A 65944-nucleotide genomic window follows, 5' to 3' on the forward strand; every position below is an offset into this window, starting at 1 on the left:
CAGGGTCCTGGGATGGAGCCCCATGTCAAGCTCCCTGCTCAGTGGGGAGTCTGCTTCTCCCTCTGCCGCTCCCCCTGCTTGTTTTCTCTCTTTCTCTCTCAAATAAATAAATAAAATCTTAAAAGGAAAAAAAACATGATAAAAAAATCCATTCTCTGGAAAACGTAATGTCTTACACCATAGCCCACACTGTGGCTATGAAGTCAATATATATATACAGTCGTGTTTTAACTTATGTTGGAAAGTATCTACAAACAATTCTAATATGCTCACTGTTTTAGTAACTTAATGTTTAAAACAGGAACACATGTAGATAAGAGTAAATTCAAAATGTGCAGCTTTATATAAACATTTTACAAAACTTTTTAAAAACACTTAGCAAGGACATAGACCATAACCTCATTTATAAGTGACATAATTTAAGAACTGCTTTGGCAACATGTATAATACACAGTATCAGTTTATTACATAGACCTCATATTTAATCTTCCCTTCTTGAATTTCTCCCACTGGAAAATAAAACCAAAAAGATTTTCAGTACAATTCATTTTATTATACCATCAAGAAAACATTTCCAGGTTTAGTACCGATTTCAGTTTCAAAACAAACTGAAACTTATAGCCTTTAATATCTAGTGGTCATCAAAAAATTGGTAAGTATATAAAAAATTAACTTAGTACTGTGAATTCAATGCACAAGAATCTTTTCTATCTAAAGCATTTTTTTAAAAACTGCAGAACAATCTAAAAACCTGTTCATTTAAAGCACTTATGTATTAAAATAATATATTTCAGTTGGTTAGGGATATCACAAATAGAATGTAAAGGGTATCAGTTCTTCAAATATCATTTGTTTCATTCTGTTTGATTTTGAGTTTCCTGCTATCCATTGCACAGGTCAATCAAAATACAAATGCGTGCAAATTAAACAGGTTATTTAAAATGAAATAAAGTTCAAGGAGAACAAAATTTAGAATTAACTTACGAGGTAATCTTTACTTTCATTGTTCAAGTATCACAGTTCTAAGAAATGCCTCTCTTTTCAAAGCCTATTTCATTTAAGATGTTTGTCTTCACAGAGCCCTTATTTCTAGAGCCTCAAAACAAGTTAAATAAAATCCCATGCTTCCTAGAATATTAAATACCATGCAGCATAGCATTAAAAGAATGTTAACTATCTTTAAAAGCAGAATTCTCATATTTTACTTTCTGACCAATTAAAAATAAGTTCATTAAAACCACTTGAAATGATGCATTTAACTTGAAATAAATTACTAAAATTCCAACATAAACGTAAATATCTATAACTAGCTCAATCCATCTATCGCCCAAACAATGTAGCGGGGCAAAATGCCCAAAGAGAAAGCATCCAGAGCATATGGAAATGAACACTGAGAAGCCAAGCTCCCCAGAGCTGATGCAAAGCAGCCATGGGACTCAAATCACACACTCCTTTTGGGGACGCGAAGTGTCTGTCATCTCTCTCTACACAACTTAAGAGTTCCTAAAGCAAGTCAGAGCGGACCATCAAACTGAAATACCCCATACTTGCCAGTGGTCATCCAGCTGGGCTCAGAGGCCATGTACTGTTCAGCCTGCCCCGGCCACAGCCCGACCTGAACCTCAGCTTTTAAGGTTCGTATGCTGCAGAGAGGGGCAGGATGGAAGCCGCGCAGAGCCTGATGAAATGGAACAGTAAATTCCCACTTCCTATCGCCTGTCAACTTCCTATAGTTCAAATCACCCTTGAATAAAATTAAATGTGCCTTCTGTAGTTCAGCATACAAGTCAGGAGCCACCTGAGACATTACGCAGAATTCATGAGGCAGAGTCCAAAATATATGATCATGGTAAACCCATCTGCCCACCTTAATATAGGTTTCCCAGGCAGCCCCACACTTGGACATCCACTTATGATTAGACCCTTTCACTTGTTCAATTAACCAGTTAAAATCACGGATTGTAGCATCAGACACAAACCATGGAATAGTTTTTCCATAAAAATGGATCTCAGTAGCCAGTTGAGAGGACAACAAAAAGTCAGCTAAAACTAAATCTGTAACAAGTTCAAACCCAGAATTATCCAGAACAATATCTACTCTGGTAATAGATGCTTTTCCTCTTGTTTTCTTGCAGTTGTTAAGCAGCGACCAAAGATGTTCCATGTCATTCACTAAGATCAAAGGTTTTAGTTCCTCCAAAGAATTCATTATGTTGGTTTTCTGAGAACTGGTTTCCCCGCCTGATAGAGACAGATCACACTTATTCCCCCACAGTGAAATCTGAAAAAGAAAAAGTATAAAACTTTTACCCTTGTTTTGAATAACCAACAAAAACTCTATTGTGTAAAATGTGGGGGGAGAGGTTGCTAAAACAATTCATAAAATTCATTTCTACAACATGCTTAATATAAAATATCCACCAGATCTACACCTTCTCTAATAATGCAAAGACTGTGTTTCCATCATCATGTATAAACAAGGTTAAGACAATGAAACATTTAATTGGTCACTATGTAATAATTTTTCTAAAAAACTGGTTTGAATGATGTTAACGATCTGTATGGCTTAAATCAGAATGATTCTGCATCTTGCAGATACTAGAATATGATCACACTGTAAAAAGAGGCTACAAAGTTTATTTAAAAATCCAAAGTCAAGAGAAAAGTAAGTTCCCTTTTCCCTCCTCACATTCCTCCCCAAACTGCTCAGTTTCTTTTACTAGTTGTATAACATTAGGACCAGGCAAACTCTCTGGGATTTAGGTCTCTTACTTAAAAAATAAAGAAACTGGGCAACGTGATGTCTAAAGACCCCTCCAAATCCAATCATCTATTACTCCACTTTAAATTGAAATAATACTTCAAGTTTATTTTATAGAAAATGGTACATAGCCCCCCTTTTTAAGCTATAATTAAATTACATGTTTAGGATTACAGGCTCTAGAATCAGACAGATGTGGGTTCAAACCCCAGCATTTCCAGTTGACACCATTGGTAAAGTATACATGCTCCCTCAGGCTCAGGTCCCACAATGGAAAAATGACATAATACCAGCACTTACCTTGAGAGTTACTGTGAGCGGTGACATACGTTTAAGTAACACACCCAAGACTCCATAAATATCAGCCAAAACAGACTCTACCTCGTGTGATTCAAAATAAGAGGAAAGTGCACATTCTAAGAATATTATTTTTTTAAAAAGACAGATGAATGGATGCTCTTAAGTACGAGGCTTAAATAGGAAGTGTCCATCTGATGCAGAAACACAGCGTTGTGGGCGGCACCCTTCCGCTGACATCAGGGTCTCTGTCCGCCGCCCGCACGTCTCCCTCGCACCATCTTCCGGTTTGTAATTCCGTGTTGAGTTGTGCCATTATTTGTCTATATTCCCTTGACATTACAAGCTCTACGACAGCAAGGATTGTCTGTTTTCCTTGCCATCACAGGCCCGGCATCCAGTTTGACAGAGCAGGTGCTGAGATGTTTGTGTGGACAGTGGGGGTGTTCCCTGGCTTCTAAAAACGATCAACGTTCCCTGCAAACTAAAATACTTTCAGGTTTCTTATAGGAAGTTAACCTGCTGGTCATCATGAGTACTAACGGAAGGCAACTTTGGCCTCCTTTACTTGGCCACGTTCGATGACAGAAAACAGAGCGGTATTCCTTCTTCTTCACAACTTACTATACTCATGGGACAAAGACATACTCAAAGACTGCCCCCCGAAACAATGGGCCAGCTACAGGTAAGGACTGACATGTTACTGCTTTTCTTTTTTCTTTTCTTAATTCTAAACTAAACATAAAGGATAGTTCCAACTGGGGGAAATAACTAAGCTTATTATTTAACAATACCCTGACAACTTTTCTTCCAAACTCAAAATAAGCCTTTCCCTCTTAATCATGCAGCTTACTCTGCTTGCCCTCAAAGTTTTATCAGAATTCTGCAGTCTCTACTTTCAAAGTATTTCCAGAATACTGGTGACAAATTTTAACACCTCTTCTTGGTCCAGTCATCCCTCCCTGAGTCATGTTAATAACAGACTTCCCCAATGTCTAGCCTTGTACCCCTTCAGTGTGTCCTGAGAAGTAATCCTTGAAGGAAGTCCATCCTTGTTACTCCTCTGATGAAAACGCTCTAATAGCTCCCCAGTGGTGGCAATGTGAGTACAAATGGAAATCTTACCTTTGCTTAGGAGGCCTCCGTGGCCCTTCCAGGCCCCTCACCTCACTCATTTCCTGCGGGATCCCCATGCAGTTTCTCTCACACACCTGCCAGTCCCCCACCTCAGGTACCCTGGCAGAACACTCTCCCAGACCTGCATGTGACCCACTCCCTCGCCTGCTTTGCCTCTTTCCCTGTCACTTTCTGAGGCCCTTCCCTGGCAGCCCCACTTAAAACTGCACCCCTGCATCTCCCCCAACATCCCCATTCTCCTGCCCTGCTTTCTCTCTCTTCATGGCATTTCCTAATAGCATCTTTTTCTGGAAATGTTTCTAACTTTTTCTGGGAGATGAGGGCTGGGGATACTGTTGTGTAAAACCCCACATTTTCAAATAGTTCTAATAACACATCTTAAGGATGTGTTCGAATGAGAATTAAAAACTAAACTTAATGCAAGACTGGTGAAAAAATGTAATAAAACCATATTAAAGAGGCCACTGACCACCTGAGTGTTTTCACCTGATGATAACCGCAGGCTGGTGCTCCACGCTGACACGACTGAATCTACTTTCATTCTCACGTCAAATGACGACGTATACGGTGCCATCCTCATTTAACGGAAAGATTAAGTAACTTGCCTCAGGTCCAACAACAAATAAGTGACAGAACCAGCATCTAAGTCCGAGTCAGGCTAGGCCGACCAAATGACCGTGGAGTATTCTCTCAAGAATGACAGAGGCTATGTAGCCAGAGGACTCCTGTGCCACTAAAATCACCTCCAGCTGAAGAGATTTCAAAACTCATTTTCAGAGATTAAGTGGATTTTCAGCTCTTGAATAACACTATTACTGAAGTGATAAAAAATGATCAATTATAAGTTAAATGACAATATATACACGTGCTTTGTTGTTAAGTCAATGCCACTTTATTTTTTAACTGTTTAAACACACAAACATACTCAGGAGATCAATTATCACATTTACCTGAAGAAGTCTGAAAAATTCATCTTTCAGCTGATTTTCATCTAGGTCTCTGATGGTTGTTACCACCTCTTGTAGGTGAGTACACAAAGCAATGATAGATTCCTGCGACTCAAAGAAATTTTGGTCTTTTGATTCTTTAAATACATCAAAGTCATCAATTGGTGGACTACAGGAGGAGAAAAACATATAGAAGAAACATTTATATAACTCTGTACCTTTTTTTTTTTAACATTTGGGTAATTGCAGTTCTTTAAAGGAAAGAGAGTAGAACCTTCTAATCTCAAAACTTACTGGTAATAGATACTGTATGAAACATAAATCAAGTTACAGAAAAATGAATAATTATCAAATTACACAAAATAAATCAATTTAATGAAATTACACAAAAATAAATATCCAAACTCATTTTAGTTAACTGTTAGAAGTTCCCTAATCAAATATTTTACTGGAATTTGAAATAATTATAGTGATATATCCATAATCATTACCCAGTTATGGTTTCCAGAGCAAAAGTAGAAAGAAACAACATTTCAAGATAATTGCTTTAGTTTAACAAACATTTTTTGGGGTGCTAAATGTGGCAGGGTTCCATGAAACAAACCTATGAATATCAATATTTGAACACAATATAGTAATTACCAACAGAGTCAAACACAGAGTACTATGGGAACCCAAAAACTACTTGAGAGAAATCATAAAATATTAATGTAAATTTTATTATAACAAATTTTGACCACATATATGTAGTTTTCTGGTTTTGACCAATGGTGATATGTGTCAGGGCTTTACGCTGTCCAAAGAGAGATCAAATAATATTAATACTGGCCTAAGAACAACATAACGAGCAAGATATAAATAAGAACATCATAGACTTTAAGAACCAAACACAAAAGACATTCAGATCATCTGATCTTCTAAATTCGCAACTTTTTCCAAGGGTCATCTACCTTAGGATAAAAACAATGTGACTGATGTGGGACTGGCTTAAAAAACAAACGCATACCAGAATTTATACATCCACACGATTGCTGTCTCCTCCCAGTCTCCCTGGGAAGCTACACCCTTATTCCAAGGATGCTGCCATTGCTCAAAGCACTTTTGGAATTTTCTTTAGAACTTGTGGCACATTATTGAAGGTCCTATCAGTGATAGCACATCTCTATCCTTTGGAGTTTATTTGGAGCCAAGTCACTCAGAGCAATTTCACTAGAATGACGTGTGTAAATGAAATGGAGTAATAGATTTTTTTTTATCAAAAATGAAGGACTAAAAAATAGTGAGACTAATTTCTTTTTTAGGCTGTACACTGGCTCTGAAAGAGGTTCCAAGGTTTAAGTTAAAAGGCATTTTTAGCAGTGGCAGCCCTGCTGGAATAAATCAGTCTCTCAAGGTGACTTAAAAGATAAAAGTTATTTGGATGCACAGGTTCAAGTGCAGGGGTCAGCAAATTGCAGCTTGCAGACCCCGTGTGGCCCACCACCCGTTTTGTATGACCTGTAAGCTAAGAATGATTTTTATACTTCTGTGTGGTTGAAAGAAAGAGTATTCTGTGAAACATGAAATTCAAATTTCAGTGTCCATAAATACCGTTTCCCTGGAGCATAGCCACACTTGGTCATTTCCGTACCATCTGTGGCTGCTCTGCCTCACAAGGACACAGCCAAGGGGCTGCAACAAAGACCACGTGGCCCCCACAGCCTAAAATGTTTACTATCCCGCCCTTTACAGGGAAAGTTCGCCAATCCTTGTTCTAATGTTTTATTAATAAATCACTAAAGCCATACCTCGAATTAAGAACAAGCCTTATTCCTTGTATTTAAGGGTAAACTCATATACTTATATATGATTTCCGATTTTAAAAATGTTGGCTATTTTAGAATCTACTAAAGCTGTATATGTGCACAAACTATGACCCGGTGGTTCACTCCTAGATATACACCCAACAGAAATACATGTGTCTGCTCACCAAAAACATGTGTTCGAAGGTGTGTAGCAGCATTCTTCATAATAACCCCAAATTGGGAACTACTCAAATATTCATCAACAATAGAATAAACAGACTGTGATATATTCATATAACACAATATGATATAGCAATGAAGATGATTTACATTTATATGCAACAATACGGATGAATCTCACCAACATAACGCTGAGTGAAAAAAGCCAGACACAAAATTATATCCAATATAATTTCATTTAAATGCAGTTTAGAAATAGGCAAAACTAACGCAGGTCAGGATAGTGTTATCTTGAGGGGCAGGAACGACAGGGGCCATATGCAAGGCTTCTTTGGGGCCTACTAAGGTTCTGCCTCTTGATCTGGGCGCTTGGGACATAAGCATCTTCTGGTAAAGATTGTTGAACACTTAAGATATGTTCTGGATGTATATTATACTTTAATAAAAGCTTTAAAATGTCCATTTTCTCCATACTTTCATTTTTCAGTATCTGAAGTATATTTACTTATTTAAATTTTGCATATGACTGATATTTTGAGTCTTAATTTAGATTACTCAACTATTTAACTCTGATAAAAACTAAAACATAAATCTTTTTTTTTTTTTTTTAAGATTTTATTTATTTGACAGAGACACAGTGAGAGAGGGAACACAAGCAGGGGGAATGGGAGAGGGAGAAGCAGGCTTCCCGCTGAGTGGGGAGCCTGATGCGGGGCTCGATCCCAGGACCCTAGGTCCATGACCTGAGCCGAAGGCAGACGCTTAACGACTGAGCAACCCAGGTGCCCCTAAAACATACATCTTGAGAAAGAAAATTATAAGTATGTTTCAGTATAAGGGGCAAAATCAACATAAACATGTCTTACAGATAATGTGTGCTTTGGGATCCTAGAAAAGTAAAAACCCTTCTTTGGTCACTGGAGTTATCACTGGCCCAGGACAGGAATTCCTCCTCCGAATTGGACATTTAAAAACTTTCAGTACTAGTTCTACTGTAAGGTGTTTCTTCCTTACACTGACCTAACACCTGAGTTCTGGTACAAATTCCCTGACTTTGAGTGTCTGCCACAGAGATCACCTGAGGAGAGTTCTACATCTATGACTGACTAACATTCTTGTTCCTGCAAATTAAAGCTAAATTTTGCCTCTACCCCTTTTAACAAGCTGTTCCCGAACCAGTAGGTATCAATCCAGGATGTGCAGAATCTCCCTGAGGTGTGGAAAGAAAAACTGCTGCCCAGGTCCCACCGCACACAAATTAAACCATCAGTGTTTATTTTAATATAATGATTTCAAACCCTGTATGTTAAAAAACAACAACAACAAAAAAGTCTCCCCCAACTGGGTTATAAATGTGTAGCCAGGTGTGTAAACTTCTACCCTAATTTTTTTAAATTCTGAACCCGATCTACCTCTAAAATCAAACTCAGAAACATATTCCTTTTACCTTTCTAACTTCCAAACTCCCCCAACCCCGTGCAGGGAGCCACCCTGTGTTTCAAAACTTCAGCAGCTTTGGCTCATACCATGGATGTTTTCCAGAATTATGAAACCATCACCCAGAATTTCAGACTCTCCTTAGACCTTGACAGACATCCAAATCTACTACTTGGAAAAAGATGGTTTAATGAGGGCTCTAAGCTGACTTACATAGACCAGGGTCAAGTACTGGCTACACCATTTCCTAGCCATGTTCACCCTGGGCAACTTATTACCAGCATTGGGCCTCCATTTCTCCAACCGAAACCATAATAATACCTACACTTCACTGGGCTGCAAAGTAACGGGAACATAGCTGGTGTTCAATACATGACAGCTCTCAGTATTGGCTCTCGTCCTGCTTAGGTGCTTCCCATGTGCCAGGCCAATGTGCTAGATATTTAATAGTGTATTTTGCTTTCAGAGCAAAAGTTCTAAAATACATTTATTCAGCAGTGGGTGCAGGATGAGACACAATTAATTTAATTAAATACACTTATTCAGCAAAAACAATAAGTTGTGACTTTAAAAACTAATTTCTAGGGGCGCCTGGGTGGCACAGTCAGTTGAGCGTCTGACTCTTAGTTTCGGCTCAGGTCAGGATCCCAGGACCCTAGGATCAAGCCCCGCGTTGGGCCCGTGCTGAGCATGGAGTCTGCTTAAGATTCTCTCTCTCTCCCTCTCCCTCTGCCCCTCACACTTGTGCTGTTTCTCTCCAAAATTAAATTAATAAAATCTTAAAAAACATTTTTTAATTAAAAAATAATTTCTAAAGATTAAACAGAAAAAGCTAATGAATACACTCAAATTGTTTCCCCAAATAATTTTTTTGCTTTACCATTAGTGCTGGTTTAATCAATTGCTTTTAATTATTCTTTCCTATGTTTAGGGACAGATACCAAAGAATTCCTCTTATTTAGCAAACCTGTATTTTTGTAACCAGTGACCTAAAAGGATGATCCACATTACATTTTCTTCTGCTTTCTAAATCAGTTCTGTATCAGATTTTTCCTAGGAAAAATTAAATTAGTATAAATAAGCCTATAAAAAGTGATTTTGATATGTATATAACTTTTAAAATGTCTCTAGCCATCTAAAAAAAGGGCCAAAAATTAATTAAGATAGTGCAAAAACACTGTAGTGATTCACTGTTCTGTTGACTCCTCACCCCAAATTAACTGACATATTATCTATTTTTATAAACAAAACAAGGTTTATCCTGTCGTTTTACCGAGATATTTTCAAATTAACATTTTTTGCTCAATACAATTTGTTTTACTCCAAAAGTCTTAAGAATTTTTAATTAGTTCCCACTTCAGATATTGTATCTTTTTAAATATTTCATTTTTAATAATTTCTATACCAAACGTGGGGTTGGAACTTACAACCCTGAGATCAAGAGTCGCATGCTCTACTGACTGAGCCAACCAGGCATCCTCAGATATTTTATCTTACATCTATTCTGGGCAACTGGGTTGTAATTGCCAAGAAGCTCTTATATCAGTAACATCTGCGGAAACATCCAATACTGCCATTAATACCTACTGAACGGAATTCTGGCTTCCACTGGTTTTTATTTTTAATCTTATCATTTTATAATTTCAAAAAAGCATTAAGTCATCTAAACATTTATTATTTGATGTTATATACTTACCTCTGGATAACTGCTTCATGAATTCTACGATACATGTAGCATTCTACAAACAACCAAGGTGAGTAAAACCACCTGGGTTTTCCATCATTTTCATTTAAAAGACTCTGCTGATATTCTATGTATTGATTCCATATGTCAGTATCAACAAACTCCTCAACAAAAGGGATTATTGGTTTATCTGTTTGCAATTCATTTCGTAATTTAGAAAGAAGAGAAATTGCTTTCTTTTCGGCTTCTGTGCCTTTCTGCAGAAACATGAAAAAATATTTAAATACTTAAAAATATGTGAATAATCTATATTTAAATATATAATTTATATATGTAAACAGTTAATTCATATAGGAATAAGCCCTCTAGGATAACACATTTTTAAAGTCCTAAACTAAAGAAAGAAAAAAATATTAGATTTCAAAGCTACATTTATGTCTTTTACGAACTATTATAAGCATTGAAATTCAGAATTGTTAAGTTGAAAATGAAAGAACACACACATTATCCTGTCTTATCTATTCTGCCTTTTTTGTTTAAGTTTCTTCCAGGGAACCAGAGTACTCTAAGGAGGGAGGAATGATGCTTACCAAAGACAGAAAACTGTTATTGTGTTTCTGTTAAAGAGTTAACAAAAAATTAAAGTGAAAACACAATATTACCTCTCCATGTTTCTCAAAAAATTCACTTTTATGTCGATGCAATGTATCAATAGCCTTGGTTAAGATCTGTGGTATTCTGTCTTTAATTGTAAGATACGCAAACGATCTAGAAAAGAGAGTCACATACACAGTATATTACTTAGCATTAATACCAGCAGACTGGCCATCTTCCAGTTTCATTTGAATTAAAATTCCTTTTCATACAAGCATTATAAAGTAAGCCACCATTGTTCGACTACTATATTAAGACAGGAAAATCCGAAAACTTTTCTGGTGTTACATGTCATGAAAGCTAAACATTCTTTGTGCTTCTAATCCCAGATTCTCCCCTTGAGACTGTTCCATGATTATCTTTCCCATTCTCTTCATTTTCTTGAATCAGAAACTAACTTAACAATGTGATAGGACAGAAAAAGGATTTATCCAAAAAAGAAATTAGGATCAAAGAATTTATACTAAAATTCAAACAGGCTCTTGTTGCAGGTTTATTACTCACTAAGTGACTTCACATACTTAGACAAATGAGGCAACGGATGTAAAACTGTGTGAAAACCTCTAATGTGCTAGAACATCAGGAATGAAAGATATTTATAAACCTGCTTTTCTCTTTTCTCTTAGTCTATGTTCTTAGCCAATTTTAATTCTCTTCAAAGGTTTTCTCTCCTGCATTCTCTACCTGCACAATGACTCCATCCATCCTACTCTGCCCTCAAACAAAATTAAGGCATGTTACCATCACATTCTCCCAACCAAAAAATCAGGAGACTTTCTAGAAGTGTCAAAGAATGAAAAAAGCTGGAGGAAAAACTTGAGCATACTTGAATTAAAAAAAAAAAAAAAATTAAGGTACTCTGGATTTTAGGCATACAAAAATCAAGATTTACAGATTATCATTTTATATATAATTAATTTTTAAGCAAATGCATGATTCAGTTAGAAAAAAAGACTTCAGGAAGTGATGAAATTCTGTGCATTTTTAGAGCACAAAACTTAGCTGATCAGTTCATTTGTATCTTCAGATCACCAGAGACAAAGTACAGTAGTTAAGTTTTGGGGGAGTCAGAAATTACATGCAGATTTTCAAAGAAAAGGGAAGGAGGGGGGTCAGAGCCCTTAACCTCAATCCACCCCCACCTTGTGTAAGGGTCAACAGTACTAAATTTCCTCAGAGTTTCCTCAAAGACCCGCATTTGTGAGGGTAAATTCCAAGGTCGGGACTAAGGTAGAGCCAGAGGAACCTAGAGCTCAAAATTTAAGGTTCCACACACTCCCTTTTATTTTGCATGACTGAATGAGTGCCTGCTCAAATTTTGGGCCATTGGTGCCTCTCCAGCCTCAATCTACTCCCGTTAAGGTCAATTTCCTCTACGTGCTTTTTTTTTTTTTTTTTTTTTGGCAATATTTTGCAAGACATACCTCAAATATAAATTTGGCCATTCAATTTATACAAATAAATATATATTTTTTATGGTCGTCCACAACTTTTATCTAGAAATCTGTGACATGACGCGTAAAAAGCGAAAAGCTGCAGGCATTGATAGCTCACGAATTAATCTCAACGGCAATAGGAAGAAACATATTTCTCGATAAATCTGAGATTCCTAACTTTTGCAGAAAAATTTAGCCCTCCAAAAGTGCGTGCGAATGAATGAATGAGTGTGTGAGAGTGTGTGTGTGTGTGTGTGTGTGTGTGTCTTAAAGCCACGCCGCTGAAACACCCTGAAAGGGGATAGAGGAGGCATAAACTCTCAAGACAGTCATGAGTAAAACAAAACAGCAGCATCGGATCACTTGAAAGACAAGTTAACTGTTCGACATAAATTATAACAAGCCTACTAAAAGGCCTGAACAAGGACAGTAGAGAGAAGCCGGGTGACCGGAGGACTTCGGCGGGGTGCACAGTCCGCTCCCAGCAGTCAGGGAGAAGGCTGGAAGCCGATCCGAGTCCGCAGCCCAAAGCCCGGCGGACAGCCGCAGCCAGCAGGCTCGCCCCCTGCCCCGGGCCGCCTCGCCCCTGCCCCGGGCCGCCTCGCCCCCCGCCCGTAGGAGGAGGCCGAGCCGACCCGCCGGGAAGCCGGGCCCGATGGCTGGACCGGGCGCCCCCGACCCGCCGCAACTCCCCTGATGGCTACCCAGAGGTTCCCGACGAGGCCCGGCTTTCCGCAGAAGCCGGGAGGAGGAAGAGCAGCGGAGGGACTGGGCGAGGAAAGCGACACGAACCCTTCGTCCTGTCCCGAGAGAGACGCCGGAGGCCCAGCCATCACCTCCGCCGGGCCGGCTCACGTCGCACCCACTGCAGGGAGAGAGGAGGTTCCGGCGCCGAGGAGGAGCTGAGAAAGGGAGGGGCATGGGTTAAAAAAAAAATGCTTTTGAATGAAGAAACTTTATTTGGTTCCCGTGGAAGAGACAAACAGCGGCCGGCGGGAGGACGAGGAGATCTTCCGGGGACGAGGGCGGGGACAGCGGAGGGCGACGACAGCAGCGGAATAAGGAAGCGGGCGGAGGCGGAAGCAAGCAGGGACCGGGAGGTCCCAGGCATTAGGGAGCGGAAAAGGTCGCGGCGACGCGGGTCACGTGGTCCGGCAGTCACGTGCACCCGGGGGCTCCCGCTCCGCCGGGCCTGCAGTTCTGCGCGCCTGCGCAGTGCGGGCGCTGGGAGGGCTGCCGGCGCGGCAGTGCAGGCTGCAGGAAGCGGGAGGTTCGGGTACCGCTCCTTGTTTCTTACCTGCAGCCGGGTCGCGGAAGCTTGCGCGCTTGGCACGTGCCTCTTCTTTTCCGGCGGAGAGGTTAGTGCACTGCCTTTCCCTACCCAGCTTGTATGGGCGCTCACAGCGGTTCTCACCTTTGATCCCGGCCGCTCTGAACCGCTCGGGTCACAGGTTTCACCGGAACCGCTGCGGTGATCTTTGGTTGACTTAGCTGGCAGTAGAAAAGCACGCAATCCGTAAACACTTACTGAACCTTTTTTTGAGCCAGTGCATAGCGCTTACCGCAAAGATTAAAAAAAAGAAAAATGCGCTTAAGGAATTGGAAGGCATGCTCCCAAAGATTAGCGCGTTATCCGTTGAATCGTAATCTGGCTGATACTGTTTTCTTATTTGGTATTATTGTTAAGAAGTAGGAAATGTGCCCAGTAACTGAGTAGCTGCCTTGTATTTCATTTAGAAAACATGAATTAAATACCTACTGTATACTGGGCACTGTGATCACAGAAGACACAGCATGAAGGGAAGACAGATCTTATCCTCAAGAAGCTTACATTCTACGGAAGGGAGAGAGAAATCTATTCTTTCCTCTTCTGTTTTCTACTTTAGCTTTGTCACTATTTTTTTTTAATAATTTTTTTTTTTTTTTTTTAATAATCTCTACACCCAACATGGGGCTCAAGCTCACAGCCCGGAGATCAAGAGCCCCAGGCTCCACCGACTGAGCCAGCCAGGCGCCCCTACCTTTGTCACTACTTAACATATATTTTACTGACTTACCCGGTTTATGCTCTGTCATCTCCAATGTGATGTAAGTTTCAAAAGGTAGGGATTTTTGTCTGTTTTATTTTCATGTGTATTATCAGCAATTAGGACAAAATCTGGCACATGGTAGGAACTCAGTTCATCTTTGTTATATGAATTGACAAATTAGAAATACAAGGCATTCAAGTGATGTTCAGTGCAATGGAGAAATACACGGGGAGGAAGATAGTCAGTTGTGCATTTTAAATGAAGTGGTTTGAGAAGACTTCACTGGGTAGAAGTCTGTTGGAGCAAAGATCTGAAGGAGGTGAGGGAATGAGCCTTACAGATTCTTAGGAGAAGAGCATAAGGAACAGTCAGCACAAAAAGTACCCAAATCCATAGTGAATGGAGCAAAATGAGCAAGGCATAGAGCTGTAGGAGATGTTAAGGTGGAGATAAAGGGCAGAGAATGTAGGACCATGCATCCATTTTAAGGTCTTTGGCTTTTATTTCAAGTAAGATGAGAGGCCAGCATCACATTTGGTGCAAGAGGAAAGATGTGATCCGACATAGATCTTCAAAGGATTACTTTAGCTGCTGTGTTGAGAAGAATCTGTAGGAGGCGAAGAACAGAAACTGGGAGACCCGTTAGGTGGCTAGTACAATAATTATGGGAAAGACAGCAGCTTGGACCAGGGTGGTAGCAGTGTCAGTTGAGACCTGGTGCAAATAAAGCCAGTGGGATTTGCTGACCTATTGGGTATGGGGAATGAAGAGGCAAGGTGGATTGTAGGTTTTTGCCTTTAGCAAAGATGAGAATATAATTGCTATTTTGTGAATGGGGAAGACTGTGGGAAGAATAGCATTTGTGGGAAGATTTCAGAAGCTCAGTATTAGGCATGTTATGTTTTTCATGCATATCAGAGCAGTTTAGGAATAAATATTTGCTATTTATCAGAGTGACTTAGGGATAAATGTTTGCTATTCATCAATGTGTAGGTTGCATATAAGGAGCTGAGAATAGAGAAGGAAAGTGGCCCAAATACTGAGCTGTGGTGCTTTTGATTGTTGAGGGGATAGGAAAACACAAAAGAGATGGAAGGTACAACCAATGAGGTAGGAGGAAAATGGCCAGTATCGAATACCAGAAGCCAAATGAAGAAGGTGCTTCCAGGTGATCAACTAATCTGATGTTGCTGATAAGTCAGGTAAAATGAAGATGAGAAGTGACCATTGGACTTAGAAATATAGAGGTCATTGGTGGCCTTCACAAGTGGGTTTTGGCGAAGTGGTAGGGATGAAAGCCTGACTGAAGTGGATTCAAGAAAATCAGAGGAGTTAGAGACAGTTAATAAAACTCCTTTTTTTTTTTTTTAAAGATTTTATTTATTTATTTGAGAGAGAGAGAATGAGAGAGAGCGAGTACATGAGAGGGGGGAGGGTCAGAGGGAGAAGCAGACTCCCCGCTGAGCAGGGAGCCCGATGCGGGACTCGATCCAGGGACTCCAGGATCATGACCTGAGCCAAAGGCAGTCGCCCAACCAACTGAGCCACCCAGGCGCCCCAAAACTCCTTTTAAAGGAAAGGAACTGAGAGAAAAGGTATAGTGTATGGAAGGAAAGATGGGGTCAGGGGAGAGTTGTTTTTATAAGAGAGAGAGAAATTAAAGCATAGTCATATGCTAATAAGAATATGCTGGAAAGGGACACCTGAGTGGCTCAGTCAGTTAAGCATCTGACTCTTGGTTTCAGCTCAGGTCATGATCTCAGGATCCTGAGATCAAGCCCTGCATTGGGCTCTGTGCTCAGCGCAGAGTCTGCTTGACCCTCTCCCTCTTCACTTCCTCATGCTCTCTCTCTCTGGGATAAATAAATAAAATCTTTTTTAAAAATGCTGAAAAGGAGGAAAAATAAATAGCATGAAAGAGAAAAGAAGGGTTTAACCATTCCTACTAGAGGCAGGAAGGGATGAGACTTGGTGTGCACATGGAGGACCTGGTTCCAGATGAGACCACGGGCAGCTCATCTGTGGCAGCAGAAGGGAAGACAAAATACATGGGCACAGAAGTAGTAGCTGGGCAGGTGGATCATGGTGAGAGCTTGTGGAAATTCTCTTCTGATTGTCAACGAAAGAGGAAGCAAGATCGTTGTTAAGAATGAGAAAGGAAGAGGAGACATTGGAGGTATGAGGAGAGAGCACAGAGTAGACTCTGGTAGGGAAACAGGTTATGGTTGTTGAGCAGCATGAAAGGCGCTCCTGAAGAAAGTGGTCATGACTTTAAAGTGAGACCAGTTGGCATGGTTGGTTGGCTGGTTGTCTGTAGCCACGTTCAGAGGCAGGCACATATTAGGTGAGTTATATTTAATTTCGGTGGATGTGATGTGACATGGGCATGTGGAAGAGAGAGGATGCAAGGGATTTGAGGTCTATGGGGGAGAGAGAGAGAGATGGTAGACCACAGGATGTATACTGAGCGTGGCAAAAGTGAGGTGTAGGGAATGAGGGGTGCTAAAAGGGTGTTTGGATCATTAAGTTGTTAGGTCCTGTTGGGGTTGAAGAATTGCTGGAATTGAGGAAGAGGAATGAGTTTGAAACACCAGACATGGAGTTTGGAGTAGAATGCTTGAAACCGAGCATATGAGGTTGCAGTTGCTGATGATGCACAAAGCTTATGCAGAGCTTTCAGAGTAATTAACAATCTAATATACTTTTAACCTTTACGGTTAGTTTGTACAATTAAAATTTAACTTTCCTGAGATGTGCCCCAGTTTTTAACAAAACCTAAATTTTGTGTGTGTGTTGGACACCTTAAATGCTACATCTGTCTTTCTCTGCAAAGACAGAGAGAAAACACACCTCTTGTTTGTCCTGTCGCTTTTGCGTTCTTTGTCCTGGTGCTTTGTGTGGCCTCTGTGTGCAGGCAGTCTTTAGTTTCAAGGTAAGAATGTCCTAGAAGAGAATAGGAGAACCAGTGTATACAAATTTCTAAAATATTTTATAATTAGTTTCTTTAAAACCCACTGGTTCAACTGGCAAGGAATAGTACTAATTAAAGGTGAACTATAGCTAGCTAGTTGGACTAGAACTAAACACAGAATTCCAGTTTTTGAGATATTTTGAAAGCAGTAGCTTCTAAACATTGCTGTGACTCGCCCTGGTCTTCTTCCTTCTAGAGGTAGGTAATATAGCACAGTGGTTACTGTATCATCTTTGGAATTGGAAGAGCCTAGGTTGTAATTACGCTTGTATTTATTTTTTTAACCTCATTCTTTTACTAGACTTAGGTTAAGGTGTATTTGTTTTGCAAATGTTTTTACAGAAAGATGCTTATTACCTATGGTGAGCACTGTGAATTGTGTTAAGACTGATGAATCACAGACCTGTATCTCTGAAACAAATAATACATTATATGTTTAAAAAAAAAAAAAAAAGAAGATAGTAGGAAAGGAAAAATGAAGGGGGGGAATCGGAGGGGGAGATGAACCATGAGACACTATGGACTCTGAGAAACAAACTGAGGGTTCTAGAGGGGAGGGGGAGAAGAGGGTGGGTTACCCGGTGATGGGTATTAAGGAGGGCACGTTCTGCATGGAGCACTGGGTGTTATGCACAAACAATGAATCATGGAACACTACATTAAAAAAATAATAATAAATTAATTTAAAAAAATATGCTTATTACCTAGGAGAATATTGTGTATATTTGAAAACATGTAAAAACAAAAACACCTTGAACTTCTAATTCTTTTTCTTTTAGCTTGGGATGTGGTAATGTCAGCCAGACTGTTCAGAGCCCTGGCCGGATCTCACTGTATTTTATCAAAAGTATGTCAATGCCAAAAACTTGTTCATCGAACATTAAAACCACTTAAAGAATTTGAGACTACAACATGCAGCACCATGACGAGAAGTCAAAATTTGGATTTGTTCTTTCCTGGTACAGCAGCTGGTGGTTTGAGTAAGTCCCCGGTCCTGGAAATGAATCAGAAAATCTCAAATACAAGCATACTCTCTCCATTAAATGCTGTGCATTGCCAAGATGAAAGAGTACACCTTCCAACCAGGAAATCTTTTGGTACTCACAGGAAAGTGACTCACAAACCGAATCTATTAGGTTCTAAGTGGTTTATAAAAATATTAGAGCGGCATTACTCATCTCCATCAACAGAAACACTTGTTTCTAAACAAGACTTTCCGCAAATCAAGAGACCACTAAAAGCATCGAGGACCAGGCAGCCATCCAGGACCAACCTCCCAGTTCTGTCTGTGAATGAGGTAAAAATGTGTGGTGGGATGGGGCGCCTGGGTGGCTCAGTCGTTAAGCGTCTGCCTTCGGCTCAGGTCATGATCCCAGGGTCCTGGGATCGAGCCCCACATCGGGCTCGCTGCTCGGCGAGAAGCCTGCTTCTCCCTCTCCCACTCCCCCTGCTTGTGTTCCCTCTCTCGCTGTGTCTCTCTCTGTCAAATAAATAAAATATTAAAAAAAAAAAAAAAAAAGTGTGGTGGTGGCCCAAGGTGGGACTCGATTTCACAACCCTGAGATCATGACTTGAGCCAAAATCAAGAGTCAGACGCTTAACCGACTGAGCCACCCTAGTGCCCCAGGGAATCAACATCTTAGTTTTAAAAATCAATAGTATGTATAAAGAAAAAGTATAGGCAATTAAATATAAAAATATAGTTTATGAAAAGATTAGTTATTGACTTAAGGAAACTTTAAGGAAGAAGACTAGTATTAAGTCCAGTGTTGGAATCGTACTGTAAAAAACACCCATTTAAAAAAAATTCAAAGTAGGAATTCATCAAATTAAAAAAGTCATTTTTTAGTAGCTATACAGACAGGTAAGCACTCATTAGCCTGTGGTAACTGTATGGGATCGGGTAGTGAAATGATATGGCAAGGTACAATCAGAAAAGAGTGAGAGGTTTTTGCTTTTTTAGCCTTTGAGGGCTGAAGGGGGCTTTTTTATTCACTGTTAAGAGGTTTATGGGAGTTTCTCAGCTACATTGCATTTCCCTTCTAAATGATCAATACTATTTAAGGTCAAGATCAAGCCCTTTGCTAGCTTTTGTATCTTGCATAATACCTAGAACAGTGCCTTATACTTAATAAATGTTTATTAAATTGGAAAAGAGAGAAGAGAGGCAAAGGGATCTTTGATGTCCATGGTCATCAACATTAAAAATGGGAATGTAGAATGTTTAAAGCTTGATCAGGCCTTCTGACTCTATCAGAAAACAGGTTAGATTGTCTTAAAATCTTGATTCTGAGAAGTAGACCCTGAGCATGTTTAATTTGTGTTGTTTTGTTTTGTTTTTTTTCTTACTGCATAGTTGACTTCCTTCAGAAAGGTCTATACATCTTCACTATTGATCCTCAGGTGATGAAGTTAGGAATTGATTCACTCATTCATTTTTTTTTTTTTTAAGTAATCTCTACACCCAGTGTAGGGCTCAACCTCATGACCCTGAGATCAAGAGTCACATGTTCTTCCCACTGAGCCAGCCAGGAGCCCCTTGGAACATTATTTCTGATGATCGTACTTTTCATAGGCGGACACAGTCTTGAGGTGTGATGAGGTACTCTATCCCCAGGGCCAAAGACTGGCTTTTATCTGCCCCAGATGGAGGGCCACTCCTTTCCACATTCGCGTCATGGGGCTGGCAAACCCTTTGTGGCGGTATAGCCCTTTCTCCCCCTCTGGACTGAGACAGGAAGGACTCTGCTTTGTACCAGAGAGTAGGTGTGCTTTGTCTGGATCCCCACACAAGCTCCTGAGCTCGCCCTCTTCCTCTGCCACACAGCATGCTCCCAGAATTGACTGAATGAGGTTAATCACCCTCTCTACTGGAATCCAATCTTTACCTGGTGTCATTTGCAGAGATTAACCTACTAAGATACTCAACCCATGTGCCGTTGGCCCATAGTTTATCAGGGCAACAGTGCTTCCTGTTGGTGTGTCTCAGGAGGAGCCTGCTGGAGGATGACAGCCACTGTTCTGAGCAGCATGGGGATGGGCACGAAAGGGAAGACGCCAGGAGCCTGCTCGTGGTTTTCAGAGGAACACCCTACTGTGTACTGCAGAGTTAACTAGTGGGTTAGGAGTTGTCTGTCTGTTCTTGGGTGGGTTTTTTAGAAAGCATCAGAATGTACGACTCGTGGTAGAGCTAATACTGTTTTGTGTCCGGTACGGGTACGGGCACCCATGCTGTGTGCACTGTGTGTACAAAAGGCTTTCCCACCACGGGGGGTGGTCAGAAGTTTGAAAGGCAAAGCATCATACCGGTAATGTAAAATGTATTTGTGTTTTCTAACTTTTATCTGCAGTCTGTACATAACAGGGAAAACATGCATTTTTCTTTCCGCGATATAGAAGCAACATTACAGTAATGCATTAATTTTCTTCAGTACTAGAATGTGAATAAAAATAAACTTTCTTTTTCAAGAAAAGTGTTCCATCAGAGTGTGTGATACACTAAAACAAGAATCATATATAGATTTCTAGCCCCATCTGCTGGAACATGTTTTCTGTGGCCAGGAAAATGAAACACATATTGAAACACCGTGGCTTTCTTGGCTTTGGGTTTTAGGGTTTTGTTTTTGTTTTTTTAACATTTTAAAATAGAAAGGCCTAAACTTAGGTGTTAAATCCAGTAACTATTTTAGGTTAATTTGGCACAGTAATTCGTTTATTTAAGAATGAGTTGTTGATCCCTATCCTAAATCCTGAAATTTGCTCTCTCTACATATAGATATGTGATTCATTATAAAAACCCAGAAAAAGACATGTATAAAAACAAAAGCTTCTCACAATGTAACAATATCATTAACGGGGAAAAAAATGTGAACACAACACACTCCATGGGCCTCTCTTTCCCTTTACCAAATGGATTTGAGTACGGTCTTGAAACATAAAGGATATAAAGCTAAAAAAAAGATCTAACAAATCAAACTGAAGAACTTTGTGAATCATTTATTAATAGAAGAAGCCATCAGTTAAAGAGAGACTGAGATCCGAGATGCATAAGGAGGATACAGAAAGTGGAGTGGCAAGCCAGATAAGCTGTGTGACCCTGGCCAGAACTGTGAGCCAAACCAAACATGAGACAGTGAGAGAGGGAAAGGTGACAATCTTCAGAAAGTCTGCAAAAATCCTTGGAATGGCTAAGTAAAAACAGATTGTGTTTTAAGATTTTTTTTTTTTTTAAGATTTTTTTTATTTATTTGACAGAGAGAGACACAGAGAGAGAGGGAACACAAGCAGGGGGAGTGGGAGAGGGAGAAGCAGGCTTCCCAAGGAGCAGGGAGCCCAATGTGGGGCTCGATCCCAGGACCCTGGGACCATGACCCGAGCCGAAGGCAGACGCCTAACAACTAAGCCCCCCAGGCGCCCCTCAAGATTTATTTTTAATCTCTTTGGGACTCAGAATATATTTTCTCATGGAAGTAGTGACTGAATGCCTTGCCTTGTCCCATCCTTGAGAATGCAGAGTAGTATACCTTCTTAGCACGGACGAGTCTGGTCCGTAACAGATGATGGTGACAGGCAAGAGACAGCAGGGAGTGGGAGGGACTGGGTGCACTGGAGAACTGGGACCCCGTCCTCCACCTTAGTTGATCATTGCCAGATCTTGCACTTGATCAAAAGTTGGTAGAAATCTGGGTTTTGTGTGAAATCTCAATTTGTTGTTGACGATGAATTCAAATCTTAAAAAGACTAGATGGGTCACCTTTTGAGTTGGAGTTTACAATTCTGATTCTAGAGACAGTTGGCCTCCGCCACTTTCGGTACAGTTATGGAAAGATCATTCACTGGACTGGTTCTTGGACTGGGGCCCCCTTATCGCCTCATCTCTTTTTTTTTATTTTTTTTTAAAGGGGCCTTTTCTTTTTTTTAAGATTTTACTTATTTACTTGACAGAGAGCAAGAGCACAAGCAGGGAGAGCGGCAGGCAAAGGGCGAGGGAGAAGCAGCCCCCCCCCCCAAGCAAGGAGCCCTATTTGGGGTCTCGATCCCAGGACCCTGGGATCGTGACCTGAGCTGAAGGCAGACGCTTCACCAACTGAACCACCCAGGTGCCCCCAATTTTTTTTTTTTTAAATTTTTTTAAGTAGGCTCCACACTCAGCCTAGAGCCCAGTGTGGGGCTTGAACTCACAATGCTGAGATCAAGACCTGAGCTGAGATCAAGAGTCGGACGCTTAACCAACTGAGCCACCCAGGCACCCCTCTCCTCATCTCTTATCATTTTTGTGCTTCCTGCTCTTCTCCATCCAGCCCAGACTAAGCATGTCAACCGTAGTAATCACAGAAATAATTCTCACATCCAAACTAATATACTGTGATTTTGCTTGGCAAGCTTCAGTAAATTTGTTGGGTCTCCTGCAGACCGGAGCCTGCCCACTGTGGCCATACCTGATGCCCGTTACCAGGATTCCTCTCTTTCATCCAGCTTAATCACATGTCCTGTCAGCTCTTTCTAACTCCATGGACCCTTAAAAGAACAGATAGTGCTAGCATTCTAAACCTTTTTTTTTTTAAAGATTTTATTTATTTATTCATGAGAGACAGAGAGAGAGAGAGAGGCAGAGGGAGAAGCAGGCTCCCAAGGAGCAGGGAGCCCGATGCAGGACTCGATCCCAGGACCCTGAGATCACGACCTGAGCCGAAGGCAGACGCCCAACCATCTGAGCCACCCAGGCGCCCAGTGCTAGCATTCTAAACCTTAAGCACGTAATTGATTCCTCTGTAACTATACTATCTGTACTCTGGCTGTATGGATCCATATGATTTGTACGTCAGCATGTTCTTACCTTCAGAGTGACTCTGGGAATCAGCTTGTCAGATACCTACCTGCAAAAGGTGTCCTGCATTCATTTTTTTTTTTTTTTTAAAGATTTTATTTATTTATTTGAGAGAGAGAGAGAGTGAGAGAGAGAGCGCAAGAGGAGGTAGGGTTAGAGGGAGAAGCAGACTCCCCGCCAAGCAGGGAGCCCGATGTGGGACTCGATCCCGGGACTCCGGGATCATGACCTGAGCCGAAGGCAGTCGTTTAACCAACTGAGCCACCCAGGCGCCCTGTCCTGCATTCATTTATCCTCACATTCAACAGCAATTGCTGTTGGTCTGACTTTCCTTTTTTTTTTTCTTTTCTAATTAAGTTAAAATCATTTTGCTGATGAATGGATATTGGATTGATTTTAGGTTTTTCAGTTTGTGTGTATCCTCAGGTCCTCTGTTTATTCCTCTGCTACTTTTTTTTTTTTTTTTAAAGATTTTATTTATTTGACAGAGAGAGACACAGTGAGAGAGGGAACACAAGCAGGGGGAGTGGGAGTGGGAGAAGCAGGCTTCCCGCGGAGCAGGGAGCCCAATGCGGGGCTCGATCCCAGGACCCTGAGATCACGACCCGAGCCGAAGGCAGACGCCCAACGACTGAGCCACCCAGGCGCCCCCCTCTGCTACTTTTTAAACCACACATTAAAACGGCATAACCGATTTAAGGAAAAGGCAAAGCAGAGTTAGGCCAATTCCTGAGATAGGGCCAGGAGTTAGATAACAAATGTGGGAGAGGGGAAGGAATTAATATATAATATACGACTTTTCTGAAACTTTGTACTAGGAATGTAACAGAAAGGGAAAGGGCTTAGTGTTGAGATGAGTAACTCCTAGGAGTAAATTTTGATTCAGTGACTCATAAAGCTCTTTTAACTGGTGGTGGGCCAAAGCAGCATATGTATCAAATAAGCATAGAATGACCCACGTTCTGATTGGAAATATAAATTATGAACATATGAAAATTCGGATGTAAATTACTTGATAAACTTTTTCACCTCTCATAAACTTTCATGGTTTAAGCATACCCGTACATGCAATAGTAATAATTATAATCTCACAAATATTGACCATTTGTGCTAGCCATGATTCTGAGCAATTGACATTCATCTGCTTGTTTAAACTTCACAACAATCCTATAAGGTATTTTGTCCTTCTGATTTTTTTCTTAAAAACCATTCAGATTCTGCACTGAACTCATGAAGCCTTTGCCAGTAGCTTTGAACTCAGTGGACTTCATCCCCTAGTAAGAAATATATTTTACATCATATGAACTTAGACATGCGTAAGTGACCAAAAAAAACTTCATGAAATAACATTTACCTGTACTGTGAATGATGTACTATAATATTTTCTATTTTGTTGTATTTAATTCTTTCTAAAAGCTGGTTTGGGCCAAGTAAATCGGTAGCAGGCCTCACTGATGGGTTGTGACTGACAGTGTGACGAAAGCACTGTGCTGTGCCGTGTCCCTTACTGTCTGTGTGCTGCGCACACACACGCACACACAACCCAGATGGACACGTGTGTACACAGACGAGACTCCATGCACGAGCGAAACCCAGACACATCCTCAGATAAAGGCAACTTTTTGTTGAGTAGTAACCGGAGTAAAAGTTCTGTACTTCCTTTGTAGGTTTAAAGTAATCTCTGCGGTACAGGGCTAGTGACATATTATCAAATGGCCTCAAATAGTAATGTTGCTGTGAAAAAGTCATGGAAACGCAGGTTTGGAGAGACTGTAAATATCATTCCACCCAGGGCCATATGATGCCTTAATCCTCTCCGTATCTTTTGTTCGATCTGCGCTTGCAACACCACACTCGGAGAGCAGCTCTCTTTTCTGGACAGCCCATTACATCTTTTTGGTGGCTGGTAGGAGAAAGTCCTTTCACAGATTGGGCTGAAATCCATCTCCCTGTTCCTTCTTTCTCTTCACCCTTATCATATCCCTTGTATGAATCTTTGAGACGTTTAATGAAAACTCTCAAGAGCTTGCTTTGCAATATGGAGTCCTGGAAGGTGATAGCCGTCAGACATTTTAACCTCTTGGTAACCCATGTCATGCTAATCTCGCCAAAACAGGACCTGATGCACTGCACAGCGTTTGCAACTGCAGATGAATATCATCTCGGGACTCTCTCTCAGGATCTGGCCTCCTATGGATATGTTGAAGTAACAAGCTTGCCTAGAGGTACATCTTCTTGAACCTGGGGCCAGTATGGTAAAATATATTAGAAAAGAATTTTCCTATGATATGCCTTAAATATGCATTTGTTTACCTTCCATTTTCTACTTAAAAGATTATATCAGGGGCACCTGGGTGGCACACTTGGTTAAGCATCCAGCTCTTGGTTTCTGCTCAGGTCATGATCAGGGTCGTGAGATCGAGCCCCGTATTGCACTCCATGCTCAATGGGGAGTCTGCTTGGGACTCTCTCCCTCTCCCTCTGTACCCCCCCACCCACCGCACGCTCTCATGTGTGTGCTCTCTCTCTAAAATCAATCTTTAAAAAAAAATAAAGGATTGTATCACAAAAATGATGTTGAGTCTTCTTATACAAATGGCAAAGATAAGAAATTAAAATGTATTTACAGAGAACTTAGCTCTCAGATTAAAATCAGTATGGTTTATTAAGCTTTATTTGTAGGATCACTGTGACTTGGGATGATCAAAGGCTGTGACACTTCATTTCTGTTGCATTAAAAAGTTGTTTTAGTGTTATAGAAGAACCATGCAATTAATAGAAATGCAGGGAGAGCCTTTTTAGAAAAATTTACCAGTACAATCCAATACTTTAAAACTAACAAAATTAACGAAAAGAGAAATATAAGGAATGTCGAAAAAGAGAATTAAAATAAACTTAACAGGATTTTAGGATAGTATCAGGAAGGAGTCTTGAAAAAAATAGCCTATTTTATATTAAAGACTAGGTAACTTGGAACACTGTGATGGAGATTCATGAATTTACCACAAAGTAGCAAAAATAGCAGGTTGAAAACCTCCGTGCTACATAGAAAATTTTTCAGAGTCATTGACCCCATAAGAAACACTTGAAATGTCATTGTGCTCTTTCAGCTTTGGTGATCGGAACAGACTCTTTGTGCTATTTGATGGTAGAAACAAGCATAATTGACTGAGAAAAACAGAGCTATGTCCAGAACCATGAAGATAATAAATTTTCCAGGTGTATCCTTGACTGATTTCAAAGGCTGTCAGCAGGGTGACCCTGTGCATTACAGCCTGGCTAGCTTCTAGTCCCAGGCCCGCTGCCCTGGGTCTTTTCCATGTCATTTATGTTGCTCTTGGCTGCGTAGGTGAACTTTGCTCTCTGTAGGATGTCGTGCTTAGGGAAGTTAGAGCTCACCCCAAAAAGGTAGTGTAGGATTTGGTTTTTATCTGAACGCCCCATTCCCCAGCCTCTACTAGGAACTCTGAAATTTTGTTGGTCCTAATTTTAGGTTTAGGTAGTTTTAGGTTTTGCATATTAACATTAATATATTTGTTAGTTGACATATTCGTGTATATTTATAATTTATGTTACAGAATATTTTATACTTACAACAAATATTCACTATGCTAATATATAAAGCAACTACTTACTGATGAATATATGTATATTAATATATATTTAATAATATGTAAAAGGTTACAAATATTTAAATAGTTATAGGTGACTACAGTGTTGTTTCTCATGAATAGCTTTGAACTCAGATATGTTTTGAAATGGTCAATATCTTTGTTTCTGTATATTTTCTGTTGTCTCACACTATATATAATATAAAATTCATCAAAATGAAAACTTTGAGAATATTAAAATTATGTTAGCAAAATGATATTTAAAGGAAGAGAATTTTGTAGAGAGTTTAATTCTTGAATCTTAGTTATATTAAAACTAAGACTTTAATCATCATTAACTGGACTAGTGATTACTGAATGAAAATGGGTGTCAGTGAGTGGTTTTAAGTAGTACTAATAATAGTGTCACAGGTGTTCCAGTGTTTTATGAAAGTACTTTCTTATAGTCTTTTCATTTTCATATGTTAAATGCTTTCAGAAACCTAAAAACGGACAGAATGTTACAGAGCACTTAATGGTATATGAAGGAATGATCATAAGGATTTTATTAAAAGCTCATAGGTGACTTGTAAACCTGGAGTCACTTTATGATGGTAGCTTTTCATGCCTTTATTTTAAATCACAGATGCAGCAAATATTTTGGTGATGGGTGTGGAACACTCTGCTAAAGAAGGTGATCCTGGAACAATATTCTTCTTCAGGTAAGACAAGAGAGCAACCCTACTGGGAAATGGGACTGTGGTCAGATAATGTGGTCTTTTTTTTTTTTCTCTCTCCAAGGGGTAGAACCACAGATGGTTTATTTTTATCTTTCTGCATTTTGCACCTTTTCTACATTGTAATTTTTTTCTTTCTCAAATTTTTATTTAAATTCTAACTAATAACATATAGTGTGATATTGGTTTTAGGAATAGAATTTGGTGATTCCTCACTTATATATATATAACACCCAGTGCTCATCATAACAAGTGCCCTCCTTAATACACATCACCCGTCTAGCCCATCCCCTCACCCACCTCCCATCAACCCTCTGTTTGTTCTCTATTGTTAAGAGTCGCATATGGTTTGTTTCCATCTCTCTCTCTCTTTTCCCTCCCTTCCCATATGTTCATCTGTTTTGTTTCTTAAATTCCACATGTGAGTGAGATCATACAGTATTTGTCTTTCTTTGACTGACTTATTTCACTTAGCGTAATGCTCCATCCACGTTGATGCAAATGGCAAGATTTCATTCTTTTGATGGCTGAGTAATATTCCATTCTATATATACACCACTTCTTCTTTATCCATTCATCTGTTGATGGACCTCTGGGCTCTTTCCATAGTTTGGCTATTATTGATACTGCTGTTATATGTATCGGGGTGCATGTGGCCCTTCGGATCTGTATTTTTGTGTCCTTTGGGTAAATACCTAGTAATGCAGTTGCTGGATCATAGGGTAGTTCTGTTCTCAACTTTTTGAGAAAACTTTATACAGTTTTCCAGAGTGACTATGCCAGTTTGAATTCCCACCAACAAGATGGTTCCCCTTTCTCCGCATCCTCGCCAACATCTGTTGTTTTATGTGTTGCTAATTTTATCCATTCTGACACGTGTGAGGTGGTATCTCATCATGATTTTGATTTGTATTTCTCTGATGCTGAGTGATGTTGAGCATCCTTTCATGTGCCTGTTAGCCATCTGTGTGTGTTCTTTGGAGAAGTGTCTTTTCATGTCTTCTGCCCATTTCTTAACCGGAATTATTTGTTTTTTGGGTGTTGAGTTTGGTAAGTTTTTCATAGATTTTGGATACTAACCCTTTATCTGATACGTCATTTGCAGATATCTTCTCCCATTCCATAGGCTGCCTTTCAGTTTTGTTGATTGTTCCTTCACTGTGCAGAAGCTTTTTATCTTGATGAAGTCCCAATGGTTCTTTTTTGCTTTTGTTGCCCTTGCCTCCAGTGATATGTCTAGTAAGAAGTTACTACAGCCTAAGTCAAAGAGGTTGCTGCCTGTGTTCTCCTCTAGGATTTTGATGGTTTCCTGTCTCACATTTAGGTCTTCCACCCATTTTGAATTTATTTATGTGTATGGTGTAAGAAAGTGGTCCAGTTCCATTCTTCTGCATGTTGCTGTCCAGATAACATGTTCCTTAAACTTGAAGGTGTACCTCCTCCCTTAATAGTAAATATGTCCAAAGTTTACTTATGATTTAAATTTCTCCTTTGATTCTTATTTGATCTAGGAGACTTTGTCAGTTTTAGGAATTTTCTGGTAAATCCTGATAAAACAAATAATTTTTAAAACAAATAATTTTTCCATGGCTTGCCTTTATTTATAAATCTGGATTTTTGTTTCCTGAGAGTATGTAAAGCATCCTATTTTCCATTCATCTTCAGGGCTCCCTACCAGATTCATGCTACCACCCTGCTGTCTTTTCTTCCTTTTTTTCTCCTTTTGTAACTCTTTTGCTTTAGTTTTAGACCACCTTACCTCTCCAGAGACATCAGACTAGAACCCTGAGTCACATATACTTACTCCTTTTCGTTAAAGGTTGTTTTAACACCAAATACTCCCGAGTGGCTGAGTGAGAATGGTTATGATAATAGAAACCACTTAAAATAATTTCATCTTGTCCTCACAGCTCTTGAGGAGCCCTATTATTCCCATTTTGCAGCTGGGGAAACTCAGGGTGAGAGAGATTAAGGGAATTGCCCACAGTCGTGGGATTGTTCTATGACAGAACAGAAACACACGGAGTGTCTATAAGAACCCAAACTTTGATAAGATCTTTGTGATAACAGTGCTTATGGTTGATGATAACTGGAAGCTGCAGCTTGGTTCCTGTCAATGCCTTACCTTCCTTTTGACATAACTTTGGAGATAATCAAGAGTTCAACACGTGGCCCAAGTAGAATAGTGCCCTCTTTGGATTTGAGGAATTTGGATTTCCGAGGGCCTTTAGATGAACACCATCCAGTAGAAATACAATGCCTGCCTCATATGTAATAATACATATTCTAGTAGCCACATTTTTAAAAGTTAAAAAAAAAAGGTTTAATTTTAAACACCAATAATAATATATGTCGCCTGAAATGAATTTTAATAATGTGTTTTATTTAACCCAACATATCCACAATGCTATCATTTCAACATTCAATCAGTCAGTAATTAATTGGATTTTTCCACTGTTCTTTTCACACTGAGTCTTTGAAACTCGCTGCGTGGTTTCCATTGCCAGCATCACTCGGCGTGGACTGGGCACATTTCTTTTTTTTTTTTTTTTTTTTTTTAAAGATTTTATTTATTTATTTGAGAGAGAGAGAATGAGAGACAGAGAGCATGAGAGGGAGGAGGGTCAGAGGGAGAAGCATACTTCCTGCCGAGCAGGGAGCCCGATGCGGGACTCAATCCCAGGACTCCAGGATCATGACCTGAGCCGAAGGCAGTCGCTTAACCAACTGAGCCACCCAGGCACCCCGGACTGGGCACATTTCAAGGGCTCCGTAGCCCACGTGGCCTCCGAGTGCCACGCCGCAAAGCCCACCTTCCTGAAAGGAGAGGGGCATGACCCCAAGACCTCCCATCTGCCCACAAGTGGTACTCTGAAGGAATACCCCTCTTGCTGTGGCTTTCGATACTAATCCCATCCACCCCCTAGACCCTCCACGGGTGGGTTACCACAGCCAGCTGCCTGGTCCCCCTGCCTCTCTTCTCACCCGCTGCCAGTCTCTTTCCCTGTCACAGAAAGCAGCAGTGTTCAGCGGGCGCTTCTGATCCCTACACTCTCCTGCTTAAAATTCCGTGGAACTTGACCCAACTCCTTGTCCCTGCCTCTGGCCTGATCGCCTACTGCTTGCTCACATCCACAGCCTTGCAGACAACTAGCTGTCTATTCCGAGATGCAGCCGTGCTCCCTCACACCTTCTCTCTGAGCCCAGGGCGTTCCCTCTACCCTGTTGCCACCTCCTGTTTTCTCCTTTGGCTTAGCCCTACGTGGGAACGGGGCCTCCTGCGGACATCCTAGAGGACATTCTGCGTGACTCTCCAAGCACTCACCACTCTACCCGCAATTGGAGGTCTGTCTGTCAGTCTTTTCTAAATCAGGAGTTCCTCCAGGATAGGAACTAGGCCATACTCACCTTTGTATCCCATGCAAAGTGCTGACCCACGCATATGCTAATAAGCACCGTGCTTAAGAAAGGTTTGAATGATGGGGACCACCGAATTTTTACCTTTCCTTCCTCCAGTGCAATAACCCAGAGCCGTAACTTCTCTCTCTCTCTCTCTGTTTTTTTTGTTTTGTTTTGTTTTGTTTCTAATTTGCCACCAAAAAAAAAGCTCAGCATGTCAAACATGTCATTCAGAGGCCTCCTCTGTCTTCATCGTACTGCTCCAAGCACTGTAAGGATGGGCGGCATTATTCCATGGGTGCTTTTAGCCGTCTTTGGCTTTAATTTATCTCCGTCTCTTTATTCCACAACTATTAAAAGCATGATCCTTTATTCTTTTCCTATAGCAGAATCTGCCTAATGAGAGCTAAGACGGGTCCCAAAATTTTCCTTATTCTGTACATCAGAATTGAACCAGGTATGAAACAGTCTAGATACGTGAAGTTATATAGTATTACAATTATATTTATTCTGCAAGCCATGTGAGAAATCGTGAATTTGGGGGAGCTCAGGTTTTATCAAGAGTTCAATAATAGCTCTTGTTTTAGCAACTCCATCTAGGAACCATAATGGCAAATAAGTAATAAATCACATTTTAAAAAATTGCCTTCTGGATATATTCTAGAAGTTACCTAAGCATGACTTTATGTATAGCCCTAAAGAATATACTTCCAGCATTAACTTAGTTGGTTCTTTTATTCTTTTAAATCAGAGAAGGAGCTGCTGTGTTCTGGAATGTGAAAGACAAAACTGTAAGTATACATAAAGTATAAACGTGTAAAAATTTAGTTTTCTGAGAAAAAAAGTATTAATTATCACTCAATAATCTGAGCCACTAGAAGATAAATTAACAGATAATCCACAACTTACTTGCTCTGTATTATGTGATATTTATCCTAGCACTCCTGTCTTCTAAAATGATTGTATTTTGGGGCACCTGCGTGGCTCAGTCAGTTAAGCATCTGCCTTGCTCAGGTCAGGATCCTGGAGTTCCAGGATCCGTGCTCAGCAGGGAGTCTGCTTCTCCCTCCCCCTGTGCCCTCCCCACCACTTGTGTGCTTGCATGCGTGTGCACTCTCTCTCTCTCAAATAAATAAAAAAAAAGAATTCAGGAGAACAGAGAGAAATTGTCACTTTTTATACCTTGATATCATTTAAATTTTTACAGTTTTGTAACTTACATATTTTTTTAAAAGATTTAAAGGCTACAAACCATAATGTTACTAGTTGGTTTTCTTTGGGTTGTGGAATAGGATAATTTTATTTTCTTCTTTATGCTAATCTGTGTTTTCTAAATATAAAAACTATATATTCTCCTGGTGAGTTTAATATCACAAAGAATTTGCCTTTTCCTTAAAAACTAAACAGAAGAGCTTTGCACAGTGACAGGATCGTAGCCAGTGAGGTTTCTCCGAGGCACGAGTATTGCTAATTTAAAACTAAGCAGGAGAAACGTCCTCAAATGTAATGAAAAATGTTACAAGCGTTAACCCTGTTACCATAGTTCTATACTGAGAGAGTCCGTATAATTCTGGGTTTTCTTCCTTCTCTTCCAGATGAAGCATGTGATGCAAGTCTTAGAAAAGCATGAAATCCAGCCCTACGAAATCGCCCTGGTGCACTGGGAAAATGAAGAGCTTAATTACGTAAAAACAGAGTAAGCAGCATTTTATCAAGTTTACAAAAAGGGCATCAAGCAGTGGAGGCGGTAAACAGCTTATGCACCTGGAGACTAATTTTAAGACAAAAGTTATTGGTACAAATCTAAAGCCTAAACAATATAATAAATATTAGTAGGTAAACATAATTATTTCAACTTGTCAGGCTACCCATAAATTAAAATAAATAGATAGTATAACCCCAAAATGCTAAGTGTCCTAAGGAGCCTGAATCAGTAAAATGATCTGCCTTCATCAGAATGAACCTAGCAAGTTACTCTAGTAAAGGTTTCTCATAAGTAAGTCCATTTTTCCCCTGTTGATTTTGAGTATGGGTGAGGGTGTGATCTAGGAGAACCACTCGTAGAAGTGGGGGTGCCTGCAGGAAGTGGGGGCCTTACATAGCATTCCCAGGGAAGGTGTGTGGGGGCAGCATCCCAGCTGGTTTTCTTGTCTCAGCAAGCAGGGGAAAATGAAGAGAGGTGGCAGTGCGAACAGGATAGAAAGGCCTTTTTCCTTGGGGAGTTACCTGTCTAGTGGAATGCGGAAAAAGAATGGTTTGTATTCAAGGAAGTGATGAAAGCAGAGCTTTAGGAGAATTTGGAAGTGACAGCAGCTGTAGAAAGACAAGGTGGGGTCAGAGCTAAGTAATAACAGGCAACAGAGGTAAACTACTTGCCCTGGGCCAGGCACTGTCCTAGGTGCTCTCCAGGCAGCCTTTCATTTAGTCCTGACAAAAAGCCCTACAAATGGCGTGAACCAGCTTTCGAACAAGGTTCGGAGATGTGTCGTCCTCCCTAAGGGCACCTGACCAGTGAGTGAGGGCCTGGGCCCAGAGTGGATGCACTTGAAAGTGAGGATGTGAACCTGAGAGACACAACAGAGGAAGAGCTAATAGAATATTATTAATTTTCGGGGCGCCTGGGTGGCTCAGTCTGTTGAGCGGCTGCCTTCGGCTCAGGTCATGATCCCAGGGTCCTGGGATCGAGCCCCACATCAGGCTCCCTGCTCTGCGGGAAGCCTGCTTCTCCCTCTCTCTCCCTCTGCTTGTGCTCTCTCTGCCAAATAAATAAAATCTTAAAAAAAAAAATATCTATGGAATGGGGCACCTGGGTGGCTCAGGTCATGATCCCAGAGTCCTGGGATCGAGCCCCGTATGGAGCCCCGTATCAATCCCCATATCGAGCCCTGTATTGGGCTCCCTACTCAGCAGGACGTCTGCTTCTCCCTCTCCCACTCCCCCTGCTTGTGTTCCTGCTCTTGCTAACTCTCTCTGTCAAATAAATAAATAAAATCTTAAAAAAAAAAAAAGAAAAAGAAATGGGTCCTATAACCAAACTATGAGAATTTCTGCTCTATTAAAAAAAAAAAAAAAGAATTTTATTAATTTTCTTATTAAGCACTTGGCCTTGTGGTTATGCTTCCCATGAACTTCCCTTCTGTGCTCTGTTTCCAGATCAGACTGTTCCAAGGCACCCACAGACACGCACGCACGCACGCTCATTATCTTACACTCTGTGGAGGAGTAAAGTGCCCAACTGGGGTCTCTTTGGACCCCAGAGCCCATGTTTGGTTTCACCAGAAAGCCCATCACAGCGCCACCGCTGTGGCTGTTCCATGAGTCCTGCCGGGGGTCCCAGCTGTTGGCTGCCTCAGGCGACTCTGTGGTGTCGGCCAGGCTCCTTCATTAAAGCATCCTGTCACCTCTGCTCTGTCTTGTCTTTTCTTTTTCCTTCCGCCTGAGGTTGTCAGCACATTCTGCCTCACTGCCTCCCATTGGGTCCACCGCTTTGCCCATCTCTTGCCTCACATCTTCTGTGACGGTTTACCCTATATGTTTCCTATTTGCCTGTGACATTTATGTTCCCAAGTTCCCGCCCTTTCCCTGTCTCCCAGTCCTCCCAAAGCCCTCACACGTGCCCCTCACTGTTTCACCATTTCCCCACCTCCCTCCCCGCTCCCACCGTGTCAGTGTGACTTTGGATATCTAGACACTGTGTAGATAGCTTTATATTCAGCATTTGATCCGTTAGCAATTTATTGTGGTCATTTTTCCTTTCTACGAAATATCAAAACACGCCTGTTCATTTTTGCTGTGTGGATTTCCTATAAATGAACCATTCTCCTATTGAACATTTAGTTTCTTTCCTGATTTTTTACTGTTAAACATTTGACCATAAAAAAGTTTTCCTACACAGATCTTTCTTTGCGTCTTTGATTATTTCCTTAGGATAAATTCCTAAAAGTGGAAGTACTCAGATCAAAGGGTATAAGAACATTTATAAGACTCGGTACAAATTGCCAAAATGACCTTTAGAAAGAGTGTAAGGTGACTACTTATAGAAATATAGAAATGTATAAAAGAAAAAAAATTTTTTAAAGAAAAAATAAAGTACTTTTTAAGATTTAGAAGATAATTTTTTTTTTCCTTTTCACAGGGGACAGTCGAAACTTCACAGAGGGGAAATCAGATTAAATTCAGAGCTGGATATAGATGACGCCATTCTAGAGAAATTTGCTTTCTCGAATGCGCTTTGCCTTTCAGGTAAGTTAATGCTACTTATCAGAGAAAAGTGTTACATAGTTTTCATTTCATCGGGGAAGTTTAAGCATTCAGTAAAGATTTAGGCATGTTTTCACAGATTACTCAGCAAAGCCTTAACATTTCTTTTCTTTCCAAGAGAAAAAAACATACAGAGAATAAAGTAGAGTTGTCTGTGCTCAAACTGTTCATTCTTTATTAACTGTATGGATAAAGCTTACCCTCTCCAAAAATATTTTTTGTACTATTGTTATCCCCTTTGTTTTCCTCTCCTCTTCTGTGTGGTGGTGGCTCTCGGGTTGTCTCTAATCCAGGCAGAGAAAGCCCAGTGTGACTGGGCGCAGGCCTCTGGGGAGAAGCGCACACCGGTTCCTCCCAGCGATGGGTCAGAGATCCATGCGCTGAATAAAACTGCAGACGTTCTCTAAGAATTGTATGGCCCTCTCCTACACTCAGCTGCGGCTGACGTGGCCTTGTCCACACCACTCCAGGAGGCTTCGGGGACTCGTGAGCTTTACACACAGCCCTGAGGAGAGTAAGGAGTAGGAGGGAAGGCGGGGAAGGCCTGGTTCCTGCCCTGTCCACAGAGCCACGCTTCCCTTCAGGGTGTACCTTATCCTCTCTGGGTTTCTGAGATGCAGCATCAGAAAATCAGGAATTCTACCAAATAGTGCTTTGGTCTGCCAGCAGGGCTTCCTCCCTCTTTTTCACTTTAGTGCTATCCTTGATAATGATAATGAACTATTCTTAAGTTACACTTGCACATTGTTAGCACATTTGCTTCTTAAACTCTTGTTGAAATGGTGGTGAAGGTACCGGGCAATTAATTATGCATTCTGTGTAAACATGAATATGATGATGAAAAAATGTTCCATTGTTATTCATTTTCTTCCCCCAGTGAAACTGGCTATTTGGGAGGCATCACTGGATAAATTTGTTGAGTCTATTCAGTCAATTCCAGAGGTAATTATACCAATTTTATGCTTGTTTTCAAGGATTGATTTCTATTTGGGAAAAATACTATTTTCCCACCCTAACAATATACTTAGGAGTGCAGTAAAGTAGTAATAAATGCTAGAAAAGCTACACTGAATTTAAGCAAAAACAGAACATTCATTATATCTAAAATTAAAAATTTTAGATATATATATTTTTTTACTTTTGAAAACTTAGAATTCTAATTACTTTCTTCTGGTGGTGTAATATTTTTAACATAACTATCTTTTTTTAAAAAGTGAGCTATTTCCTCTCTAAGGAAGAGGATTATGACCAGTCTCCTTGATTGAAAAGTATTTTGCTGAATTATGAGACAAATAGTGGCTTGAAAAGTACATATTAAGTTATATCAGAATACACCAAAACTCAGGTTTACTGTAATTTTGTTTTTACTGTGAAAGAATGACGGAGTTATACTTGGGAAAAGAGGCCCTGCTTTTTCAGTAAGAGATTAGGAATGTAGATCCTAGAAAATGCTATTGAGAAGGGAAATGGAACAAGGGAATATACAATTTCTACCTAATAAGATGTTGAAATTTCAAAGAGAAATGACTGAGAGACATCAGCCAAGAGATGTATTTACATCTGCTCTAGAATGTGCTTCATATGGTCCTGTCACTTGTTGGAGATATGTTTGTATGGATGTATGTATGTATGTGTGTATTTTTTTTCCCTCCCAAATAGGCTTTAAAAGCTGGGAAGAAAGTGAAACTATCTCATGAAGAAGTTATGCAGAAAATGGGTGAACTCTTTGCCCTGAGGTAGAATTTTCTCTGTAAATAAAATTAATGTATGTGTGTAACAGTCTGAAGAAGACATTCCTGTATGTGTATAGTGAAAAGCAAGCGTGTGCCCTGATGGGAAGTGCACCCACTTTCACCTCACAGATGTTAAGCCGAGGGGGGCTCTTACCCATTAGAGGCGCTTGGGCTGTACTAGGACTGCCCTGCAAGAAATTCTGCGTGCGCCCAGACATCACAATTAATCTACGTTAAATCTACGTAAAGAAGCCCAGTAGATGTTCTTTGTGGGTAGAAAGATATATTCCAGAATTTGGGTAGTGGGAATTCTCAGTAAAAATATCTCATTGCATCTGGAGAATATAATGCTAAGCAAAATAAGCCAGTCAGAGAAAGACCAATACCATATGATTTCACTCGTATGTGGAATTTAAGAAACAAAACAAATGAAGAAAGGGAAAAAAGACGAACCAAAAAACAGACTCTTAACTATAGAGAACAGATGCAGATGGTTGGGGGGGGCGGTTGTAGAAATAGGAGAAGGGGATTAAGAGTACACTTACCATGACGAGCACTGAGCAATGTATCGAATTGATGAATCTCCATATCGTACACCTAGTATAACTAATATAACACTATAAACTACATTGGAATTAAAATAATATATATATTTTATATATATTGGAATTAATATATATATATATTAAAATAATATGTATATATTATTGTATGATATTGCTAAATAGAAGCAAGTGCTACAGAAACATTCTGTACCATGTGTCAACTCTGAGACACGCCGTAAGATGCCGCAGCTGTGACAGATGCAGCGACAATGCTTTTTTATCCCAGGATTAACCTCTTACACTGAAATAACTCCTTTAGCTTTATTGGGTGTGGATTCCGTCACATTCCCTCTAGGGCGTACAGAAAAGGAAAGCAAGAGGGAAGTTAGGGCAATGACAGCTAAGTCACAGCCGACCTGTAAGACCTCATCCGTTTTAAAGATGCCGTCCGTTCTCAGAGATGGGAAGGAACGGTGTCTTAAGACTGACGAAGGACATCAGTGCATCATTTTAAAGAAGTTTCTGAGAAGGTGTTCAGTTTATTCCATTTTTGCAATTTGCCCAGGATTTATGGGATGAAACATCCTGAATCTTGGCGTGCTTCTCACCACGCAGCATCGCTCAGTGTCTTGTCCCTCCAAGTACATGGCACAAGCTGCTAGGGATCGCCGTAAAGAGTTTGAGAGTTGTTCCACATTCCCCTTAGGGATTGGCCTGGAGAGAAGTGGCCCAGGATTTCTTCACCTACGCGTTCCCCAGCTCATCTGAAGCCTTGAGCTCTCTAAGAAGTGGGGTGGAGACAGTCTCTATCCTCTTTTGGTAATGCCAGCAGAATTTGATATGGCAGATGATAATCCTATCAAAACTCAGAAGTTAGGACTAAATATACGTAGGTTTGTGAACAGTTTCTATAGAGTCTTACTGTTCTTATCCTAAGTTTTCTTCTCTTTACCATAAGAGTGCTTGTGTGTGATTAAAAGGAACATGGTAAATCTATGAATAGGTACACGGCAAGTTACAACATTGGGTGAAAAATTAAGTCCAAATTATGTATGGTATGATCCAATTTGTGTAAACAAACAAAAACGAATATTCATCTTTATCTCTCTGTATGCATACCACAACGTGGGTGTGCACACACACATGAATGTATGCATAGAACAGGTCTGGAAGGACACAATAAAGTGTTCATGAGGCCTAAAGGATTTGAGTTGTGTTTTAGGGTAAGAGGGCCAACTACTGTTTCCTGAGTTCTTCTCTAGGGCTTTCTTTGTTATAGTGAACAACTATTTATATGTTACTTCTGTGCCTTAAATTTTCCTTTAAAAGAAAGCATAGGCCTCTTACGGAAAAAGGTAGAAATTAAGAATGTGTGTGTGTATGTGCTTGTCCAGTGTTTGCACAAACACTGGAAGAATAGAGAGTAAGCTTAACAGTGGTTCCGTGTCGTGGGTGGGAGAAAGGGGAAGATGGCAATAAGAATAGGAGTGAGATTTGTCAGTTTACCTTTTCTGTCTTTTTTATTTTTAAGGCATATGATTACCTATCCATCAAAAAATGTGTGTATCTTGCAAAGTAAATGATAACAGAAAAAAGCTCAGAAATTGAAAGCAAAATGAGAGGGTTTTTTTTTTCTAACTACTTCATAAATAACATTAACGTTAAAGATTGAGTTAATTTGGTTGCAAATTTTGAAATTCTTATGTAAATCTTTTTATTTATATATTTCTCAGAAGTATTACAAAGGTCAGCATTAACAAATGTTTTTGTAAAGTACTTTGTAAAAATAAATAAAATAGAGACTGTGATTTTTAATTCAAGATAAAAAAGTTAAAATTTTTGTTTTTTTTTTAAGACACCGTATAAACTTGAGTTCAGACTTCTTGATCACTCCCGATTTCTACTGGGACAGAGAAAACCTGGAACAACTTTATGATAAAACTTGTCAGTTCCTTAGCATTACTCGTAGAGTTAAGGTATGTATTTTGCACTTTTACTGAGAAAGACACATCTCTGCTTATAATTTGTGTGACCATGTGAAAGAGTAAATGTGTTTAACTGGTTTTTGGAGAAATATCTTGTTTGACTTTGATTCAGATAGCTGGATTTCCCCTTCCCCATCTCCTAGATACAGACAGTTTTCACTACATTTCTTTATTGCATCAAAGAATATTCTGATACTTGCTCTGAAGACTAGGTAAAAGTAGTGAGAGTTTAGAGGCCTACTCTTCCTTCAGCAAGCTCTTGTCAAGCCTCAAGCAAGACTTGAACCCAAGAGTTCATGGGTCCCAGGACTGTGATTGTGGCAGCGAGAATAGAAATGAATTCAAGAAAGAATCCTCTAAGACAAATCAAGCAATTGGCTCATGGGAGGCCAGGGACAGGGAAGAGTCAAGGATGACTGATGTTTGCCCATGAGTGACAGGTAGGAAGATGGCAGAACACAGACAGGTGGGGCCAGGGGAGTGGGGGAGCAAAATTTAAGATATGTTGAGAATAAGTGGCAGGAAGCCATCCAATGAGAACCATCACGGAAGCACTTAGAAGCATGGAAGCAAAATTGAGAAGAGTGACATAGGTAACAAGAGAATGATGAAAGTGGGTGGAGGTGGTCATGATGGAGATAAACCACATGGGGAAGGAGAGTAGGAAACAGAATGGATGTTGTATGATGTGTGCACGTAGTTCTATGACCTTTCATTACGTTGAGGTCCACGTAACCACACGGTCGAATGCAGAGCTGTTCTGTCACCACAAAGATCTCCTTGACCTGCCCCTTTCTGGTCACACCCCCTCCGCTCCCCACCATCCCGAACCCCTGGTATGAGTAATCTATTCTCCATCTCCATAATTTTGTCATTTTGAAAATGTTCTATAAATACAATCATACAGTGTGCGATTTTTAAAACTGACCTTTTTTTGTTGAGCATAATGCCCTTGCCATCCATCTAATTTGTCGCCTGTGCCAAACCCTGCCCTCCTGTGCGTTACTTAAACATTTTTTGGAATTCCATTTTGATTTATCTATCTGTATATTTTTAGTATAACTCTTTGCATAGATATTTAGTGGTTGCCCTAGATATTATATTATACATACATAGCTTATCACAGTCTACTGGTTTTAACATTTTACCAGATTAAATCAAGTACAGAAATCTGCTATCCTTTACATCCCTTTACCCTCCACCATTTACAGTATAATTGTCTGAACTGTTCTTCTGCAGATACCGAGAACTCCATCGCTGTTACAATTTTTGCTTTTTTTTTTATTTTTTTTTTTATTTTTTTTATTTTTTTTTATTTTTTTAAAGATTTTATTTATTTATTTGAGACAGAGAGAATGAGAGAGAGAGCACATGAGAAGGGGGAGGGTCAGAGGGAGAAGCAGGCTCCCTGCAGAGCAGGGAGCCTGATGCGGGACTCGATCCAGGGACTCCAGGATCATGACCTGAGCCGAAGGCAGTCGCTTAACCAACTGAGCCACCCAGGCGCCCAATTTTTGCTTTAACCATCAAATATAATTTAGAAAACTCAGGAGAAGGAAATTCTATTGTATTTACCTATATTTTTACTCTTTCTGTCATTCTTTTTTCCTTCATGATGTTCCATGATTTCTTTTATTGATTCCTTGCTGTTTCAAGAACATTTTTTAGTTATTCCTTTAGGATAAGTCTGTAGAAACACATTCTCCTAGTTGTCCTTTCTCTGAGACTCTCTTGATTTCCCCTTCCTTCCGAAGGATATTTTCACCAGCTCTAGGATTCTGGGCTGACCATTCTCTTCCAGCACCCGAAAAATGCTGTGGCATCTAGTTCCGGGCTGCTGGGTTTCTGATGGGATAATGTGAACGTCAGGTCCTTTCTTACACTCCCACACATATGTGAGGCTCTGTTCACCTGTTTTCTAGTCTGTTGCCTCTGTGTTGTTCATATGGGATAATTTCCATCGATCTGTCTTTGAGTTCACGGATTCTTTTCTTCATCACCCTCATTCTGCTGCTGAGCCCATCATTGGGTTTTTTATTTTGCTTATTGTATCTTTCAGTTCTAAAATTTTCCTATGATTCTTCTTATGCTTTCTATCTCTTTGCTGGGACTTTGGTTGTTTTTTTTTTTTTTTGGTCATTTGTTTCAAGCATGTTCATAATGCTTATTGAAGCAGTTTTATAATGACTGCTTTAAAATTCTTGTCAGATAATTTCAGCATCTGATTTATCTTGATGTTAACATCAACTGATTATCTTTTCTCAGTCCCTCCCACTAAGTTAGTACCTCCAGTTTCCGTCATTGCCTCAAGTGTTACGTTCAAGTGTTTTTGCTTCATATACAAGGACCTTCGTGTTCTCTCCTCTTTTTCAATCTTATTTCCTACCACTTCCCCACATTCATCCTATGCCTCATCAAAAATAAATGACTTATGGGGCGCCTGGGAGGCTCAGTTGGTTGAGCATCCAGCTCTTGATTTTGGCTCAGGTCATGATCTCAGGGATGTGGGATCAAGCCCTGCATCGGGCTGTCTCCCTCCCCCAGCTTGTGCGCATAGGCCCTCTCTCTCAAACAAATAAATAAAATCTTAAAAAAAAAAAAAATGACTTACAATTTCAGTAGCTCACCGTGGCTTCTGGAATGCTATGGCAGCTCTGGTATCGACGTATTTTTCTCCAGGCCAGACATTTCCCCTTGAATAACAACATCGAAGTTACCTTAGTTGTCACTGAGCTATGTGGTCCCAGCTACAGTTGTCACTGACCCTGTCACCACCTCTGCCTGTGTGAGCAGCTGCCAGCACAGGACAGCGGAGGTCACTGCCAGCAGTCAGGGAGAGAGGCCCGTCCTTAACCATGTCACTTTTAGCTGACATGAAAAGATTGATCAGTGATACTATAAGATTCAAGTTTCAGTGGATTCCAAAATGGTTTTGGAGACTAAATGTCTAACTAGACACGATTTGACAATCCAGGTGTCTGGTCAGACCTGAAAAGCATTGGACTTGCATGGTTGTGGATTGGGCTGAAGTTCCAGAGGCTCTAAAAGGGATGCCAAAAGCTTTACAGAGCTGAGGGATCTCCTTTGATTGTATTAGTTAGCGGTCTACGGCCATACCACCCTGAACGCGCCCGATCTCGTCTGTTATTAGTTAGCTATTACTGTGAAACGAATTGTTCTAAAACCGACTGGCTTAAAACAGCACTGTGTCAAACCCTGCCTTACAGTCTATGCGTCAGGAACCCGGGTCCAGCCTAACCAGGGCCTCCGAGTCTCTCTCAAGGCTGCAGTAATCTCAGGGATCAGCTGGGATGGTGAACTTGCTAGTTAACCCACGTGTTGTTGACAAGACAGGGTTCCTCTCAGGGTGTTGGGCTGAAGCCTCAGTTCCTCACAAGCCGTTGACCAGAGGCCTCCCTCAGTTCCCTGCCCCATAGTCTTCTCTGGGGAGCAAGCACCTCCCAATGTGGCAGCTTGTTTCATCAGCCTGAGCAGGTGAGAGACGGGGGCAGAGCACTACCAAGACAGGACTCACAGTCTCTTGTAACCTCATCACAGCAATTACAGCCTATCACTTTCGTTGTATTCTTTTTGTTAGAAACAAGTCCCTGGGCCCAGACCACAGTCCAGGGAAGGGGGTAGACGAGGACCTTTGGGTGGCATCTTAGAAGTCTGCCTAATACAGACTTCAGATTTTGAAAAAGGTGGAGAAAATGTTAGAAACCTACTTAGTAAGCACTATGACCCCCAACATCCTCACAGTGCTGTTACTTTAAAGATTCCCTGCTTCCTGCCACCACCAGAACTGCCAGCAAGCATCACTGGTCTCATGTTCTGAATCATCAGTAAGCCAACTGCCACTGCCCCGTGGCTTGGGCAAGAAGGTTGATGCCAAAGAAATGATCTGATCTTTCACCTGGAAGGTGGCTGTTTTTGTGTCTCTCCTCCCTACGCAAGATGGAATTATTGGCATCAAGTCTACAACTGAGGACACCTTGAGTGAGGAATACCTTGACAACCGAAAGGTCAGCTAATTCATGGCTAAGATCAAGTGCAAACATAAGAAAAACATCAGTGAGAACAAAAGGGCTCCATAGGCTTCTCCCCCTCTACTCGTAGTATGCTGAGTACCCCCTGTCTTCCAGTATGAAGGCCAGGTTGAGACTGAGTCCCTTCATGAAAGGATTGACGTGTAACCACCGCCACACGTCAGCAGTTGGGAGAATCAGATGCTAACCCAGTCTCTGGCACCCTAGACCCGTGGAGAAAGCCCCATGCAGTGCCAGCCAGACAAGGCACCAGTCCCTCTGGGTGGCTGTATTTATAGCCCCAAGATTTAACATCTCCTATGAGAAGAAGTAAAATTGCATTTATTCACAGATGACAGGATCTTATATGTAGAATGTCCTGAAGAATCTACAGAAAAGCTACTACAGGGACGCCTGGGGGGCTTAGTCAGCTGGGCGTCTGCCTTCAGCTTGGGTCGTGATCCCAAGGGTCCTGGGATCGAGCCCCGCATCGGGCTCCCTGCTCAGCGGGAAGCCCGCTTCTCCCTCTGCTCCTCCCCCTGCTTGTGCTCTCTCTCTCTCTCTCTTTCTCTGACAAAATCTTAAAAAAAAAAAACTACTAGAACAAATGAGTGAATTTATCAAGGTTGCAGAATCCAAGGTCACTATATAAAAAATAATTCGCTTTCTTTATACTACCAATGAACAATTGGAAAATGAAAATTATGAAATACCATTTACAATAACATCAAAACGTCAGATTACTTAGGAATAAATTTTATTTATTTTTTTTATTTTTTTTTTAAAGCTTTTATTTATTTATTTGACAGAGAGAGAGTGAGAGAGGGAACACAAGCAGGGGGAGTGGGAGAGGGAGAAGCAGGCTTCCTGCTGAGCAGGGAGCCCGATGCGGGGCTCGATCCCATGACCCTGGGAACATGACCTGAGCTAAAGGCAGATGCTTAACGACTGAGCCACCCAGGTGCCCCTTAGGAATAAATTTTTTTTAAAAAGATTTTGTATATTTATCTGACAGAGAGCACAAGCAGGGGGAGCAGCAGAGGGAGAGGGAGAAGCAGGTTTCCCACTGAGCAGGGACCCCGACACAGGGCCCAGTCCCAGGACCAAAAGCAGACGCTTAACGACTGAGCCACCCTGGCACCCCTCAGGAATAAATTTTTTTTTTAAATAAGATCTGTACCCTGAAAACTACAAAACATGGCTAAGAAACTAAATGAATGAAGACCTATACCTACCATGTTTGTAAAACAGACGACTCAATGTTATAAAGATGTTACTTCTGGAAATTGACCTGTGGATTCAACTCAATCCCTATCAAAATCTCAGCAGGCTTTTTTTATTTTAGAAGTAACAAGCTGAGGGGCGCCTGGGTGGCTCAGTTGGTTAAGCGACTGCCTTCAGCTCAGGTCATGATCCTGGAGTCCCTGGATCGGGTCCCACATCAGGCTCCCTGCTCAGCAGGGAGTCTGCTTCTCCCTCTGACCCTCCTCTCTCTCATGCTCTCTGTCTCTCATTCTCTCTCTCGCAAATAAATAAAATCTTAAAAAAAAAAAAAAGAAGTAAGCTGATTTTAAAATGTAAATGCAAGGGGCCTAAACTAGCCAAAGCAGTTTCGAAGAAAGGACAAAATTGTAGGACTTTTATTATCTGATTTTAAGACTTGAAGTAAATCAAGCTGCAGTAATCAAGATATTTGAATATTGGCATAAGAACAGACATAAAGATTAGTGGAACAGAAGAGAGTTGAGAAATACACATATAAGCCATTGATTTTTTTTAAAGATTGTATTTATTTGAGAGAGACAGTGCACCAGCAGGGGTGGGGGCAGAGGGAAAGGGAGAAGCAGACTCCCTGCTGAGCAGGGAGCCCGATACGGGACTTGATCCCAGGACCCTGGGATCATGACCTGAGCCGAAGGCAGATGCTTAACTGACTGAGCCACCCAGGCGCCCAAGCAATTGATTTTTGACAAATATAAATCAGTTCAGTAACGAAGGGATAATATTTTCAACAAATGGTGCTGGAACAATTGGATAGCTGAACTCTATCCTTTAATTCACACCATTTTAAAATGGATCAGAGAGGGCGCCTGGGTGGCTCAGTTGGTTAAGCGACTGCCATCGGCTCAGGTCATGATCCTGGAGTCTGGGAATCGAGTCCCGCCCAGCCCGCTTCTCCCTCTGACCCTCCCCCCTCTCATGCTCTATCTCATTCTCTCTCTCAAATAAATAAATAAAATCTTTAAAAATAAGAATAAAATGGATCAGAGACCTAAATATAAAAGCTAAAATTATAAAACTTCAGAAAGAAAATATAGGAGAAAAGCCTCATGACCTTTAGCCAGGCAAAGATTTCTTAGGACAAAAAAAAAAGCATGAATCTTGGGGGAAAAACTTCATGAGTTGAACTTCATCAAAACTAAAAAACTGCTCTTTGAAAGACACTGTTAAGAATATGAAAAGGCAAGCCACAGGCTGGGAGGAAACATTCTCAGTAGACATACCCGACAAAGGACTTATCCAGCATATACAAAGAACTCTTCCTACTCAATGGTTAAAGGACAGCCCAGTTTTTTTAAATGGGCAAAAGAGGGGTACCTGGGTGGTTCAGTTGGTTAAGCAGCTGCCTGTGGCTCAGGTCATGATCCCGGGGTCCAAGTGTAGGGCTGTCTGCTCAGTGGGGAGACTGCTTCTCCCTCTGCCCCTCCCCCTGCTCACTGTCACTCTCTCGCTGGCTCTCTCTCAAGTAAATAAATAAAAATTAAAAATAAAAATAAAAAATATATATAAATGGGCAAAAGATTTGAACAGACACCTCACAAAAGAAAATAATGTAAATGACCAAATGAGCATGAAAAGATGTTCAACGTCCTTGCTCACCAAGGAAGTGCAATTAAAACTACAATGTGATTTCACTACACACCCATTAGAATGGCTAAAATTTAAAAGACTAATGCCAAGTGTTAATAAGGATGTGGAGCAATTGGAACTTCTTTACTTGTGGGAATATAAATTGGTACAACAGCTTGGCAGTTTTTCATAAAATTAACCATTGTCTTAGTAAAGGAGTCAACAATTCTACTTCTCTAACTATTTTACCCAGGAGAAATGAAAACACATGTCCTCACACTGTCATACACAAATGTTCACAGAAGCTTTATTCATAATAGCCCAGAACTGGAAGCAGTCAGGTGCCCATCGGTAGGTGAGTGGATAAACAAATTGTGGCATATCCATACAGTGAATACCACTCAGCAACAATAAGTTAATTACTGACCCATGCCACAACATGGGTGAATATCAGAATCATGCCAAGTGAAAAAATCTAGACACAAAAACATGTGCTATTGTATTTATGGGATCTAGAAAGGTAATTCGAATCAATAGGTACAGAAAGTAGATCAGTGATTCCCTGGAGCTGGGGAGGGGGTGAGTGGATGGGGCTATAGTTTGCAGAGGAGCACAAGGGAACTTTTGGGGGTGATGGAAATGTGTGGGCAGTTACAAGGGTATCCACTTGTCAAAAGTCTTCCAATTGTGTACTTAGAATGGCTGCGTTTTATCCTACGTAAATTATGCCTCAGTAAAGCTAATTTGAAAATAAAGCATCTTGTGAGAATTCTGTAATAACAGACTAAACAAAAACATCAGTGTTGATGAGACACATTCACTGGGGACAAATTTGAGAGCACTGAGTTACTGCTCTTGGATGTCTCTTTTTCTCTTGGAATGGAGACTCGTGATGGAATCATGATCAGTGTGATGAGGTATAAAGTCATTGCCACCAGGCAGATGCAGACCTTCTCTAGCTCTTCTGATACTCAGCCTGCTGTGCTTACCTGAGTCAATAAAAGTGGCTGAGCAATAACCAAGATAACCAGCTGCTTCCCCAGCCCATCCTGTCTTCCCTCAAATCATGGTTCTGTAATACTGATGTCCAAAGTGTCCTTCACATGTCCCTCGTGGACAAGACTACAGAAAAGGAGAAACAAGATCATGGTCACCAATTATGAAGGTGGTTTGAAGGTATTGTTCAGAGGAGAAGTATAAAGATAAGGATGTCTTTCAAGAACTTACTCAACATGAGTGGTACGTTCAACAGGAATGCCAGAGTTGAAGATGAGAAAGGTCCAAGCAGGATCAATAATGAAGACGAAGTACAATGAAATAATCAACCAGCGGGACAAAAATCAAACTGCTAAGAAGGAAGGGGAAACCTGGACAAAGTGCCACTGCATCATCACTCTGCTAATCCAGGAGGGACACCTCCAGTGGAGACACCATTGGAGGGCTGATTGAGTAGCCCAGAGAGCCGGTGGGGTGGAGTCCAGTCAGTCCCCAAATTGGAAAAGTCCTGGAACAAGTCAGTTCTGTGGCAGTTTTTTTTAAAAAATCTCATATGAACTAGATATAATGAAAGTACTACTGCCTTCTCAGTCCTTAACTCAGTGCATTGGGAGAACGCATACATTGCAGTTAATCAGAATAAAAATTAGAGTCTTTTTAAATTTCACACCATCGTAGATCCATCTGTAGCTGATTTTCAAGTTGATGTGATTTGATTCGTTTGGTACCTTTGAGCCGGGACCATCCCTGGTTGCATTTTGCCTAATGAGCCCAAGTGTCACGTCCTTGGGCAGGTTTCCCATCTGGTCTGTGCCTCTGTGCTTACGGAGTACTTTGTACGAATCCCTCGCGTGCAGCCCTGACACACTGCATCTTCGTGTTCTGATTACGTGTACAGACCGGGTTCCTGGTGAGGGCCTTCTTCCGGTTCACAGACCGCCACCTTCTTACTGTGTCCTCACGTGGCAGGAGAGAGAGTGCTGTCTCGTGGCCCCTCCTCTTCCTGTAAGGACCCTGATTCCATCACACTAATTCATCCATGCCCTCATGACCCCATCTATACCTGATCACCTCCCAAATGCCCCATCTCCAAATACCTTAGGGATTAGGGTTCCACCATAAGAATTTAAGGGGGACACAAACATTAATTCCATAATACCAGCAGTCCCTGAAACTCCACTTTATTTTTTCTTTAGGAGCTAAAATTCAAGATTCATTTTAATTATCTTTATAAATTACATATTTCTACCACATCTTTATTGGATTCTAAGTTAGGAACTGGGGCAAGATAGCTAAAAGTAGAAGAAGCAACGTATTAGGGGGGAAAGGGACTTATAGGAAATTGGAGCTACACTCGTGGGATTCCCCCTCTCCTTCCTTAAAACAAAGTAGCAAAAGGGATAGAAGCTACTTTCCTCCTAAATATCTAAATATAGATGGGCACACCAGAGACGGAGGGATTATTTGGCTCATGGGCCCAGAGGGCAAGGGATGTGGATTGGGACCTCTAGCGGGTAGATGGCTGCGGGGCATGATGGCCACATGGGTTTGAACTACATTTCACTTTATCTAATGGACTTGGACATTCTGTTTCTGAAAACTCATTACATAGCAACTAAAACTTTCGCTCATCAGAATTCCTTTGGTAACTGACAGTTTTTATGGAACTCTCCTCACATCTCACATCCCACTGAATCTGTCTCCCCTTTAGCAGAGGTACCCAATTATCATTACCGTCGCCACCTTCGTGGTTTGATTGAGTTGTTACAGCTAATTGTTCATTTCCCAGGCCCACTCTGAGCCATCTTTTTGGTGTTAAGTCTTCCACGAGTTACCAAGCATACTTAAAAGTTCCCAGACTATGCTTCTCAGCGTATTTTCCTTTTTTTTTTTAAGATTTTATTTATTTATTTGAGAGCGAGAGAGAGCACGAGCAGGGGGTTGGGGGGGTGAGAGAGGGGGAAGAGAGAAGCAGACTTCCCATTGAGCAGGGAGCCCAATGCAGGGCTCGACCCCAGGACCCCGGGATCATGACCTGAGATGAAGGCAGATGCTTCACTGACTGAGCCCCACAGGCGCTTGTCTCAGCAGCACTCCTCTTCGGTTCCATGACTTCCTGATGATTTTCAAATATGTACCTCAGTGCTCTGCTTGCCTTCCAGGTGTTTCCCGTTGCCTACTAAATCGCACACGTCTTCCACACTGACATTCCACACTGACATATCTCGTAGTGTCCCTTTGAGAGTCAATTCTCTGAGTCACTCCACACTAGAATGTCGGCTCCCTGAGATCAGAGACCAAGATTATTTTCTTCCCTGTTACCTTCCCAGTTCTCACGTAGAGCACATGCTCAGTAAATATTTGTAGAATTAATCGGTGATTAAGATTTCAAAATGAACCCAGAAAACACTGAACCTTCTCTATTCTCCCTTTCGGCTTGTGGCAGGACCACTGGCCTCCTCCCTCTGTCAGTCAACCAGAAAACTGAAAGGCATAGTGGTTTCCTCTTTCTCCTTCACCCTCCACGTCCAGTCACACTGCCCTTTTCATTTTCTTCTCAGTGTCATTCGTTCATTAACAGATATTTACGGAAAGTCTGCATGATAGGCCCTGGGCTGGTGAAACTGGGGGATGCCATACTGACCCCTGCCTTCAGGCCCCCCGCCTATAACACTCCTGCTGCTGCTCCCCCACTTCTCTCCCCCGGACTATTCTCAGACCTTCTTGACTGCCCCCCAGCCTCTCTGCTGGACCCTTTAGCTGGAAGGCAGAGATGTGTCTGTGTTATTCACCACTCCCTCTCCTCTGCCCAGCACAATATAGTCCACACAACCAATATTTGAAGACTGAACAAAGGACCCCACATTACCTACAGAATAAAATTCCAACATTGCAGCATGGTGTAGTAAGTTTCTCTTGCTGCTGTAACAAATTATCCCAAACTGGCTTAACATGAATGTATTGTATGACAGCTCTGTAGGTCAGAAGTCTAACATAGTCTCTGAGCCAAAATCAAGGTGTTGGCAGCGCTGTGTTCCTTTCTGGAGGCTCTGTGTAGGAAAAGGTGCTTTCCTTGCCTTTTGCAGTTCCTACAGGCTGCCCACATTCCTTGGCTTGGAGCCCCTTCCATGTAACAGATGAGTTGAGGGCTCCTCACGTGGCATCACTTTCCTAAGCTCTTATACTTGCCAGTTCCACTTTTAAGGACCCCTGTGATTCCACTGGACCCTCCCCACTCCCAGGATAATCTAGGTTTATCTCCCTGTCAAGGTCAGCTGATTTCCAGCATTAATTCCATACGCAGTCGTAACTCTCCTTTGCCATGTCCTATTCACAGGTCCCAGGAATTAGGGTCTACAGTTCCTCTCACAATTTGGCACTAACTTACCTTTTTAAACCTCATTTTCAAGTACTTCCTTCCAGGACTCTAGGATCATGACCTGAGCCAAAAGCAGGCGTTTAACTGACCGAGCCACCCAGGTGCCCGGCACCTGCCTATTTAGAGCCCACTTCACATTTACCACCTCTGTGATACCATCCCTGTTTTCTCGTGCTCCCTCATCCGTGTGCATGTAACCTGCGTGACTCTATAGCTAAATGAAATAGGAAGCATGCGCTAATGGGGACTCTGTTGCTTGCACACCACAGAAAAGTTTGAACGAGTTGACCTGTCACCATGTACTGCTGAGAAGAACAAGGCTAGAGTGAGGGAATGGGGAACGTCTGTCGCACAGACCCAATTAAATCAATCAGGACTCTTTCCTCAGCACCTTCCCCAAGATGCCAAGTTGGCCTCCTTGTGGCCTTCTCTGTGGGAATGGGAGCAATGGATGTGGGAGGAGGGAATGTCCAAGTTACATTTCACTCTGCCTGGCAGCTTCAAAGAATTGGGACATGTGTTCAAGCTTTGGCCAACCATATGAGGAGGGAAGTGGGCATTATGATGGGCTAAGCCTGGTCTTATAGCCACCCCTTCACCCTGGGGCTTTTGGGGGGAGCGCTGGGGAGGGTGTCAGGTACGTGCTGAGATCATGGTTGGCCACATCAGGTGGTTGAAAATAGTGGAAGAGTAACTCCCCAAAGTGTAGGGGGCAGGAGGGAAGGGTGCTGGGCTGCCAGCAGATGGCTGTGAGGCAGAATGAAGTAAGTGCTAAAACAAGGAAACCAAGTGCTTTAGGAGCACCTAGGAAAGAGCAGGCTGGGAAGGCAGAGATGCCATCCTCTGAAGCGTGACTGGACCAAATGACCTGGGATTGTTTCATGGTATTGAGAAGGCAATGGATGGTAAAATGTTTAAAGCTATTGAACAGGGGAGTGACATGATCCAATCCAACTGCTTAGAATGAGAACTCTGATGCCAGTGGGGGGCGGGGGAGTGGATCTGTTCTTAACAAATAATGAATATTTCATGAAGACCTCCTATGTAGTATTAAGGAATGCTAAGAAGGGGATAGATTCAAGACTGTCCCCATGGGACATAACTGTAGGGAGTGGGAATTAGAGATCAAAGATCTCCACCCCAGGGGCACCTGGGTGGCTCGTCCGTTGAGCGACTGCCTTCAGCTCAGGTCACGATCCCAGAGTCCCAGGATCGAGTCCCATGTTGGGCTCCCTGCCCAGAGGAGAGTCTGCTTCTCCCTCTGCCTGCTGCTCCCCCTGCTTGTGCTCTCTCTTCTCTCTCTCTCTCAAATAAATAAATAATCTTAAAAAAAAATAGTCTCCACCCCAGGTGACTGGGAAGACAGCATGACCTGATCAGAGAAAGGGAACCCAGGCCAAAGGGATAGACTTGGACAGGATGTCAGTTTTAGTTTTTTTTTTTTTTTTTTTTTTTTTTTAAAGATTTTTTTAAATTTATTTATTTGAGAGAGAGAGAATGAGAGAGAGAGCACATGAGAGGGGGGAGGGTCAGAGGGAGAAGCAGACTCCCTGCCGAGCAGGGAGCCCGATGCGGGACTCGATCCAGGGACTCCAGGATCATGACCTGAGCCGAAGGCAGTCGCTTAACCAACTGAGCCACCCAGGCACCCATGTCAGTTTTAGTTTGAGAAACATTAAATTTGAGGTTCGGTCAGGAAATCCATAAGATGTTTTATAGGCAGTTAGAAATTCAGTCAGAGAACAACCAGAATTAAACAGTTATATTTGGGAGTAGAAAAGAGTTAGTAGTTTAAGTCTTTCCCAAACTGTGGGATACATATACTTGTCCAAGAGATGAATTTAGGTGACACATGGACCCTGAACTAGTTTGGTTTTAGTGGTTTAGTGGCTCCTGATGGGCCCTCTAGTGTATGCTACTCCCCTTTCCCTGGCGTCAGGCTCAGCTTCCTGTAGGTAACACTGTTTCACATCACACTGTTGTCCATTTATGGCGATGACAGTTTACCTTTAAAATAAACATATTAAGCAAAGTCTTTTGGAAATGATGTAATAGTACTGGTACATACACCTCACAGAAATAGTGATGGTGGGATGCAAAGTGACCGAAGTTTAGGGAGCGTCTACACAAACCGAAGTGGATGAGATGGTGCAAGCAGAGCGTAGAGCTAGAAGACAAGAAGGACAAGATCAGGACTTTGGGAAATGTCATCTAAAGGCAAGAGGAGGTAGAGGAAACGCAGGAAAAGATGCCGGTCAGAGGTAGAACGTAGATCTTAGCGGAGAAAAAGCCAAAGGAAGTGTGCATTTCAAGGTGGTATCAAATGCTTGAGTTCACTGAGGTTTAGAACCAAGAAAAGTTGTTAGATTCACTAACTCGGAGACATTTGGAAGTTCCAGAAGAGTTGTAATATGCAATTTCTAAGGGCTAAAGAATAAACTCGGTGATGAGGAAGTGGAGGAAGAACGCGTCTGTTTAGTCAGAGGTGAAAGAAAATGGAAGAGGGTCAGGCCCACACCTTGAAGAGAGAAGCGAGCCTGAGGATGAGCATGTTTATAGACCAAGATCCGAGCAGCCAATAGAAACAGAAAGGAGGGGAGCAAAGGAGGACAGAAGGCGGCACTGTGCTAAGCATTTACACAGAGGAGAAACTAGGGGATGGCCATAAAGGCAGGAAGCTTATGACTGTGGTCCCTTGTATTCTCATTATTGAGGCCGTTTATCTGATTTTTAAGAATTTATTTATTTGAGAGAGAGGGAGGGAGGAAAGAAAAAGCACAAGTGGGGATGGGGTGCAGAGGGAGAGGAAGAAGCCGACTCCCCACTGAGCAGGGAGCAGGACATGGGGCTGGATCCCAGGACCCTGAGATCATGACCCGAGTGGAAGGCAGATGCTGAAGCGACTGAGCCACCCAGGCGCCCCCGGGGCAGTCTTGTGCTCTGTGTACAAGCACAGTACATATACACATAGTACATATGGTACGCTGACGGAAGTCAGGCCCCAAACATGCGTCTGTGATGATTGTCTCAAATTTCCAGACCAAACCCACGCCCTCAGCATGCCCCATAAGTAATCAAGGGGAATCAAACTATTTTAAAAAAGGTTTCCAGACTTCTTCCAATTTCCAAGAAAGTGAGATAGAGATTAAGGAGGTACAACTACCAGTGGTCACATCCAAGTCTTAAATTCAAAGGTTCTGTTTTCTGGGGGCGCCTGGCTGGCTCATTCTGTAGAGCATGTGACTCTTGATCTCGGGGGTCATGAGTTCAAGCCCCACATTGGGTGTAGAGGTTACTTAAAAATAAAATCTTTTAAAAAAACAAAAACCCCAAAGATTGTTTTCTGTGACCCTGCCCCAACCAGCGTGCGGCGGGGCATCGGAACCCAGAAGCTCTGCAGTTCAGCACTAAAAGCAGTGCCAACTAGTGGCAAGTGTGCAGCAGGTCAAATGGTACGGTTTGGAGGTTTGCGCAGAACCTGAACGATTTTAGGAAGTAATCAGTTTTTATCGTCTTTTGGGCGTTTCAGCCACAGTGCATGTTTCCAATTTGCCTTTCTTAACTACTAAACTCCCAAGGCCAGCTACCAAAAACTAGGACTCAAAAACTTTATTTTTTACGGGGCGCCTGGGTGGCTCAGTCGTTAAGCGTCTGCCTTCGGCTCAGGTCATGATCCCAGAGTCCTGGGATCGAGCCCCGCATCGGGCTCCCTGCTCTGCGGGAAGCCTGCTTCTCCCTCTCCCACTCCCTCTGCTGGTGTTCCCTCTCTCGCTGTGTCTCTCTGTCAAATAAATAAATAAAATCTTTAAAAAAAAAAAAACAAAAACAAAAAAAAAAACTTTATTTTTTACATCTTCCATCAAAATCTCAGGAATGCAAGAGCTTCAGTAGGTAAAGTACTTCTTGCAGTTCAATCTGCATTACAGTGTCTCTAGATGGACTCACAAGACGCAGGCTCACATTGGCAGGTTGCCTTGGGGAGAGAACTGAGCAAGAATTGGAGGATAAATTCTGTTTACCTATTTCAGACTTTTGGAATTTTGATATGTGACGTTACTTAGTTCTTAAAATTGTTTAAATATAAATACAGGGTACTTCCTAAGATATTTCTAATGCAGGTTATGAATGAAAAACTTCAGCACTGCATGGAGCTGACAGATCTAATGCGGAATCACCTGACTGAGAAGAGGGCACTCCGCCTGGAGTGGATGATCGTAATCCTTATCACCATCGAGGTAAATAGATGAAAATAAGGGCACCTGGCTGGCTCAGTCAGTGGAGTATGCCACTCTTGGTCTCGGGGCTGTGAGTTCAAGCCCCATATTGGGTGTAACTAAAAAAAATAATAATAATAAAAAATAAAAGGAAAATAAAGATAATTTGACATAGAAAATGACAGTGGAAAAGAGCATGGCTTTGTTCTAATTAGTCTGTTTAGAAGTGAGGCCAAGTTTCAAGTGACTGTGGTAATATCGCAAATGCACAAAGTGTGATTTTTGGAGGAGTTCTGTATTTGAAGATAGCATGTAGAGAAAGCTCTAGCTGCAAATTTATAATGTACAACCTAGCAGCAAGTACCTTTGCCTCACATCTGCAGCTTGCCATGTGGGAAAGACTTCAGGAGCATTTTTCATTAATCACAATTTTGGAAAAATCGTTTTAGTTTTTACCAGTAATTTGCTATGAAATTAATCTCACTTTTTATCACCCTAAGGTAATGTTTGAGCTGGGACGAGTATTTTTTCTGATCAAGTGATAACCAGAGAAAAGTATCAGTGCAAGAGATATTCAAGTTCTACAATCAAAAATAAATGCTCACTTTTGAGGGAATCTCTTATTTAATTGGTATTTAATATTTTTTAATCAAGAAGTTGTGATGATCTTTTTCAGCTCCTATATGTATTGCTGCTTGAATAAAAATTATGAAGAAGCTGGTGTTTGGGTCTTTAACACAGAATTTGAAAGGAAGATATTTTAAAAGAACTATAGAAAGCTTAACACCTAGGAAATCTAGGCAAAGATACTTATTAAAGCCAAAAGGCTTAGATTTTGGACACTATCCCTCACCTGTCTCCAGGAAATCCCAATCCCAGCCCTAAAGAGAACCGTACAGGAAACTCTGGAGTGTTGAAATAAATACGTAAGACAGGTTTGTGATGACAAGAATGAATTTTATATACCTACTTTGGATGGCGTAATTTCAGTATGCCTGCTCACTGGCACTTCATTTATCGGTACTATCCATGCCTTTACTACCAATCTAGTCAAAATATTCTTCCCACACATTTTTTTTTAGTTTCACACACTTTCGGGAAATGAAAAAATGCCAAGAACAAAGAACTTGATATTTATGTGCTTACCATCTTGAATTGATAAACATGTTTAAAAAGCGGGGCACCTGGGTGGAACAGTTAAGTGTCCAACTCTCGGTTTCGGCTCAGGTTGTGGTCTCCGGGTCGTGAGATCGAGCCCCGTGTTGGGCTCTGCCCTCAGCACATAGCCTGCTTGAGGCTCTCCCTCCCCCCTCGCCCCCCATGCTCTAAAATAAATCTTTAAAAAGTAAATTTCTTGGGGCGCCTGGGTGGCTCAGTCGTTAAGCGTCTGCCTTCGGCTCAGGTCATGATCCCAGGGTCCTGGGATTGAGCCCCGCATTGGGCTCCCTCCTCCTCGGGAAGCCTGCTTCTCCCTCTCCCATTCCCCCTGCTTGTATTCCCTCTCTCGCTGTGTCTCTGTCAAATAAATAAAATCTTTAAAAAATAAATAAAATTTCTTTTTATCTTCATTTTTATGCATAACCCCCACTTGTCCCATATGCTTCCCACCACAATGAATTTAAATGTTCTATTTTTTTCATACATTATAGTGCACCGTTAAATAGGGGGTTAGATGTACCCACCCCCCAGTTGAAAATCTGTATTATCTTTGACTCCCCCAAACTTTACTAATAGCCCATTGACCAGAAGACGTACCAATAAGTCAATTAACACATTCGTTATATTTTTTACTGTATTCTTACAAATAAGGCAAGGTAAAGGTTGAGAAAATGTATTTATATACTGTATGTACTGTATGGAAAAAATCCATCTGCATATAAATGGAACTGTGAAGTTCAATGAAACCTGTTATTCAAGGTTTATATCCATGAATACAGTATTAGTGTTCTAAATTGAGACACTTATTTTGCAACTTAACTGCTACACAGATACTTTCACCCAGAGAATACACATCAATCTATACCCTTACTATTTTTATGTACTTATTTGCTCTAATAATGCAAAGGTAAACATCCTGGTACCATTTTCAGCACACTGCAAGAGTCCTCCTTGAGTAGCAGTCTGCTAAGGTACCTATATCCCAAGATTTCCCAAAGAACATGTGGGCATGGAGAGTTCAAGGAATGCTTTCTAGATCCTTGGGTTCCACAGAAGCACTTACATAAAGCTGCTGTGCCTGGATACACACCTGCAGCCAATGTATGAAGGCTGTTTTCCTGTCCCATCTTCCCTTCTCGCCCACCTTCAATTTTAGTTTGGCCCGCTGTATTTAAAAACCTATAAATATATTTAACCTACATTCAGACGTCTTTGGGAAGTCAACAAGAACACAATTTGAAATATTGGTCAACAAAGCTTTCTAATTTAATGGGAACCATATAATCCCCCACCTATTAAGAGGGGCATTTCCAATAAAGTTTTACTCCAAGTATCAATATGTACAATTTGCTGTTTGGGTCAACTGTGTGTTAATTACAACAATTTTAACAACAAAATATGAACATCTGGTGCCTTATGGTCATGGCAAAATCTAACATTTCAATTTACATACAAATATGCTGCAAAAAACAAAAGGATAATCAGTAAGACCTTCAAGCATAAAAATTTATTAGGTAAACATTTTGGGGGGAAATTAACAGTTTTTCAAGAAGAAAAAAGGAACAGTGTTAAATTTGAATTGTTTACTTATGTTTATTAAAGCAATCATGGTAGACACCAACTAACTCATTACAGTATTACATTCCACTAGATACACTAAAGACAGATATAATACCTTTATTTTTAAATACATTTATGATTCATCAGAAATTGCATCTTTTTCAGCTACTTAAATTTATGATAAAAGCTTCAACTTTAGTTACAGGAAAGAGTTTTTTTTTTTTTTTAATTATTTTAGGTTATGTAACAAGATTTTCATGATCACAACTTCTGTAATATCAAAATGACCAAGAAATCCTACCAGAAGACAGAGGAGAGCCTCAAGTACATTCACCAGTGGCCTTGGAAGCACTCCTCAAAATGGCATCAAATTTCTATCACTCATGAGAGTACAGTGATTAAGACCAACCTGGATTTGAATTCCTCACCACCACCTACTAGTTGTATCACCTTAGGCCAATCACTGAACCTCTCTGGGTCTCAGTTTCATTTGTAAAATGGGTTTAACAGTACCCCTACCTCATAAGAGTTGCTGTGAGGATTAATGGACTTAACATATGGGAAGCTATGAGTTTACTGTTACTACAGTCCATCTAAGTAAAAATCCATAGGATTCTGAGAATTGGAGGTTGAATCAAATCACTAGGACAACCCCCCCCCCCCCCGCACTTCGAATCCAATTGAGAAACATCATGGGAGGCTTAAAGACTGACGTTAGTGAATCCTGCACCTAAATGGATGGAGCAGTTCACTTTAAATATAAGTAATATTTCCACTGTTTAAAATGAGTTGGCTATTCAGTGCAAGCCCCAGAAGGCTTTTAAATTGGACACATTTTGAATGTACCAGGCAGCCGCCAACAGGCATTCCGGGTGCCTTCTCACATACCACAGCAGTCAGAAGCAGGAATGGTTTTTACATATAAAATCAATCTATTGTTTCTAGTATCAGAAACTTTTTTTTTTGCCAAAACTTAATCTTTTCACCTATTTTTAATTATTCCCCGGTCTCTCACAGCAGTTTTTCCCAAGTGTGGTGCTCGGACCAACTCCATCAGCAAACAGCTGGGTGTCCATGATTTATACAGATTCCTGTATTTTGCAATCAGGATTTCTGAGGCTGCAACTAAGGAATGATTTTTACAACTCTCCCAAGAGATTCCCATGCTCACTAAACTCTGAGTACCACTAACTAAGACACTATTTACTGGCTTGTCCTCACTTTATAGATACAGACTTTCAGTAATTCATTAGCACCCTCTTGCTCCATTTAATGTAGTAAGTACAGGTGATTCAATTCTCTTTCTTTCTCCAACCCAATCTCCTCATGCTCTCCTCTCCTCGCCTTTACAAATTGCACGTGTGGAGCCTGTGCTGTGAGGTGATAAAGAGGAGTAGACCAAGTTTTTCCAAATACTTCCAATCCAAATCTATTAACTTTCAATTCTCACCACTGGTTATGAATTGCCATTTTTTTAAAGGAAGATTTAAGGTCACTATTCCAAATTCCCTTTCCTCATGGGAGCTTTCCTCAAGGGTTTAACAAAACGGGATTTTTTAAAGGCCACATTTTTTAACTCCTTCTGCACAATTTGAAACCCAGATTTGGGGCGCCTGGGTGGCTCAGTCGCTAAGCATCTGCCTTCGGCTCAGGTCATGATCCTAGGGTCCTGGGATCGAGTCCCACATTGGGCTCCCTGCTCAGCGGGGAGCCTCCTTCTCCCTCTCCCTGCCACTCCCCCTGCTTGTGCTCATGTGCTTGCTCTCTCTTCTGACAAATAAATCCTAAAAAATAAAAAATAAATAAATTTAAAAATAAAAACAAAATGTTTCAACATGTCCTAGACTGTTACAATAAAACAGGCTGGAAAGCATGCAGAACTATAAAACCTACTCTCAGAGATACTCATTCTTTCATGTAATACAACAAATACTTATTCAGAAGTTAGGATGTGCTACTCTGGGCTCCAAGATACAGTGGTAGAGATGACAGAAAGGGCTCTTACTTTCATGAAGCTTACATTCAAATAAACGCAGTAGAAAAACAACTAAGTAACCTGCTTAAAGATAGAGATGCTCTACTACAAAGAAATCTATAGAACTGGTAAAGGGGTGGTATGAAAAATCAGAAAAGTGAACACAATAGTTAAATAAAGAACCTAAAATTTATGCAATATTCAGACAGCACTATTTGAACTGAAAAGCCCAAAACAGGCAAGATTCTGTTTAAGTATAAACTTGACTTTTAATCTAGCTTCTATACATGAGTCTTAGAAACTTGCTTACCACGACCAATTTTTTTTGAATACTGCTAATATAAAAATATGTACTAGACTGCTTCTTGAACTCATCACATGAAGACTTACAGAGGGCAACAACTAACAAAAATGATGTAATTCCAGTCAAATCTAAGCCACCAGGCACTAGTCTTTAAATGCAGAGTATTGATCTCAATCTAAAAAGGCTCATGTGGTTTGGGTTCTGGTTACCTTAGAGATTTTTGACTCTAAGCACTCTGATGGCAAGTAAGATTAGTTTGAATACTTGTCCTATGGTTCACTAATGAAATCTGATAAACTGGAATCCTTGAATCTTATGTGGCCCTTTCAGATCCTGGATTTCCTGGCACTGAGGGGTTTCCTGCAGCAGCTAGACTTGCAGTGCTAGGCTGGGAAAGGCCTGGGCAAAGCAGCCAGCTGGTTATCCTATCTTCAGACCACATTTTAGAAATTAATGTTTTGACGGACAACTTTTTCAAATGAGGACACTCCTGCCACTCCACAGATCTTTACTATGGATAAACTAACAAAAATGGGAACCTCCCCTGCCAATGATCAATCATTTTCTTAAAGAAAAACAAGTCAATATCATAGACATAGTTATAAGGGGAAACAGTTTTTCCCTATAAATTTCATCACTGATTTCACTTTCAAACATAAAAATCCCAAGTCAAACAATTCTATAAGCAAATTTTTTAAAAAAATTCTTTCAATTCTCAGTGACTATTTCAAAAATACATTAATAATCTTATGTACTGAGGTATTGTGCTAAGCCCCCTTACACTTTATTTTATATACACACAAACCTATGAGATAAATATTACATTTATATAATATGTATTTTATATACATGTAAAATAATATATATGATTGTGTCCTTCCCCCACTGGACTGTGAGCATCTTAAGAACAGATATTTTAAGTAAAAAGAAATACTGAGGCTCAGAAGTGAAGTACATGCCCAAAGCCAAACAACTTAAGGTACAGAGAACATGATTCCAACCTAGATTTGATTCCAACGCCTATATTCTTCACCAATGTAAATATCCTATACTCTCTCCCCCCCGTTGATAAATACCAACCACTCTGACTCTTCCAATGATGCCAGAAAGCTATTAAGTTTATTCATTCTATTCCTAACTCAATACATTAACCTAACGTGAAAATGTCAGATGAGCAAAACATGATTCTAGAGCAGCACAGTCCAACAGAACCTTCTGCAACGACAGTAATATTCTGTATCTGTGCTGTCCAATATGGTAGCCTACACCAACATGTGGCTAGTGTGACATTAATTTGCACAGCCACATGTGGCTAGCAGCTACTGGACAGCACACTCCTACAGAAATAATATAAAAGAACGTGCATGCCATAGAAAAAAGCAACTTACCAAAATACGATGGCAACTCAACAATAAAACAATTCAATAGATGTATAATGAAGGAGTAGGCTGAGAAATGCAGAACCACTTGGGGCGCCTGGGTGGCTCAGTTGGTTAAGTTGATTTCAGCTCAGGTCATGATCTCAGGATCATGAGACTGAGCCCCACATCGGGCTCTGCGCTCAGCCCAGAGTCTGCTTGTGCCTCTCCCTCTGCTCCTCCCTGTGTTCGCTCTTGCTCTCTCTCTCAAATAAATAAAATCTTAAAAAAAAAAAAAGAAATGCACAACCACCAAACATGTCACAAAACTATTTTTCAAACATCTATTCACCCTTCAAGATTCAGTTTAAATACTAACTTCATTTATACTACCACTATACTTCAAATATGTGTACTGTAGAACTGTGTATTAAATATAAGATTGTGTCCTCCCCCACTGGACTGTGAGCATCTTAAGGACAAATATTAACACATACAGCACCAGCACCTCCCACCAGAGGCTTTCGACAACAATAAACATCTTTTCATTCAGTTCTAGTGGGGAAAATTGTCTTATGCCCTTCAACTACAAATTCAATTCTGCAAGCATTTGAGTGAGTACCAGCAATATCTAGAAAAGGGAAGTCCCTATAAAGCATTTACAGGAGGGGTGGGAGAAACAAGATACGGGTAGACAACAAGAAGAGGAATCAGGTAAGTATGTGCTTTAGGGCAGACCAGCAACTGTCAGGAGTCCTGATGGTAAGAGAAACTGGAAAGCAATTTAAGAACAAAGCCACCATTATCCAACTACAATAGCAAAAGGTGTAAGATAATTTACTGTATCCCCAATCTATTATTAATCAGGAAGGTCTACTGGATTTAAAAGAAAAACTCAAGGAAAGCTTTCGAAATTTATCCTGGCTCCACTCAAACTACCCATGTCAGGGTCCCATCCAACTTCTTATACCACAAAGCCAAAACGAGTCTTAGAACAAATCTTACTAGATCCAAAGTTTCCATGACAGCAGAATCTCACAGCAGAAAGTGGTATCGTTTTCTTTCATACACAGACCCTGATTATCTTTGTTATAACATCTTCTTTTAGGTCCTAAAAATGTGCTACTTGGAATAGTTACACAGTACAATCTCGAGGTCTGTGTATGTGCAGCATCTGGAGCGAACAGTAAGTAGTCTGAATTAATTTCATAAGTACATTTTGTTTCCTCTAAGAATCAACAGGGAGGGGGTGCTGGTATGAGAAGTCTGCAAATTCACAGACACCAAGGCATTACGTGTAGGCCAAATAAGTTGAAAGTATTACCATCATGTAGAAGTTTGCGAACCAGGAGAGGCTAGGAAACAACAGTTATATACTATAACTTCTTCAGATTTTTAAAAATCACCAACAAGTTTTCTCATCTTAATCAGTACACAGATTATTCATGACAAAAATCAGAGAAAAATCTATTTAGTTTTCCTAGACTGAATGGCCATGGGCTGGTTAATTACTTAACTTCTTTGAGCCTCCCTTCTCAAATTTAAGATTGAGGGTGTGAGACTAGATGCCCTCAGAGGAAAATACTGACTTAATTAACTAAGATAATTACTTACAGATTGACTTCAACAAGGCTTCTGGTTCAATCCTAATTCACCCATAAACAGGAAAAATAGAGAACTGTCGTAGTTACTAAATTATGTCATAAATTCTTTGATACTCCACCCTTTAAGACACACAGCTTAATTCCTATGCCCTTGGCTATAGGCTGGACTTAAGTGACTTTCTTTTAACTAACAGCATGTGGCAGTGGTGTGGCTTCCTCCTTGCTCTAGCTTGGATTACTTGCCCTGAGGGAAACAAACTACCACCATGTTGTGAGGACACTCAAGCAGTCTGTTGGAGAACTGAGACCAGCCAACTCCCAGCATTAACTTGCTAGAGTATGAGCCACCTGGGAAGCAAATCCTCTAGCCCAGGCAACATCTTGACTGTAACCCTCATGAAAGACCCTGACCCAGAACCATGAAGCTAACCTCGTCCAGATTCCTGACCCACAGAAACTGTATGAGATAGGCAAATGTCTATTATGTGAAGCCATGAAGTTTTGGGGTAATTTGTAATAGCAAAAAAACTAATCTACCAGTGTTTTTCAAAAAGTGGACCTTGATTCATTTGTGACTGATGAAATCAATTTAAACCACCACAATCAGGGGTTTTTTTAAGTTAGAAAAAAGTAATTATATACTCAAAAGAACAAGTACTATTTCCTGAAAACTGTTTAAATTTTACATATATGTATATTCCAGGTAGCATTTAATAAAATATATATCTTAGAATTATAACTAAAAAGGTATGAAACCCAAAAGCCAACGCTAACAGGATTAAAACAAAAACTTTCCTAAAGCATAGGGAATCCTTGAGGGAATATGGACTCAGTAACAACCAACTATAAAATAAGCATTTCCTATAAACTTTATAACCAAGCCCATGAGATATAAGACACTCTCAAAATACATCTTTTCTGACTTATATTTTAAACTTCACACAAAACACAGAGGGCGTGGTAGACTTAAAACATGAAAAAACATGTCATTTTCCTAATTCAAGAGGTTACCCAGGAGGACATCCTTATAAAATTATGCAGTGAAAAAACTGCTCTGGGATCTACCCACATCTATTATTTCCTATTACTTTGATTATCAGTGTTAAAGGAACTTCCACCTTCCACCTCAGCACACATGCACAACAAATTTTTGCCAAAAAGGGAAAAAAAAAAAAAAAAAAGCTAAGTACAGTACTATTAAATTGCTTTCTGCCCGCTGTCCAAATCTCACTGGAATTATCCTCTTCAGAATACAAGCAAGTGCATACTTTTCTAATTGTATTTCAGCATAACATGCATCAAAACTTTCAGCAGCACATGACTAGAATATTTATGCATAATTCAACTTTTGATGAATCCACTTAGATTATTTGCTTACACTGTGATTTTCTTTGAAGTAAATGTGTGAAACAAATTTACCGAATTTATTTTCCAAATACCAAAATAAATCAGTACATAAGCACTAAACAGATGATTTAACTTCTTATTTTTCTTGTTACTGAACTCAGGGCATTTGTGCCTCTCCCACAACCAAACTGACAGTTTTCCTTGTCCCAATCCCGAGATACACTACTAGTTCTTCTTTGCAATGACTATTTTCTCCCCAACCTTTGCGTATGTATCCACCTAAATACTTCCACTTCAGCAAATTGGAGGAAGCAGATATAACTTGTACAGAATTCCTTATAATGCTATTACTTTATGATGGTGACTAAAAATCAAAATAATTAGCATACTTGGCAAAATTCAAGTACGCATGCCTATGCCCTGAGAAAACTGGCAGCAAAGCAGCCCAGTTCTAAAGTCGAGAGCCGCAGCTCCTGAAGAGAAGACTAGGATGCTCCCGACAGCACGTTCTCTAGGAATGAGATCCAGAGTTTCAGGAATAACCCTGGTTTTTTTCTGTACAACTATGAAAGAGAATAGTACTGGGAAACTATTCACTGGTCTTAAGAATAAGCAGTTACTTTGAGACTCAAGGCCAATACTCTAGACACAGTGGCTAAAACTAATCCAAAACTTTAGCATAGTTTTGCCCACTTTTTCCTTTAGTTTCCATCAAGTCAGGTCACTCTCCATATAAGCACTCCATCACACCATAAACTTGAAAGTTCAGTCAAGGTCTAAAAGAATTAAGAAGCCAAAGATCTCTATGACTGTCTACCAATGAGAATAGTTAATCACTTTAGTTTCCCAGTAAGATGAAACAGACATCAACCGCAGAGCCAATCCAAGGAACCTGGCATGCCGGTTTGAAGGCCAACTTTGATGTGTTAGTGCTAGTGCACTAGAAAATACTTGTATCAGGATCAGAATTCAGTTTTGCAGGCAGACATTTAAGCACTCAAGTCATTCATCTAGCTGATCAAAGAGTAAGAAAGTTCAAGGCAGGTATGTATGAAATCTATTATTCACTTTTGGACCACTAAAGTTACACAGCTGCTTATTTTGTCTTCAGAGAGGAAGGACTTAGTCATCAGGAGCCCTGGGTATAACTGGATTACTAAATCAAACTCACATTTTTAGGAGGGGGGCACTTATGTATGTTAAATTGTCTTAAGTTATTAATCTTGCCTTAAATATTTTGCGAAATATGTGCCAGAGCTCTGTGCTAAAGTCTGGCCCTGTAAACCAAAATGAGTTCAACATCAAATTAACTGAGTTGCATACTTTAAAACCAAAGAGAATCCTGGAAAGCGCTACCTCCATTTCCGTAATAATCAAGCCATATTCTTTTTAAATCTCCAAAATCCTAGATATGTAAAATACAGAATTAAATCCAGTCCTCAAAAAATTAAGTTCTATTTCCAAAGACATAAAATTCTAGCAAAATGGAAACAACACAAAAATAAACTTTAAAATGTTAATAATGACCACCAGAGAATCTAAGTCCCCTGCCTGCCATGTACCCTGTTTCAGGGCCTCCAAATTTAACAGAATGGCCAACTCTAAATCCACTTTAACAGTACCACAGAGACCAAAACTTAACAGGCAAGTAAACTGTTCTTAAGTAACAAACATGCTTTGCAAACTTTTTTTTTTGTTTGGACCAACGCGCCATAAACTAAAACACAATTACTGAAATAAGCATCAAATTCCATCCTAACAAACGTCTGACATCACA

General features: G+C 40.8%; 2 protein-coding genes and 1 pseudogene across 8 annotated transcripts; 2 read left to right on the forward strand and 1 right to left on the reverse strand.

The window, feature by feature from the left end:
* Positions 1–531: 531 nt before the first annotated feature.
* DCPH1 (damage control phosphatase 1) lies at positions 532–13369 on the reverse strand. Of its 2 annotated transcripts, none has more exons than XM_036072969.2 (5): positions 13110–13369; positions 10890–10995; positions 10240–10484; positions 5146–5311; positions 532–2281 (listed from the first exon to the last, which is right to left on the reverse strand). In XM_036072969.2, exons 1-5 carry the CDS (start codon positions 13148–13150, stop codon positions 1514–1516), a joined length of 1326 nt encoding a protein of 441 aa, XP_035928862.1. In that variant the 5' UTR covers positions 13151–13369; the 3' UTR covers positions 532–1513. The 2 variants fall into 2 exon arrangements, with proteins under 2 accessions (XP_035928862.1, XP_035928863.1); XM_036072970.2 differs by lacking the exon at positions 13110–13369 and adding an exon at positions 13022–13067.
* Positions 13370–13452: 83 nt separating this feature from the next.
* Positions 13453–55577, forward strand: RMND1 (required for meiotic nuclear division 1 homolog). Of its 6 annotated transcripts, none has more exons than XM_078054570.1 (13): positions 13461–13675; positions 14278–14419; positions 18098–18615; positions 25262–25370; positions 27382–27457; positions 31623–31662; positions 32467–32567; positions 35007–35113; positions 36009–36073; positions 36791–36867; positions 39265–39385; positions 54766–54882; positions 55362–55577. In XM_078054570.1, exons 3-13 carry the CDS (start codon positions 18112–18114, stop codon positions 55401–55403), a joined length of 1359 nt encoding a protein of 452 aa, XP_077910696.1. In that variant the 5' UTR covers positions 13461–13675; positions 14278–14419; positions 18098–18111; the 3' UTR covers positions 55404–55577. The 6 variants fall into 6 exon arrangements, with proteins under 6 accessions (XP_077910699.1, XP_077910696.1, XP_077910698.1 ...); XM_078054572.1 differs by having other exon boundaries at positions 14278–14405; XM_078054571.1 differs by having other exon boundaries at positions 14285–14419.
* Positions 32282–32414, forward strand: LOC118523417 (U4 spliceosomal RNA; annotated as a pseudogene).
* Positions 55578–65944: the final 10367 nt, after the last annotated feature.

This window comes from Halichoerus grypus, chromosome 9, assembly GCF_964656455.1.
Source record: "Halichoerus grypus chromosome 9, mHalGry1.hap1.1, whole genome shotgun sequence".
Taxonomy (NCBI): domain Eukaryota; kingdom Metazoa; phylum Chordata; class Mammalia; order Carnivora; family Phocidae; genus Halichoerus; species Halichoerus grypus.

Excerpts from the sequence above, each read along its gene's own strand:
- DCPH1 (XM_036072969.2), bottom strand. The coding sequence starts at position 13,150 with ATGGCTGGGCCTCCGGCGTCTCTCTCGGGACAGGACGAAGG. Across the intron at positions 10,485-10,889 it reads TTTTTGAGAAACATGGAGAG|AAAGGCACAGAAGCCGAAAA; the intron begins GTAATATTGTGT and ends ATGTTTCTGCAG. Across the intron at positions 2,282-5,145 it reads AATTTTTCAGACTTCTTCAG|ATTTCACTGTGGGGGAATAA; the intron begins GTAAATGTGATA and ends TTTCTTTTTCAG.
- RMND1 (XM_078054570.1), top strand. The coding sequence starts at position 18,112 with ATGTCAGCCAGACTGTTCAGAGCCCTGGCCGGATCTCACTGTATTTTA. Across the intron at positions 31,663-32,466 it reads GGAATGTGAAAGACAAAACT|ATGAAGCATGTGATGCAAGT; the intron begins GTAAGTATACAT and ends CTTCTCTTCCAG. Across the intron at positions 36,868-39,264 it reads GGTGAACTCTTTGCCCTGAG|ACACCGTATAAACTTGAGTT; the intron begins GTAGAATTTTCT and ends TTTTTTTTTAAG.